General features: G+C 41.1%; 3 protein-coding genes across 12 annotated transcripts in view; 2 read left to right on the forward strand and 1 right to left on the reverse strand.

Moving 5' to 3' along the window:
* PIK3CB (phosphatidylinositol-4,5-bisphosphate 3-kinase catalytic subunit beta) overlaps positions 1-4,979 on the forward strand; it is an 85,547-nt gene extending 80,568 nt beyond the window's left edge. For all 4 annotated transcript variants that reach the window (XM_027884347.1, XM_027884350.1, XM_027884348.1 and 1 more), the window contains 5 exons: positions 378-501; positions 1,535-1,680; positions 2,541-2,673; positions 3,133-4,216; positions 4,261-4,979. In XM_027884347.1, the coding sequence (XP_027740148.1) occupies positions 378-501; positions 1,535-1,680; positions 2,541-2,673; positions 3,133-3,270 (541 nt within the window). In that variant the 3' untranslated portion in view covers positions 3,271-4,216; positions 4,261-4,979. The remainder of the gene's footprint in view (positions 1-377; positions 502-1,534; positions 1,681-2,540; positions 2,674-3,132; positions 4,217-4,260) is intronic.
* A 4,315-nt stretch (positions 4,980-9,294) lies between these two features.
* On the reverse strand, positions 9,295-39,118 carry CUNH17orf50 (chromosome unknown C17orf50 homolog). Of its 7 annotated transcripts, XM_027884354.1 has the most exons (4): positions 39,014-39,118; positions 32,564-32,834; positions 12,082-12,226; positions 9,295-9,964 (listed from the first exon to the last, which is right to left on the reverse strand). In XM_027884354.1, the coding sequence occupies exons 3-4, from the start codon at positions 12,219-12,221 to the stop codon at positions 9,703-9,705; spliced, it is 402 nt and encodes a 133-aa protein (XP_027740155.1). In that variant the 5' UTR covers positions 12,222-12,226; positions 32,564-32,834; positions 39,014-39,118; the 3' UTR covers positions 9,295-9,702. The 7 variants fall into 7 exon arrangements, 3 of the variants coding, with proteins under 3 accessions (XP_027740155.1, XP_027740156.1, XP_027740154.1); XR_003571289.1 differs by lacking the exon at positions 12,082-12,226; XM_027884355.1 differs by lacking the exons at positions 32,564-32,834; positions 39,014-39,118 and adding an exon at positions 12,336-13,224.
* LOC114057715 (vesicle-associated membrane protein 2-like) lies at positions 16,775-60,598 on the forward strand. The gene is made up of 5 exons (XM_027884356.1): positions 16,775-17,190; positions 51,503-51,617; positions 54,976-55,134; positions 57,109-57,160; positions 59,324-60,598. Coding segments are annotated over exons 1-5 (345 nt in total). The 5' UTR covers positions 16,775-17,188; the 3' UTR covers positions 59,341-60,598.
* The last annotated feature ends 350 nt before the right edge of the window (positions 60,599-60,948 follow it).

Raw genomic sequence — 60,948 nt, forward strand, 5'->3', positions numbered from 1 at the left:
TCTTAAGTTTCTCTTTTAATGTTGAGAGAGGTATTGTTCTTCTGGCAGGTTTGTTGCTAATTATTTTTCTATTATGTCAAATTCTGACTCAGATTCCTGGTGCCCTTGGACCTGGCATTTGCAGCATTTTCACTGCATGTTGTTGAGTAATACTAGATTTGGCAAAACAAAAAACATGGGCTTTGAGTCTTGATGTTGTTGCCTTTCTTACTGCCTATTCTCCATGGCTACTTTTACAGTTTTTTTTCTCAAGTAAGCCTGGTTTTACAGCATCCTGAAGGACTTTTGGTTTATACAAGCAAAAATCCTACTTGGGGTCAAGGCATGACAGGAATTACCAATAGTGTTACTAATAATGTTTGTCTTTGTGGTTACAGAGATGACTTGGATCGAGCCATTGAAGAATTTACTCTGTCTTGTGCTGGCTACTGTGTAGCTACTTATGTATTAGGAATTGGTGACAGACACAGTGACAACATCATGGTCAGAAAAAACGGGCAGGTAAAAATCCTTTCCCTGGGCAGAATAACAGTGTGCAGGAATTGTCTGGAGAACTTGTAATTTCTGTGATGTCTTGGTGAAATTAAATCCACAGATGATTAGAAATTTTGCCTTTGTTCACTGAGAATTAAAGAAAGCTTCAAGGAGAGGAAATGTAATGCTGGTGGAAGGACAGACCACTTCAGTAAGCAATTCTATATCAAGAGAGGCTGTTCTGTAGAGCTTTTTCAGAACACCCAAAAGGTCTGTTAATGGTTCAGAATCATTGAATAAAAGTAACCTTAGAGTATCTTGCAAAAGACCATCCTTAAAAAGACGTGAATTGCATTTTGGAGCAATGCAGTTTCCCTGAAGGGACCCTCTGCAGCTCAGCCCTGCAGAAATGCTCAGTGTGGAACCAGTACCAGCACAATGCTGTGCCCTGAGCACCTGGGTGAGCTCTTAGACATGTATTTTCTTGCTTAATGACTAATTTGTACTGTAAAACTTGTCTGATTTAGTTGAAATCATTCTGCCTAGAAAACTAGTAAAGGTTATAAAAGTGAGAGTTCTACAGACATTTGCAGTGTTCGTTTAAGTTTGTACCTCCTGGAAGAAAGCCAAAATGTCCTTATCTTCGATTCTAAAATGGGAGAACTGCCACAGGTTCCTTAAGATTAACTTAATTCTGCTGACTTTGCCTCTGTCTTTATGTGGGAAGTCCTTGGATATGATGATGTTGAGCCTCGTGGGCTCATCCTTGGGCTCATTTTTCTGGGTGATATTGCCAGCAGGACATCCAGTGGCAGACCTTAAACCTCAGATAATATTTTGCACTCTGATTTGCTGCAGTGGCCACTCAAGAGCGTGGACATTATCACTGACTTTAAATCTTGAAATGTTTTCAAGCAAACCCCAAAGGGCTGAAACCATGGGCTGTGGAGAGTTGCATTAGGAGTTACAACTGTTCTTAGTACCAGCATCCTGCAGAGATATCAGAAAAGTGACATATTTCACTGGAAAAATTAACTTCCAATTCTGTTTCTTTTTTTAGCTCTTTCACATAGATTTTGGGCATATTCTTGGAAACTTTAAGTCCAAGTTTGGAATTAAAAGGGAACGGGTACCTTTCATACTCACCTATGATTTCATTCATGTTATTCAACAAGGAAAAACAGGGAACACTGAAAAATTTGGTCGGTGAGTATTATTTTGATTGCTTTGTAACCGAGATGATCTCTGGTGATAATTTCCAGCATGCCAGGAACCTATCTGGGTTTGGTTTGCGCATTTGCACTTGTGTGGAGGTGTCCTAAATGCATTTACTGTCCTATCTGCTTCTCTACCTGAGCAAGAATGTACATACCAAGTATTTCATAACCAGAAGCTGCAGCTGTGCAGTGGGAAGATGCAGTTCTACCTCCCACAGCAGGAGGTGGCAGCTTTTGTTGGGCTCATTCAGTTTTTCCTTCAGCAGCACTGGGCTTTAGGCAAGGGTGCCACAGACTTGTTCAGGTGAGATGAAGCACTGGCCTTAGGAGCAGGCTCCCTTTTGCCCTTCCTGTCCATCAGTGCACACTCAGGGTGCTACCCCATCCTGACCTTGCTTGGACACTTGGGCATAGAGAGCCACTTGCTCAAAATCCAGCCACATCTGGCAGTTGGTTCAGTTTTGACCTTGTCTGTAGGAAGGAATTACAGGTGATAGAGATTAGGGACAGGTTGGGCTGATATCGAGGGACTGCTATAGGGCTTTTGTTTTTCCACTGTAGGTGCACTCAGTAGGATCATCAGGGAATTTCACCTAACAAATTCTCAGCAGATGGGACACTGGCATGACCTCTGGTGGTCTTTTGTACTGATGTTTTAGGGGCTTGTTGCAGAGCCATGGGATATGTTTGTGAGAATGCATCAGAGTTCTGCACACATCTCTGTCCTTTCTGTCCCTACAATACATGTGTTAGACCAGATAAGGAATTTGGGAAATGGTTCCATACCTTTGTCCTCTGTGGAAGTTCTCACGTGTTGTGTTCATTCCATGTGCCCTGTGGGACACCAAGGTTCCGGCAGTATTGTGAAGAAGCCTACCTGATCCTGCGGAAACACGGGAACCTATTTATTACACTCTTTGCACTGATGTTGACTGCAGGGCTTCCAGAGCTGACCTCTGTCAAGGACATCCAGTATCTCAAGGTAAAGTAAGATTTACAGCTCAGCGGGACTTAGCATTTTTCCAGGATGGGAATTTTTGATTCCAAGATTAATACATTTTAATTGTTTTCCATTTCTGCCAAGATTTCCACACAGTCCTCAAAGCTTTCTTTTTCAGCTCTGTAGTCAGTCCTAGTGCTCAAAGGAAACTGTTCCTTTCATGAGTTCAGCATCCCTGCATCTTAAATGTAGTGTGTAGTGTTTCCATCTTGGCTCATACACAAGCAGAGACCCATAAAGGGGAAAATTATTTGCTTAATTCTTTTTCAGTTTTATCTTAAAACCCAGAAAATACCTCTGATAGTACACTGATGGCTCAATGAATAGGTGAAGAAGTGACACAACACAACAAACCAGAATGCAGTTTATGTTGAAAGGTGATGGAGGTTTTAACTGTGTTTTTTAAAATTCCTGACAGTACTTGTTTTCCTGTTGTCTTAGGACTCTCTTGCCTTAGGGAAGACCGAGGAAGAAGCACTAAAACAATTTAAGCAAAAGTTTGATGAAGCACTCCGGGAAAGTTGGACTACTAAAGTGAACTGGATGGCTCACACTGTTAGAAAAGATTATAGATCCTAGAAGACTTCTGCATTTGCACTAAGCTGAAGGTTAGCTTGATAAGTGTTTTTAGAGGGTGTCTGTCCTATGGACCAACAAAACTTCAAGAATCGTTTGGATAACGCTCTCAGGCTCACAAACAACGAAAAGAAATGGACTGAAATAACTCCTGAGTCTTTTGCACTCTGCTTCTGAATGCTTGATTCCAAGACTGTCTCTAGAAACAGTGAACATCCTGGATAATCAGTTCCTGCTGACTTTGCACGCTGAGAGCTACTAGGCATTTTTAAAAATTCTTTGGTACTTTATGGAGGTGTAAATATTTGTTTTTATACGTTAGAGTAATGTACTCTAACATACTCGGGAGGGTTGAAGACCTCTGACAGAACTGTTATTTGTTTAAAGTTGGGACTTGAAGAGTAAATTTTTTTTTATATCCTAATGTGGCTAAAAATGACCATATTGTGTATATTTTTCATAAGACCTCTGCCCTCCTGGCACAGATGCATTAATTCTACTGTAAATAGCAAGCACAGTGTCACTGTACTGCAGGGAGCTGCTCCACGTCTCGTGCTGCTGCTGAAGGAAGGGTGGATGTTGGCAGGGTTGGGGAAGGACAGGAACATCTTTGGGAATGATGCAGCATCCAAATGTTCAGGGTTGCACAGTTTTGTTCCTCTGACATAACACACACAAAAGAAGCCCTTTAGAATCAGGAAGGTGAGGCAAATTCCAGACGTGCCTGTGAATCCCTCGTGGTCTCCCGCTCAGCCTCTGGGGCTTTGCCCTCAGTACCTCGAGGGGCACATTTGGTTCAGGTTCAGCAAGAAGCTTCTCACAGCCTTACACTGAAATTTGTATCTCAGATTAGTTGCTCCCTGCAAAATGTACTGACTTATGTAAGAGACATTTTAATTCAATATATTACACAAAGTGGTTTTTAGAGCCTACACACCAAAAACCCCAAGTGTTTGGAAAAGCAAGTGTTGATGGGGAAAGGTCATTTCACAGAACTCCAAGGCGAAGTCACTGGTCTTTTCTTGCTGTATTTATTAAAAGCTTGCAGTAATGTTGCTTTACCAAGATATATATGTCAAAGATGGTTGCTGAAGAAACTGGATTTGTTTTAATTTATTTAGTGAGGTACCAGGCTTGTAGGTGCTTAAATGGAGAGCAAATTTGTTACGTGCAATAGGGAACTGCTGGTTCAAAGATGTAACATACTGTTTCTGAACATCAGCAAGAGAGATTTTAACTACTGCTTGTTCTCCAAGGAACACTGGTAGCTCTTGATTCTTGTTGACATTTGAAAGAGAATTAAACATATATATTTACCTTTTGACTAAACAGTTGTTCTGCATAGAAATGTTGGTTTATTGTTGGCAGGAATTTAGGGAAAGGTGCTTTTACTTTGTTGAGAGTGGTTTATTTTTGTTGGTTTGGGGTTTCCTTGTTTCTTTTAGAGGTCAAGAACCTACCTGGAGCCAAGGTGGCATTCTGTATTCTCTTGTCCCTCACCCATTGGGCTTATCTATCTGAACAGACTTCTGGTTCTAGAATATGGTAAAAGTAACAAGTGGTTTCTGGTTTGGTTTTGTTGGGCTTGATTTTTTTTTTTTTATACAATATAGTAGCATTAAAAGTGCTTTTTCCCCTGGGGTTTATATATATATATAATCTACAACAGATGGCAGGAAAGCTAAAAAGAAACTACATTGGAGGTGATAACTCTGGAAAAAGTAATTTCATCCTCGGCTACTTCACAGCATGTAAATTTGCATAAGTAACTGTTCTTGGACACATTGTATTTTTCTGTGAAACAGAGTATCAGACATCTCCGCTACACTGTCTTGTTGAGGGAGACATAACCTTTCCCAGAACTTTTGAGATGAAGTTGGCGAGTTCCGCTTGGCTGCTTGGAGCTGGTGTGTGTGGTATCTGAGAGGAGGGAGTGTGATGGCATCTTTACATCCACAGCTTGACAGGGTCAGCTCCGTGTTCCAGCCCAGCCTGCCTGTGGGACGTGGAACAGGTTGTTCAAGTCTGTGCCTCAGACTCACTCCTGTTGGCCAAACTGGAGGTAGGAGCCTTGACCTCCAGGTGCAGGAACACCTTCCCTCAAGTACCACCAGGAAATTGCACTGAATAAAGTCGTTTTGTGTTGTGAGATTGTTTTGGGATGTGATTTTGATGCAGGTTATAAAAGTACTTGGGATAAGCAATGGGATTTCCTCACCATCTTCCCTGAGGAAGGTATTTAGAGATTAGTAAGAAATACTACTTCTGCCCAGTATTTGTGTTGGTTGACAGCCCTTGAACTGGCTGTGTTGTGTTTGGTTGTCTTTACCTTTGCTACACTTACTCTTGGCAATAAATTAGCAAGAATGGGGAGAGGAAGTTACAGGCCTGTAAATGGTCTGGTTTTGTGTTTTCAGCAAAGACGATGCATTCTCCTCATGTAAATTCATCTTGGTCAAATAGCTGAGAAGATGGCACATCTCAGAGGAATGCCTTCCAGGCTGGCATCTCAGGGATGAACCTGACAGCAAGCAGTGTTTCTAAGGTCACCGAGGTTAATTTTGTGATACCTTCATGTTAAGTTTTGAGTGGAGTACTGGTTTGCTGAATTGTATTAGTAAATAGATCACCACTTGCCCTGGTTTTCATCGTATTTGCTACAGCCTGTGGTATAGAGACTTTCATTCGGGAAACAAACAAATAAATAAATAACTGCTTTGTGAAATGTTGGAAGAGAGACAGTCTGTCCTTCACATTTTGTCATCCAAGAGGAAAAGACTGGAATTTTGGCACATCAATCTGTTGCTTATTTCTGTACTTACCTCCCAGTATCCAGCTGCAGTATTGAAATGGTAAGTTCATGTGGGCTGATTGGGATCATATTATTTTAGACCATTTACAAAGTTCAAAAGGCATCAAATGGTCAGATTTATAATATGAGAGGTTTAAGATTTTGTTTGTAACAATAAGGAGAAACATAACCTTTTTAAATGTGGAAGCTTTGGAAAGGATGTCGTTTTGTGCAGCTGTAGAAAAGAAACATAAGGTACAACTTTGATAACAAACATCTTCAGTTCAGATAGTCTCATGTTATGTTAATTACTTTTCTCCAGGTCTACTTCTAGTCTGCTCTGTACAGGCCAACTAAAAAATTACTTTTCTTTCTCAAGGCCTTCATTGTATCTGGCAAAAAAGAAAGTTACCTAGGCTGCTTTAAAAAACAAAGTTGAAATTGGGTATATGCAGTGTATATATTGTATTAATTTATTCTGTTTTTCTTTTGATTGCATGAGTACTCTGTGGGTACTTTACCTTAAATTATTTGATTTGAATCATTCTTTACCTTGAACCATTTGATTTGTGAACAAATGGTGACAACTGCTGCTTTTATATTCCTGCCTGTCCTGTGTTGGATTTCCAGGGAAAGAGCTCCCATGGATTTGTCCCTCACCAGTGGAGTTGCTTCCTTTCCCTTTTATGCTTGTATCAGTTGCATTGGCAGGGGTGTGTTGATTTACAAGTCACTCACATTGCAGTGAGTGCCTTTGATGGAGCCCATTTGTGTATTTAATATAATAGAGCCAATATTCCTCTTAAATTTCCTTGAGCTATTGGAATCAGATAATTAAAGAGTACAGGCTCTTAATAATTGATATGTCAGGCTATGATCATAGCTTTTTTCTTTAGGAATGATTTCAAGCCTAAATCTTTTAAATGTGTAATCAGTATTTCTATTATAATTCTTTCACAATGTATTGTATTAATATAATTGTGTCTTGAACCGGCTTTAAAATCTAAAACTGAAATCCTGTGCTCACATAATGTGTTCCAGTTTTTGGCAAGTTTTCTTGAATTAATTTTAAAAATTACTGGTCTGGCATAAGAGCTGAGGGGGTGGAGTTGTCCTGATGGACGAGTGTCAGTGGGTGCTGCCATAGAGGTGCCAGTGCTCCCTGGCTCTGGGATCTCACCATTTGCAGGGGCCTGTGGGGTTTTTGGAGACAACTGTGCCTCGTTGTGCTGTGGCCGGTGAGATAAAAGTCAGGTTAAGCTCAAGGCAGTGGCCTTATTGCCTGACCTCAATACCACACACATAAACCTGGGTATGACAGGAACAAACGTGGTCTCACAGTACCCGGCAGAGCAGCCAGCCCAGGAAAGGTGCAGTAATTTAACAGCTACTCAGACAACAAGTACCATATTTGTTCTTGCTTCCTCAGTGCACAATAGAAATGCTGTAGTTGTTCTTCCCAAGCTTGACTTCATGACTGATAGAGGAGGAGAGTGGTGCTTCTGCAGTGCTGACCAGGGAAATGATTTACCTTACCCATATTAGCAGCTGTCCTTCAAATAGGACAGGAAGACAGCATTGACTGTAGGGGAAGCGAGGGGAAGAGAAAGTTGCTCCTTTAAGTGAGCTGGTTTTGCACATTGCTATTACTTAGACACCTTTCCACACTAATAGCCCCCCTAAGGAGCTTTGCTGGGTGTACTCGAGCAAGCCACAAAGGAAATCCTACTGGGCAGATGCTTGTTCTGTCCCCTCTGGAACACCTGGCTGAAAGCTCAGCCATGTAACCTATTGGAACTGGTTTCACTGGAGTGGACTGTCAAATTTAAAAGATATTGCTGTGATGACCTAGTCCTTCATCCTTTCAGTCTGTCACCTTGCTCTTCCTCAGGTGACTGTCTGGAGACGTTTCCTCTGGATTGCTTGGTGAAGAGGAATGGGGATGAATAGATATTTCTAAAGTAATGGCATGGCTTATTCTTGGGAAAGCTGTGAAGGACCACAGCTTAAGAATAGCAGTCTGAGGGAAATGTAAAAGGTTAATTCTGGTTTGCCAGGCATTGCTTGGCTTTTATGAAGCAAATGAGCGGAAGCTCCAATCAGGCACCATGGAAACATGGTTTCTGAGGGATTAAGGCCCTTGTAGCACAAGGCTCTTCCTAAGATCTAATTTCTGGCTTTAGAAGTCTGTGTTTGGGCAGGAAGTCTGGGCACTTGTTAGAAGGACTCAGAGCCAGTGAAGTTTGGGCAGAAGGGTTCATTCCTGGTAGCGGTTCAGTCCTATTTGTGAATCCTGCCTAAGGTTTTCTCCTACATATGGTACCTGATGGGCATTGGACAGCTCAGTCTGGTTTCTGAAATGGTCTCTATCTCTTGCTAAGGAGCATTGAGTGTTTGACATTCCATAAAGGGAGCTAAGCAGTATTGTTCAAGATAACTCTGGAGCACAGGAATGTATATGTGGCTCTGAATTCTTCCTGTTGAAACTGTTTTTTGAAAGGGTGGAAACGAAACACAAGAATGGATGATATAGCTCAGTCAAAGTACTCCCTAGGGATAGGAAAAAAAAAAAATCAGGATTCCAGCCCCCTTATCAAACATCCATTGGAACAAAAATGGAACAGTTCCAAAAGGGGAGCAGGAAGAACACAGAGAGTCCTTAGGAAAAGGACTAATGAAACAGGTCCAAACTTCCCAGCCTGTCTTCTGTCTGCTTGGCTAAATAAAAGAACCCATAGTATCAATGGCTATGGGACACTAAGGCTGTATAGCCTGTTCCCAACCACAGACTGAGGAATTCATTCTGCATACAGAGTTGGCCAGTTGCCATGGGAGGAAAAGATGCATGCTGCTAAACTTGGGATAACCTATTCCAGAGGCTACTACCTCCTTTCACCTGTACTTAAGAATTCCATGAAGATAAATAGTCTTATGTAGGCCTGGACCTTAATGTCACCTGCCCCTACCATTGTGTATTGGCCTATTATTTGGAGATGCACTACACAGTTTTAAGAACTCCTTAAAAACTATAGGTTTGGGTTTAAGAACCCAAAGAAAATTCAAATACTTTAAGAGTTGTGATCCTTGTTGCTTCTTTTAAGGCAAGATGCTGAATCATGAGAGGTGTTGAAAGCCTGTGAAAGGTCAGAAATTCTAGCAGGGTGTTTGGATTTGATCTGCCATCCTTGTGGCCTTCAGAAGCCCCCTCCCCACATCAAGTTGCATATCCAAGCTAGTTAATTTAAAAATAAAATGTTTAATATTCCAGACCACAAACAATACTGAAACATATCAAGGCACTGCAAGTAAGAGTAATGCACCCAGTGTTCTGCATGCAATAGTCACTTCCTTCTTTGAAACTCAGTGGGATAATCTGGTTTCCTTGAGAGGACAAAGAAAACTGTAGATTATTTCTGAAACAATTCCTTGTCCTTAGTAGCTGAGAAACTTTTAGCTTACAGATCTTTGCTTGCAGGGTGCATGGTGGGTAAATTACTGCATGTGCATCTGCTGTGTATAGTATGAGCTGCAGTATGGGTGAAATTGCTGATGCTGCACAGGCCAGAGCCCCAGTGAGCCTGAGGGATCCAAGCTTTAGGGTTTGGGATGTGGTTGGGTACTGGCAGGGCACCCCCAGCAGATCTTTAATCACCTCTCTGCAGTCCCAGGCGGGCTGTGGCTCCTCCCCTGTCGTAGTGGTCGAGCAGGCTGTGGGCGATGAAGCCGCTCTCCGAGTGCAGGGTCTCGCACTTCCGGCAGGTGAGGATCTCGCATTTCGGACACATTTTCCCGGAGCGCGGCTGCCTCAAAGAACAGATTTCCTCCCGCGCTGGCTTCAGCTTCTTGGAGCCTTTCCTGTGTAAACATCTCCTCTTGTCTTCAAAAAGCTGACTTCTTCCCTGAGGGCTACAACAGTCACAAAGAGAGGTGAGGAGTTCAGCCTGTGCACTTCCTAGGGCAGCAGAAGCAGTTAGTTGTGATTTATGAACCCTTGCCCAGGCTGTACCTGTGCACACAAGGAGCAGGTGCAATGTGTGGTCACCTGCAGAAAGCAGGAATAGACAGAAAAAGGAGAGTCTGGCTGTGATGGCAGCGACAAACCATTAGTTTTAGAACACAGAATGATTAAAGGATTTCCATCATTTAAACAAAGCCATAAACCAGTGATGCCAGCTAGCTAGGTAGGAGCTTTAATATGCAGCTTTTCTGTGGGTCATTGTGGCACAAGCCTCATGTGTTTGCATGAAGACAAATTCCTTACAGCTCTGTGTATCTAAATGACTGACATCTGACCTAGCAGGCCTCCCCTATACCCTCATAAAGGTTCTTTTTCCACTTGTGTGCACTAACGATGCACACTAATGCTGGCCAGCAGATAAGCCCTATATTGCACTGACCTTGAACAGAGATGGAAGAGCTGAAAGAAAAGGTCTCTTGATCAAATTATATACCATTGTATTTTATATAAAATAGTGTTTCAAAATCAAGCAGCTAACCTCCATAATCCCTTACAAGAGCTCACAAATCAGTGCTGAACTGTAGAAATTATGTGATTTGGCTATACCACTGTGAGAGTTCTGTAGGCCCTGATGGCTTGAATGTGTTTAAAAACCACTGCCATGCAATGTGTCTGTAGAAATGTATCTAGTAAGGTCTGAAGACTGACTCTTTCCATTAATGTGAGAGCACCATGGGAGAAGGTTCCTACATTCCTGTTCAATTTCTTTTTAATTCTTTTTTTTTTCTGATTAGACTGGGGAAATCCGTATTTATTACTGACACGTAAGGATCAAGGTCCAGAAAATGTGGTTTTACTGCTTCAATTGGATTTGTCTGCCCCCTGAATGCACACTTCAGTGAAATCATGAACAACAGAGAATACTCACAGCTGTAATTCACTTCTTGGATGTTTGACTATGTTTCTAGTCCAGTACCTTAGCAGTGCAGCAAGATAAATCCCAAAGCCAAGCCCTTGGTATTAGTTGTGCTGCAATTAGATCAGTCTGAGAGAAAAATCTGGCTCTCAGGTTTGTTTCTGGCTAGTGTATTTTAATCTTATGTCGAGCCTGTAACCAGCTGCTGTGGCTATCAAGCTTAATGTAGTTAGCTGAGTAATTGTGGAGACTTGCGTGCACTTCCTGCTAAGACGGTAATTTCATGATAATTATCAAAGACAGACTCTTTGTAGGAGATCTGTAGGGAAAACAGGTCTTCAATGAGAAAAAAACACTTTTTGGAAACCCCTCCCGATCTTAGTATGTTGCATACACTCTGTTTAATTTGTGTTAAGGAAGAATAATATGAATAATATCAAGTAGAAAGACCCAAGAAGAGAATTTCAAATCCCATATGGATGATTATAATGGCTCAAAACTAATACCTGCACAAAGCAGTAAGCTTAAACTCACTTTTACCTCTGCTTACTTTTGTTGAAGAAGGAATAGTTTTGCATTGCTTGTCTTTTTGTTTTGTTTTGCTTTTTCTCCTTCTAACTGAAAAGTAGCAAGTACAAAGGCACTATTGTAGGAACACAAGCAATAATTATGCTCTGATTCAAGAAACTTAGTAGTACTGGCTTTGTTGGACAGTGATTTTTGCTGCTGCCCATACATTGCCATTGCCCATTACACCCCAGAGTTACAGCTGTTGGTGCAACAAAAACTACAGCAGTGTCACTGCTGGACCAGTGTCCTGGGTTGTTGTGCTGGCAGTGCTAGTGTGTATCTGGAGGAACAGACAAGCTGCCTCTCTGAACCTCTCACTGGAAGTGTTGGGAAATGGTTATAAGATAAACACACAGACACACAATGTTTGGAGACGTTCATTTTGTGTCAACTTCTGCCAGAGACTTCCTAGTTTTTAGGTCAAGTTGTTTAATTGGTCCATAACCATTTCCTTGTTTATGAAACAGTTAATACAGCAGGGGTAACAAGTGTCTGTGGCTCTTCCAGAACTGCTCTGGAAATACTTACAAAATTTTTTGGTTAAAAATGTATACAAAATATAATCTAGGCTGTACTTACAGTTTATTCTTAGGAGACCCAGAGAAGAGGCTCAGTCCAGAAAATCTCTTCTTAAATAGCCGCTCTCGCTTTTTTCGGCTGTGCTTCCCATCTCCTGTGCTTCCTTCTGTGAGGTCCTTCTTTCCTTTGTGCCAGCTCATTTTATCTGTCATAACAACACCACCTGTTTAGACGAAAACAGAAGTCTGAGTAGCTTTTGGAAAGCCTCTCCCTTGCTGTGTTGTACCTGGCGAGCTCTGGATGTGTTACTCTACCTGCAAAGGGTCCTGGTTACGCGGGAGGTTTAGTTGAGATCAGGGAGCAGCTGCTTTCCATCAGATGAAGCAAATACCTGCTCTGAAAAATCCTGCAGACACAAGGTGACTCTGGATATTCTTGCTCTATTCCACGTAATTATGGGAAGTAGGCTTGGACATTAAACATAATGAATATTTCTCTCCACATGCTCTCTTTCCTGATTAGGCTGGTTGCTTAAACCAAGAGCAGAGGCGGCTCGTTTGATAGAAGCGAAGAGCCAGGAGCCAGTGAAGCAGCTTTGTGCAGAGAACAGAAGCAGTGAAACAAATGTGAGATGGAACAAACACTGCAAAGCAAAAACCAGAACCCTGAAAAGATGAAGAACCAACTGGGGATTTTAGTTAAGGATTGGAAATTGTTTCCTTTTTCTTTTGATAAAGCAGCTGATTAGGCTGCATTTCCGCGTTATGATGCTTTGTCTCCAAGAATTATCCCTTTGGCCTCTCTGATTGAATTAGTCTCTCTGTGCTACATTTGATACTTGGTAATTGCATTAACTTTTGGTTGCTTGACTTGGAGGGTTATGTTCACCTCCTCCTATGTCTATTGTCTTGTTCCTGCTTGCTAAAAATATTTCCCACAAATCTTCTATACAAAATCACGCAAATTTTGTGGGCTTAAAAACAAAATTGACAATCATTTTGAACTTTTCTGCTTTTAGTCTTCATCTGTTCCCTCCTTGTATGCTGCTCTCCCCTCAATCCCTCCCAGTCTTTTAAGCACAGTTCTCCATAGCTAGTTCATAGCTTAGGACACACAGGCAGGGACTGGGACTCACTTTACAAATGCTTTGCAGGATCACATCTTGAAACAGTTTTAAGTTGTGTTAGAATCACGTACCAAAATTGCATGTTAATACACATTACCAAGAAAGAGTAAATTCCTTGAAGGAACACAGAGTGGCACGCCTTGCTGCTCAGGCATGGTCATGAGACACCCAGTGTTTTAACAGAACCCAGGTAAGTCAGACCTGTATCTCCCACAGAAATGGCAGAAAAGACCATTTATGAATGGAATTACAAACAGTCCACTGACTTGTAAAAGGAAACTGTCACTAAAGAATTACTAAGATATGAAGGAATAGGACTTGTGAATGAAAGAAAATTACATACCTCAAAATTACAGACTTCGGGTTTTAATTGGTGACAAAATAATCTGCAAGTTCCAGACCCATTCTAAGCATACAGTGATGCTGAGGTGAAGCTCTGCAGAACAGAACAATCTGTGTCTAATAAAATCAGCAACTGGGGAGGCAGACATCTCCCTTGCTTCTGATGAGGGAGCTTCAAAGGCTTCTCACAAAAGGGTCTTTCAGTACTGATACCACTTGTCTAAAAGATCAAGAGAAGAAAATGTAACATTGAAAGTAAACATGTAAAAATTGGTAACAAAGCACTGAAGATACTCAGATCTTTTATTAAGCATTTTAGATAATTTTTGAAAAATTATACTTTGGAACAAATATAGTTTTTTATTTCTCTTTTAAAGATGAATTTGTCTGACTGTGTGGAGTGTAATTAGTTCTAATGATGTGAGGGGAAATCCTTCTGTGGTTTAACTGTTTAAAAGTGTTGCCAAATCAGCATTTGAATAATTGATTTATTTGCCTTGCTTTTCTTCTCTGCTTAAATCTTGTGAAACTTGACTACCATTGCTTTCTATCTACCAAGCATTCTCACCTTTCTTATCTAGCACTAATAGAGTTGTTTTGTTAATGACTATTTAAAATGGGGATTGTACTTGCAGATCTGGGAGAAAATATGTTTCCTTCAGATGAAGATCATATGTGACCAATGGACAACATTTTCAGGAACCTCAGTGTTGTATCTGTAGGTTGTCTTTAGTTCATTATAAGCAAGGTCTAGGCCTGCAAGACTTCAAATGCCAAAACTGATCTGCATGGATGCTGATTGTTGATGGTCTTTCATTTCTGGACGTCCTGAGTGGTGTATTGGTGGCTCTGAAATTGCCTTCATGTATAAAATTTGACTGCAAGACAAAATATGAATTATGGATGGGGTAAAAAATCAACAGCAACAGTTTACAAAAGACTGATTGTTTTTCCTAGCCAAGACTGGCAGGCTGAAGATGCAGGAAGCAATTCCCCAAAAGCAGAGCATTTCCACGACCATCCCTCCAGCTGTTGCAGCCGTGATTCAGCTGCTGTCCTCTGGAGTAAAAGTACCAAACAGAATAAGAGGTAAAATCTTTGTGGCAGGGACTGTCATGCAAACACACAGAGTAAAAGATGCCAGACAGGAAAGGATGTCTGGAGAGAGGAAACTGCATGAATAGCAACTTGGGGAGAATTTCTTGGTGTCCCCAGGATGCAGATTTTCTGATCCACTTCTGTGTCTTAAATGAAATTTCAGCTGTTGGACCTAATTCTGATCATATTATTTTGCCACCACAGGGTGTCTCTGCATCTCTTCTTACACCAAAGGCTTTAGTAGCCTTTAATGGCAGGCTGTGAGCTCGAGGGAATGTAGGGCTAAAGGAAAATGTCCCCCAGTTTAGCTGTGAATTTTCTTTAGGATCACGATCTTGGACTGGAATGGTGATGCCTTCATTAGCTGGTAGGAAATTCTTCTTTAGCAGCCACAGTCCAGTGATGTTATTTAATTTGGTTTTGAGAACTCTCCTGTATCACATTAGAAAAAGCTGTGGCCATATATGTATAATAAAACATTTTAATAAGTTGGGTTTGGAATCTTCCAGGGAGGTTTTTTTTTTCAGTCTTGTGAGCTTTGGTCTGGCATCAGTACTTGGTCCACTCTCCCCATAATGACATGAAGTGATAGCATAGAGGGGGGGCAGGAAGCTCTAGATAGCAGGTCCTTCTGTCCCAGAAGCTCCTGGCCTCTCAGTCTTGCATGACTTTTCATTTCCTCAGTACGTGAGTGTGGTTTGGGTTTGAAGACTGGTAGCAGGTGCTACCTGTACTCAGTGTATGCCTATGTGTGGGTGTTGGTGTGGCTGCATGCTACAGAAGTATCAGATAATGTATCTTTGTCTAGGATATCTGAAAAGTAAACCATCCTCATGAGGAAAGATCTGAAAAGTAAACCATCCTCATGAGGAAAGATTCCTCATGGAGGAATTCCAGATGAGAAGTGCTGAGCTAAATAATCTGTGGATGGATAAAGCTTAAAGCTAGTCAGGAATCTTCTACCTGTCATCAGGGCATTGGCTGAAACTCCATCTTTACATAGAGAAAATCCAGTTTGATTATTTTTTTTTCTTTTCCACTTCCATCAGGAAAAGTTTCTCAGGGCCAAGCTGATGTGGTCAAATGTAGAAAAGTAAGGCTCAAAATGACATTTATTCATTCATGCAAATAATTACCTTCAGGAGAAGAGACAGACTCACCCTCCAGTGGCAGCAGGTATGATGAGACTTTAATGCTGTGAGGAAGCTCTCAGGTAGCAGAGGGAGAGGGGAGAGAGGTTCCTGGGACTAAGTCACTCTGAGGAGTTCCACCATTCCCCCAAAGGTTTGGATCCCCTTCAGAGCTGACAGCCAAGGGCTTTGCATCTGAGTTAGGCTGTGATAGCATCTGAGCCTGGATTTAGGCAATAACTGAGTGTCCTAAGGTCTGGCTGTGTGCCACCACTCTGGGTGTTGTCACATTCCCTGGTTACTTTCTCTGTGAAAATACTCAACTGATTGATCACAAGTTTAGACATTGGGACTGATGTGTTCCACACCCCTAGTACCTGTGCCTTTGCCTGTTACCTTGAGGAACAATTCACTTTTTCTTTGACTCCCACAAAAGAAAACACAGATTTTATCTGATGACACTGTTGTACTTTATCTCCAAAAGGCACCTCGAGATCTGAGGTTTTACAAAAGCTCCTTTGTGTTCTGGGTAAGCCCTTGCCTTACCCAGATACCTGGTTTTAAGGAACAAGTTATCATTGGGAACAGCAATGGTAAGTGCCACTTCTTGAAAAACTTTCTTCTTCGTTGGCCTCTGTTTAGAGTATACGATGGCCTTGGTTTCAATGTGAAGGAGCATGTTCTGCTTCAGAAGAAGTTTTGTGCTGTACAAGGGTGTGGGACATGCAAGAGAAGTGCTGATGGTAATGAAGGAGATTCAAGGGTGAGATTGGATGTGTGGGTAGGTTTAGTGTGAGGTGAAGTTAAAGCCAGGAGCAGAGACTTGGCAACTGTGGTACTTCATCGGAGACACAACCATTTCACAGTCAGTGGCTGATCCAGTAGCTTATCTGACTCTGGGTTTGCTCTGTGTTGTGGGTAGGCATTATAATCCTGACTGTTTGCCTTTTTTCATTCACAGCTGCTCACCTATGACAGCATGGATTGAACAGCAATACTTTTCTTGATTCTCTTCCTTTTTCTCTCTCTCTTTTTTTTTTTTTTTTTCCCCTCCTCTTTCTTCCTAGAAAGGAGAGGGAGACAGAAGGTGGTTGCAGAAACACACAAACCTTTTCACCTAAATCCCCGCAAGCGTCCTGGCTGGAGTGAGCTCCGGTGACCACACCCAGCCAGACGCTGCCTGCTCCGCACAGGGAGGAGGCGGGATGTGGGCAGGAGCCGGAGCCTCCTTTCGCGTTCGTCACTCCTGGACTTTCTCCTGGCTGGCGTGAGGGTGGGGAGGGGGTACCTCCGTGCCTTGTCTCTACTTCCTACCCTGTGATGAGGCGCAGGCATGCTCAGTAGCCGGTGCCTACCCCTCCTATCTCAGCAACAGTGCCTACAACAGTAGGAGAGCGTTGGCAGCAGGCTCGGAGCCGGAAAGCCATCTTTGCTGGAGAGGGAGGCAGCAGACCCCGCTCGTCCCCTCACCATGTGAGTACCGGGGGCCGCGCCCGCCTACCCGGGGACCGGCCCTCGCCCCGAGGCTTGGAGGGACGGGGACCTGCCCTGTTGCTTCCGCAGGGCGTCGGCCCGTGTCGGGGTGTGCGGCGGGGTGGGCTGAGGGGATGGGCGCAGGGATGGAGCGTGTGGAGCTGCCGGAGCCCCGCGGCCGGCGCCGAGGGGCTGCGGGCGCTGGGAAGGGCTCGCAGGGCGGGGGCTCCGCGGCAGCACCAGCCGGGTCTAACGTGCTGCTGGTAACCTGCGAGCACTCAGGAGCTCGCACTGCTGCTTATCCAGCTGCCAGGCAGCAGCGGAGAGGTTTATTGACACGTTTCGAGCTCGGATTAATACTGAAAAGGAAACGCTGGGCCAAGATCTTCAACAGGTTAAGTCAGGATTTTTCAATAGCGTGAGTCACTCAGCGGTGCTGCTCCACAGCAAATGGGTCCTGTTTGGTTTCACTGTTTAATGAAATGTTCTCTCCCAAATGCTGGCTGTCTGATAAGTTCAGCTTCACCATCTCCAGTACTAATGGCTTCCTGTCAGCAGTGCTTGATAGTGATCTGTTCCTTCTTGTTTGCATCTCTCCGAATAGCTCTTCCAAGTCTTTACATTTAGCATTAATGAAAGCGTTAACGTTCTGTGGTAGGCAGTGATGAAACCCCCAAAGTCAATTCTGAAACCAGAAGTGTGCTGAGGTAAGTAGGAATTGATCAGACCCCTCTTCATTCACAAAAGGATTCAGGCAGCTAAATGCATCATTTTACTATTGTCTCAATTCATCCCCAGTGACTCTTAAGGGACAGCCAGAGAAGATGTCTAAAACAGTCATTTATGCTGGTATTGCCTGATCTTTGAAGAACTGGAGCGTGGTTGATGCAAAGAAGATGAGGAGTGCAGTCTTGGCAGTCTGTGATTGAATTACTTTAAAAATATTTCCAATGACAAACTGTTTTTCATGAGGCACTTAAAAAATAAAGTCTACAGTCACATATTCTGGAATGTTGACTTTTTTCTTTAATGCTATTTCCTGTATAATATCTCAGACAGTAAGCTTTTGTCCATGATGTCCAAAATATTTCCAAAGCAAGGAATTCCTCGGAAGTAAAAAAATTGCTATCTAGTAGAAGAATCCTTATATAAACACCAAAGTGTATCTAGTAAACCCAGTTCAGTAAGCTTCTGTTGCCTAGCTGTGTTTATCCTTGGCCAGGTGATGACTTCAAATACTTTTATTTGTATGTGAGCTGTTCTTCAATGATTAATATAAGAGTTTGCTGTTGCAGTTGTATACAATCGAAGCTGTTCTGAGCAATAATTGAGGTAATGTTTAATGTAATGTGTACATGTCTTGGTGTAAATAGGTATTCCTGATAGCATTTGTAAATGAAGCAGAATGGATAATGCTAATATAACTTGGTCATATTTCTTCTGTAGGGGATTTCCATCAGACTTCTGACAAAAGTTAAAGGGAAAGCAGTTTTTGTCTAATTTGGCAACACAGACTTTCAGTTTGATAATCAAAAGAAAGCCGAGACAAATAAGCAGCTTGTCATTGGCAGGTTCAATTGGCTTCTGTTTCATTGCCATATCCTGTAATGAAAACTTTTCTTTGAACATCTATCTGCATGAATATCATGTGCCAGTAGCTTCTGAGCTCCTGATGAACAACAGAGATAAGTGTGTATTAGCTACTGACTTGTAGCAGCAGCAACAGTTGTAGTTTACTGACTACAAAAGCTGGTTGCTGGTGAGCACCAAATACTCTGCAGAGGTTACTCTGCTGTTACACCTGTAGGAGTCTCGGGCTCCTCATGTGGCTGTACAGACGTGCACGTGAGACACGAGGCTGTGTCTTCAGCTGGTGGGAACTGCTCTTCATAAAGATCTCCTTCACTGGGTCAAACGCCAGCTCCATCCATCCTCTGTCCTGTCCTTTAAAGCAGCTTGCAGGGAGTGCTCAGGGAGGAGTACAGTGGCTATGCAGTGGTATTCCCAGAATATTTTCCCAGTTCCCAACAATTTAAGGCTTGGGCAGTGTCTGGACCTGAGGAGAGTTCTTTTTATTTCATGACTCCCGATGGATTTTGTTATTTCATTATGGTGTTCAGTTGCTTGATTTGCAGCGTCCTGGGGCAAGGAGCTCCACAGCTGGATCGTACAGGATGTGAAAGGTGCTTCCTGTTGGTTTTGAGCTGGCAGGTAACAGGTTCCTTCTGATCTTACTCTTGTGCTGGAAACCAGAGAAAAGTGTTCCTTATTCACCATGTTTTCTGGGATTCGTGGTTGTGTATCACTCCAGCAGACCTGCCTGAGTTACATCAGGTGGGAGTCTGTCCCTGTGGCCTCTATCACAGTGAGTACAATCCAGGGCAGGTGAGATACATTCAGGTTACTGACAACTTTCACCTTTGTGCAGGCACAGAGAGGAAACTGTGACATCAAAAGGTTGAAGGACAGGAGAAGGATATAAAAGGGATTTAAAGCAAGAACAGAGAAAGGTTGCACTTTGCTAGTGCAGCTGGGAAAAATGTTCCAGATGTGAGGAAGAGCGCACAAACGTATTTGGAAGAGATGTGAAGAGCAGTGAAGGAGATGAGAACAAAATGGTGCTCAGAGTTGAGGTGCTTATAGGATTTGTTCCTCCCTGGAAAACAGACCAACAGCAGCAGGTGAAGTATATGGTTTTGTTTCTTTTACAACGGTCACAACTCAATAGGTAATTATATATAATAGTGGCTCACGGCGTCATGTCATCTGTTGTTTACAGACAGGTCAGTGACCAGACAGCAGGGTGCCTTTGATTACATTAATCCAATACAAATGTGCTCTATTGCAGGGTACAACTTTTGTGAGACAAGCAGCAAAGCACCTGGCTCTCCCTGGGGCAAAATTGTATCTCATTCCTTGGGTAGCAGTTAGAGCTTCCTAAAAAAAAAAAAATCCTTCTGCCTGTTTTAGAGCAGCAAGGGGTACATCCTAGAGGGGATGGATGGGATTTAAATGGTTCCAGCAGTAGTAATGAGTCTGTTCTTATTGAATGTCTATTCAGTTTCTCAGAGAAGAATGTCATGGCTATGGTCTCCTGCTGTTAGTAGAGCAGTACTTAGCCCTGCTTTTGTGGGCATAATTTTATAACACCTGACAAAATCTCCCTACCCTTCTCTTGTACTGATCAGCAGAGACAAACCAATTCAGTGCAGAACTCTACACAGTCCTGATCCACTGATTTTAGACAGTTTAGTAGCTTACAAAAGTGCATGCAGCTAGTGCATGTCCTAAGAAAGTCTTAACAAGCATGAAATGGAGGGATAAATTTTCCAAGTGGTGCAGCTGTTCCATGCTGTAAGTGCCTGCGTTCCCTTAGAAATATGTTTCCCAAGAGCTCTGTAAATCCGTGGTGGCAGGAAGATTTGAGTCCACTGGAGCTCTGGGGGTTTTCCACATGGCAGGCCCAGCCTCAGACCCAGCCAAGCTAAGTTCAGTACTGACATGTGCTGACATTCTGCCTCCTCCCTACAGTCAGCCAGAGGGACCCAGGGTTTGAGAGTCTTTAGTATTGGTTCACACAACCACGGCTATGAAGGAGGGGGTTGTTCTTCTCATTTAAGGGACATAATGGAGCTTGTAGTAAAAATAATCAGGCTGTACTCCGTGGAGCAGGGCTGTGTACGTGAGAAGAGGATGCTGAGAAGCGGAAAGCACCCAATTTTCAGCATGGCTCTATTTGGACTCTTGTTTGCTGGTTCTAAGGCTCACAGCTCCTGAGGTAAGACGGCATTGGGAATAGGAGCTGCTTTTAATCTGCTGCTTTGAGACATCACCAGAGGAGTGCTTGTGTTTTGTTCGTTGTTTGCTTCCCTTGACTTGCTCTCTTGTGGCATCATGCACACACAGATCATCTTCATGTATTGCTTTAAAAATAAATGCTTCAAGCTCACATGAAGTGTTATTCCTGATATACTCAACTTGCCATTTGGCCCAAGTAAGTCATGAGTCTTTTGCATGCTTGGTGATGAATGTTTGAAAGTGTAGAGATCAAACTGAACGTTGTCTTGAGGACCTCAGTGAAGAAAATAATCTCAGAATGGGAGCAACTGAGAATTACATGTGACAAGTACACATATTCTCCAAAACAGACTAATGTGAGGTAGATGAAACCCAAATATATTTAGTTTGGTGGTCCTTGTCCTTGTGACTTAGCTCTCATTTGTTCTGCCGTGCAGTGGCCATAACTTGTTCCTATTGACTTAAAGGCATTTAACATAGACAGTCCCAGCTGTGGAGGACACCTAAAGTGGCTGCACTAGAAGCTGAATTGGTCTGCCAAAGGAACATTTCCTCTTTTTAGGTGCTATTTACACAATTAAATATTAATTCTTCTGACAAATTAGGTCGCAGAGCCATGTTTGTGCGCACATGTGTGTACAGGATGTGCCTGGTGTGAACAGGCAGGGACGGCTCTTCTGCCACCATTTGCAGGGTGCAGAACACGTGGAAGATGCTCCTTGACAGCTTTAGCCAAATGTTTATAGTGCCCTGGAAGGGGCAGGACAGACTGTTCCAAATAAGTTCAGATTGACTGAACTGCTTGTTTTAAGCAATTACGACTCAGAATATTCTCTCCCTTACGTCATTCCGTGTTCTCTGCTGTCATTATTCATAGCCATTACCTGCAATTAACTGGGCTGGGGTTTTTTAATGATGCAATTCTCTTTTTCCTGAGGTCTGTGCCTGAGTCCTTTACACTCTTTTGCGTTATTCACTGAAGAACCATCAAATGATTGCAAGGCTTTTTTTTTTTTTTAACTGCTCAGTTATGACAACTTTATGTTTTTTCAGTGTAAAGAAGTAACTCATTGAAGTAGAGCTGTCTGTACATTTGCAAGTAAGTGTTTTGTCAGTTGCAATTCTGTTGCAGCTTCTGTACTGGGTGGAATAATTAGAATGGAAGTTCCTGACCAAATGATCTGAATTATGTGATCCAGTTCCATGATCTTTTCTGATAAAAAATTTAATGAGAAACATAAAAATATTTATTTTTCAGAATAAATGAGAGAAAAAATTATCTGGTGTTTTAAATTACACCCAGACTCAGTATCACAGGGTCAAAAGAGAACTCTTTTAGAAAATAGAGATTTTCCTATGAACATCTTTTAGAGATAAAATCAACATTATTTCAGGAGTTGTGTTTTGGTTTGGCTTTTTTTTTAAAGTACCTTCTTATCTTTTGCAGTGCACTCTCAGTGTTAACCAGTAAATGTATGGGAATGGTTTCCAGTGTGTGATCGCTGCATATCTGGAAGCACCAGAGAGCTGACAGTTTGTATTTATGATGAGTCAGTGCTGTGAACTTCACTGAAGGTTTTAATACTATGAAATATGTCAATACTATGCCGAATTGAAGTGGCCTCTGCAAGTAGCTGGAGACAGAAACAGAAGTGCTGGGTGGGAGGAACACACCAGAGGCTGTGATGTGTCCTGCTTCATCCAGTGGTGTCCTTGTGCTGGAGTCTAAGTAGGCAAGCAAATGTCCCCAGAGTTTTCAAAACTCCTTATGGGGTCTGGAAAAGAGCTGAAGAGAGGAAATACTCAGCGGTAAGTGTGGTACTGAACTGTTCTTAGTCCCTGAGACTGGAGAGGTGCTGATTTTCTTTTAAGGTGCTTACACAAGATAGAGATAGGAATTTATATACTGAACTTTTAAAATTTTAATTGGAAATTGAAATTTGAAAAGTGAACAGTATTAAAAATGTGCAAAAAGGTTTTTCTTATTTCCTATTCTGGATTCAGGAAAATGTGTTATGTTACAAAATTATCAAAAGATTTCTTTGCATCATAGGAAATCAAGTTGCAAAATTTGGTTTGAAATAACTTCTTGAAGGACTGTAGTGCCCCTGTTCAGGAGAAATATTTTGTAAATTGTTTTGGGAGATACTAAAAAATCTGACTGGATGGTGTCCTACGCAAGTTCATCTAATGGGCTCTGCTTTGAACAGATGGTTGCACTAGATGATCTCCAGAGGTTGCTTCCAACCTCAGTGCTTCTTTGATTCTCTTTGAAAAGGTCAGTCCAAATTGAATATGTTCAAGCTAATTAAACTAACATTTGGCTGTTTCCCAAACATTCAAGATATTGATGTTTCATCCATGACAACTTGGTAGCACTTTGATTTCAACCTGTTGGCAGTGGATGCCACAGAAATACCTCTAATAGAAGGAGAAAACATATGGTATTCAAGAAGGGAGGAAATGTGGGAGCTTAAAAAAATGCAGATCACTGGAATGCATTATTAAATTTGGCTTGAATGGAAAAGTTCATGTTCCTCCCACAGAGAACAAAACCCAGGTTCCCTGCAAGTGAGCTTTCTCATCTTTCATCTTCAATGCCATCTGCTCTAGCTTGGTGTCAGCTCCCATCTCCCTACATCATGTCTTGCAAGAGCTTGGTAGCTTAGAAAAAGCTATTGTTCTGTTCCCCTGTAAATGCTGCCTCAGTAGTGCAGTGATCATTTAAATAAAATTATATGAGCTTATATCAAGTTAAGGTTAGCAGGGAGTGATGTGCTGGCCACGGCAGGAGTTGTAACCCACTGCTACAGAGCTGTGGCTTTTGCAGCTGAGTTTGTAACTTCTGGAAATGGTGGGTTTAATCCCTGGTTTATTCACCAAAATGTTGGCTGTTGGATCAGCACAAAGGACTGTGTTGCATCAGGGCACGGCTGTGGAGGTGGATCCTGGTCTGTGGAGCTGTGCAGGAGCTCACTCAGCAGAGTAGGCTCCCGATGTCCATGCTGGTAACAGGTTCCTCTTGTTTCTGGGCTGTCAGAAGCAGGATGGATCCTTAGCCCAGCGTCTTCCCTGCCTCTCCAGCTGTCCTTTCTCATGCTAGACTTCATGTACCTCTGGAGGAGAGGTGAGGAGCAAGTTTTCTCAGTGAGTCTTGCAAACTCCAGTTCTTGCTGGAATCAGTCTCTGAACCTGCAAACTGAGCGATCCACCCAAAGTACTCAGCTCTACTGAAATGTGGTTGCCTATGTACGAGCAAGGGAGGGAGGAGACTTGGGAACTGGCTCCCTAGGCTTCTCAGCATCTCCTCTGCACACACAGAAAGGCAGGGGAGCTGGCTCTGGGATGAGGGGGCTGTCGTAATGCACTCATTGCCTTTTTAGACACTGACGTCCTGGATCACGCGACGTGTCAGAGTTTTCAAAACATAAGGGTCCTGATAAAGCTTTCCTAGAAACTATGAAAATCAGTAATTATCCCTAAACCCACTTGTTATCTACTTCAAGAGGTTAATGGTTAGAAGTTGCATTTGTTCATTTGAATTCACATACAAAAATAACTCCTCTTTATCGTGCTAGTGAACCTGGCCCTACGCAGGGCCTTAATTACAGTGTGCCTCAGTAAGGCAAAGGGCACTGCTGCTTGAAAGAACAAACCTGATCTGCTCTTACCCACCAGCTGTCGACACAGACTATTGCATGACTTAGTGTTCTGTAAATTATTTTGGAGTTTACAGGGGAATTCTAAGCCTGTACATTTCTTACTGCTCTCAAAGATCCTGAACCACATCGAAAAAAAGAGACGAAACTCTCTCACCCCCTCTCTGTCCTTCTCTGTCCCTCACTCTTTTAGGTAGATCTGAGGGAAATCTTCCTGGACTCCAGGTAGGTTTGCTGATAGCTCTGAATGGTTCCCCCTTCTCTTTCCTTCATGTGTCTCCAGTAGCATCCATTTCCAGTGTGTGCACAGAGAGAACACCTGTCATCCAGCACCTCCACCCGTGGTGGCAATTCGGGTGTGGAAAGGGGAAGGGAAGCAAAGGAACAAAGAGCTTTAATCAATAGCAGCAAAAACATCACAAGTGCACTGACAGAACAGTCCTTCCAGAAGGCTCTGGGCATGGGGGTTGTTTCTTCTACTTCAAAAGCTGACTGAGGTTTGATGATGACTTTTTGCCCACCGGCTTTCCCAAGGATTTCAAGGCAGAATTCTCTGAGCTGGCGTCAGCACTGTGGTTGAAAGACTTTCTGCTGATTGGGATCTGGGGAGAGCTCAGCTTGAGAGTGGGTACTGCCAGGATGAATCAGCAGATATCTTCCTGGAAGCAATCAAGTCTGGATATCCCAAGTGTTTAGCAGAGATCCCACCAGCCTATAAAAGTCTGTGAAATGTTTGACTTCTTCTTTCCAGCAGGGAGCTGTACAGTCATTCCCTGACAGCTGAGATATTGTCTCCCACACACGCATGAAGATCACACCGTGACATTTTTCAGCAATTTCGTTTACTAGATGGTATAAATACAAAAATATACCAAGTCACTTAACACCTTGATGCTTTTTTCTTTGCACTGAGCATTTTAGGAAGACTGGGAGAAGGGAATGGAAAGGCAGAATATGCCCCATATCTTGGCATTTTTCATGACACATTTTTCATGTCAGTCTCAATTGCTTTATCAACATGAAGCAACAGAGTCTCGTCTTTCATCTTCATAACTGATGTGTGGCTTCAGCAGCAATGTTAAAGCAAAGACCTTTCCACCAGCATGTTCATTGCCCTTGTAGTGGCAATCAGTTCTAGGCAGTTGACTCTAGGGGAGAATGAGCAGATTTGATTAAGTTCTGTGCAGAGACTGAGATGTTTTAGCAGTAGAATGATCTCCTAACAGAAATCACAGCTGACAGGTGCTTTTGTTGTTTAACCCCCACCTGGCAAAGACAGAGTTGTGAACTGTGGAAGTCGGTATTTTTCTTGTTGCTGACTCCCAGATAGCTGTTTGCTGAAGAGCTCCTTCACCACCACAGTTTTAGAAATACTGTGTTCAGTCCTGAGCTGCCCCTCCCAGCCCCTCCTGTTTCATGAGCAGGCTGGATGGTGAAACTGCCATGCAGAAAGAAGGCACTTGGACTAAAACAGAACATTTGCAGAGTCAAACACTATATATTTGGGCAGAGAAAAGAACAAGTCAGAGTGTGTGTGTCTGTGTGTAAGAATCAAGAGAGGGTCTGCACCTTGGAGAAGGAAGCAATGAACCCAGAGAGAAGAGCAGAGTTCTTCTCAAAAATACCCTCGTTCCTGTGTGCTCTCAGTGAACAAGGGGTAGCAAGATTTCTGAGTAACTTGCTGCAGTCTTGGAGGAATCTGTAGATCTTGTAGCAAGTGAAAGAACTCCAGAAACCTTATGTTTGATTGCACTGAATGGTTGCTAATACTGAAGTTGTGTAGAAGTTTAAGTGCTACCTAGCAAAGGCAAAAGGAGTCCAAGAGGTCATAGCTGTCTAGGAAGCTAAATCCAAAATCCTCAGAGGCAACACGGCTACTGAGTGTGGATCAGGCTCAGCTCAGAGCTAAATCATTCTGTACAAGGTACTTTCACTTTGAGATGCTGCAGTAGCATTGCATAACTTGAAGGGAAACATTAAAAGAAAGTAGCAAAAATTAGTTCAGACGGTAACTTAACTCCCAATGAATTAAGCATTACTTACTCTGCTGAGTGAACCTGAAAAATCCCCAAATATTATAAAACATTAAACGTTCAACAAAACCTAACCAGTGACTAGCTAAAAGTTCATTTAATTTAAAACTTCACTTTTTTTTTTTTCTTTTTTTTTTTTGGTAGCTTGGTGGTGGTGCTTGTGTCTGTGTTTGTTCTAGCACTGCTTGTCTACTTACAGTAAAGGCAGCTGTTTCCATAAACTGGACCAGAGTAGTTGTGCTTTAGTGTTTGGATATATGTAACCATTTGCAAAACTCCCTTAAGCAAAGGATTTTTCACAAAGGCTTATGTTTGTTTCTATTACCTTTGTTTTGCTTTGAAACTGAGCGTGCAGGTTGCTTGTGGGATTTTGCATGTAAATAATGAAGGAAGGTACTTGATAAAGATTGCTTCCTCTCATTAAAAAAATTATCATCTAGGATTTAGGATAAAAAATGAGAAACTCTTCTTATTTGACGGGTAGTGGGGAGGTATTGTGAGCAGCAGACAGGAGGTAGCAACTTGGTGAGGGTATGGAGGAGACAAATATAGGTGTTTACACTTGCAGGCTGCTGCACTGAGCCAGCATTCCCTCTCCTGACAGCACAGTCACAGAAGAGTCTCTCAGCCAGGTGTCTCAGGCAGTGACTCACTCACTGAATACAGTTCTGTTGTTTTCACTGTGGTCCCTTGTTAACCTGCAGATGGTCTTTCTCGAAACCTGCCTTCTCCTGCCACTTCCCTGGTGAATGGGACTTGTATTTGAGACTTTTCCCTTCCTGAGGTAGCTTGATTACATGTTGATTATAGATTCATCAACCAGCAAGCATCACTTACAGCTCCCAGTGAGAGAGGGCTCCTACCTAGCCTAACTCCCTGTGGAAATGGCCTTGCTTTGAATCTGTGCTGTGATGGTAACGTGCATTTTGGAACTCGAGCAACAGAAACAAATCAACCAGCCTGTCAGTGGTGACAGGAGACAGCACTGCAGTAATTCCCTTGTGTTGTCAAACAAACAAAGGGAATCCCTCTGCTGTGAGCTACAATTTCCTTTAATTTGGTCAAAGTAGATTAATCTGCATTTATTCTTCTTGGCTGTCTCTTTGAAAGAATAAATAAAGTAGGCAAACTTGGCTCATTCTTTGGTAACAGAAAAGACTGGTTGTAGGCTGAGGTCAGAAGAAAATTAATTTAGAATATGTGAGGAATTTAGGTGAGGGCCTTTACTCTCTCTTATGGAATCCTTTTTTTTTTTTTTTTTTTGTTCTGCCAAGCTCCAACCTTGTAAATCCTCCTTTCAGGAACAGTATAGAAAACTGAGAATTGTCAAGATGGATAAGGCTTCTTTTACTCTAACCTCGACATCACCCTGGGTGCCTCAGCATTTATGCCAGGCACATGAGAAGTGGTGTGACCTCTCAACAGACCTACCAAACAACACAATACTAGTCTTCCTGTCTGCAAAGTGGAACTAAGGGAAGAAGAGGGGGGGAAAAAAATTAAAAAAAACATTCAAGGACTTTGTTTAGTCAATCACTAGACCACTGCCCAAGTAATGGGGGATGTTTGGAACTGGGAATTCCTTATAGTTACTGCCATAACCAAAACAGGTTCTTCTTGAGGAGCCTTTACTTTCCCAGCAGGTAGTATATTTTGTATTTCCAAGTACAAGAGAGATTTTGTATAGAACTTGCTCTTGGGTGTATTCAGATACATGCTCAGGAAGCTTAACTCAGAAATCAAAAGGACAAGTAAGTTGACCTTAGAAGGATTAGGAGAGAAGATATTAATACTCCACAAGAAGTGTGAAGTTTTTGGGTGAGAAGATACTTAGCACAGGAACAAACACCTCTGCCTAAGAGCATGCAGATTTTTTTTTTCCCAATTGCTGATGTTTACAATGACAGTTGCCTTGTGCAAATGTGTATAAAGAAAGCTCAGTTTAGAAGTTTCCATAATGCTGTCCAAGAGCTGTTCTGCATATGAGCATTATGATGCAAAGCATGTTCTATTTGACAACTCAGTGTTTTGCTCTGTCTTTAGAAATAGAGCCCCGAGAGGCTGGTATTTTTTGCACATGTGTGCATTAGATGGGTTGTTTTGGGATAGGCAATTTGTTTTGCTTATTGTTCGGACTATCTGAAATGGAGAAGCTGTTTGACAAATTCAAATGTTGGAACCCAGAATCTTGTTTTTGGGGCCTCGTCTCCAGCTCACCGGGGTGGCTGTTGTCCCAGTTTGAAGAGTACTTGTTTCTTGTCAGTCGTGCTGTGCTTTACAGAGGATGTGTTGTTGGTGCTCCTCCTCTCTGTGAGGAGGTGTCCTTCACAGCAAGTTTAATGGCAACAAACCAGTTAATGACTATTTTAAGTCGTGTGTCTACAGCATCAGAGAAATTGAGAATACATTTCGTAGAAGGACAGTGTGTGGCTATTGCTGCCCAGCAACTAGACCTGTTCAGGAAAGGTGAAGGTCATGGGCTGTGTAATACCACACTGGGTAGAAGAGGATGCATCCAGCATCTTTCTCTTTCCTCCTTGTCCCAGATCTGTGATATATGTGTAAGGAAAGAAAAATGATTCTTGGAATACTGGCAACCTCAGCACTGCACAGATTTACACTGTGTAAATATTGACAAATGAACCAGAGAAGAATTAAAATCTTGGAGAACTAAGGCAAATATAGCTGTATAGCATGTATTTAATGGATTTTTTTTCCTTCAGAATTAACAATTGTTAATGGGAATTAAGAGAGAAGATAGAGCATCCTGGTTTATATTCAGTAGCATAAATGAGTAAAAATGATTTATGGAGTTCTCTTACATGCTTATGATTGTCTCAGGGCTTTAATGAATGTCTTCCCTTTGCTGATGTCCTCCAAAATTATTTCACAGGATTGAGTTAGTGTGGGATTTTGTCTCCATCATGATGTTCCAGAAACTGATGTTTTAAAAGAAATTAGGACTCTGGTCCTCTTCTGGAATGTTTTTTTCTGTCAAAGTATTGGGGAAAAAACCAGACTGTAAGAAAGAACCCTTACCCAGTGTTTGGCTGGGAAAGTGGCTCCAGGGTAGTGGCTTGTGCTGTTCATTTTCACCCCTGTAAATGTGCTGATGTTTGGTAATAAGTACCAGTTAAGTGGTGAGAGAAACAGGGGAGCAACATGTTTTAATACCATGACCCTGGTGGAACAGAAGATGTACTGATCCAGTGAGGTGCATGTAAAGTGGGTTACTGTGGTAAATCATAACCATCTCTGCCTTGCTCTTTCTTTTTTGCCTCTTTCCTCACCTTTGATCTTTGACTAACTGACTACCTTTGAGTATCTCTGCTCTACTGTAACTAACAAACAAACCCTTTTGTGGAGCAAATTTACTTCAGCAGTGTGTGCACAATATGTGTCTTTTAGATTTCTCAGCCATATCTTGTGCCATTAGGAATAAACTTTGCTGGCTTGCTTTTAATTTGAAATTTGATTTCTTAACTGCTAACAAGTTAAAAAAAAGAAAAAAGCAGAAAAAAAAGAGCAGTCATGCTGTGATGTGAACGGAGCAGAAGCTATGGACTGGGAAAAATATCCTCTGACTAGAAAAGATCTTTGAGGAGAGAAAATAAATTCCCTATGGAAAGATCAAAGCGCATGAAGTTAATGGATTATGACAAGGTAAAAAAATACCTGGAGAAAATAGTAGGTTCAAACATAAAAGAGGGAAATAGGAAAGAGTGGGTTTTTTTGCTGGAGATAGTTAGATGACTAGCTAAGTACTTGAGATTATATGTTGTAGCTAAAGGGCTATTAGTGGGAATAGGGATTTTTTCCTCATGTCTAGTGCAGCCTCCACTTATGTGGTGTCAAGGTAGCCTTGGAATTGCAGTCCTGAATTCCTGCTCTATTGCAGTGCTCTGTGCTGGTGACTACAGCCTAATGCACCCTGTACTGCAACCAGACCCTCTCAGACTGACACAAGACTGATGTAATTGTAATAACTCTTAAAGTCACTTTAATAGTCCAAGTAGGTCCTGCTAGGGTCGAAAATATATGGAGTTTATCACAGAAAAAAAAGCTGGTGAGCTGGGAATTGTTCATGGGTGTAGAGCTCTAGACAAACTTTTGTTCAGGTTACTGTTACAAAGACCACCTGCTATAGGTATCTGTGTGCCTTCTGCACTGCTGCAGCGTTTGATGCCTCACAATCACACAGAAACAGAGAACTAAAGCTGAGGTACAAAGACCCCCAAAGATCTCCCTCTCAGTGACATGCACATCAGTGGGGATCAGAAGTTTGAAACGCCTCTCAGGAAGCTGGGATGAGGTGACTCTGTCCAAGGCTATGCTGGGCTTCTGTGGCAGAGCAGAAGGTGCCCCTCACTTCTCCCATCTGGACACCCATCCTTCCTTGGGGCTCACCACAAAAGAGGAGTCCCAAGGGAATTGTGCCAGTGCTTTACATGCACATGGAGTTACCTGCACTAACTACAAAGTAAGTACTGGATCTAGTGAGGGACTCAGCCACACATCTGTAGAAGTGGCTCCTCACCCCTCTGGTTTATTTCTCTGTATATTTGAGCAGCTGACTCTCCACAAGCCTGCTGATTGTTTCCTGGATGGACACTGATGTCTACATGGAGAGAGAACCCAACATCTGTGCCTTTCCTTCTTAGCAACACCTGCTTGCCCTCTGTCTTGGGTCAGTTCCTCACTTGCCTTTTCACAGTTTTTAAGAAACAACCTGTCCCTCTTGTCTTTCTCCCTACAGAAGTTTGTTTTGATAAAGGCAGTAGATCTGTATAGTGACAAGAAAGAAGTTTGCCTGTGTGGGTAACCTCTGTATTAGTGATCTGATGGAGAGCTAAGCAATACTGGAGTGCATTTATAGTGCTTTGTCTGTGACTCTGTGCTGTGAAAGTGGGGTCATTACCAGATGGGGTGAGATATGGATTAAGGCCCTGGTAAATCCTTGTCTCCCAGCCCTCTCTCCTCATTAATGCTGCCTGTGCTTTGTATGTGCTCCTGTGCTGTTCCAAGAAGTGGCTAAACTGATGGGGGAATCTGTGTTGCTTCCAGCTCACAGGCAACTTCAAATTAAATATAGTTCACTTAATTAAAAATAAAATTGTAAACCCTTCTTTTTGTTAGACAGTTTCACTTCAAACTAGAATTTTTTTCTTCTTGTTTTAAAGCAACTGCAAGAGCAATAGTCTCTCTTGACTGTCCCTGTGACAAGAAGGAATTATGTAAAGGAATAGATTCCAGGGGTTGCATGGTCCAGAAGGAATGGAGCAACATGAGTACAAAATTCAGTTATTCACAGCAAAGCATTACTAGCTTCTATTCTCTTAAGGTCTTGTGTAGTTCAGTATAGTATAGACCAAAAACCAAATGTTATGGGAAGTAGGTGCTGCAATTTGATCAGAAATGTTATTACTCTGGAAATGAGAGGATAAGAGACCTTGAGCTAAATATTTGACATTCAGAATTGTAGATAGTAGGATGTCAACAAAATTTCAGTGGAGTAACTGGAGAGCTGCCATTGGGTGACTTAGGCAGTATGTCAAGAACTGTTATAGTGTTGAGGCTTTTGCCAGCTCTCAGTGGGAGCCCACGACATTCCCACCTTTTCTTCCAGAATAGGTCTGTTTTAGTCCTTTCTGTGTCATGAGAAAATTGTGCACTTTATGTCTGGCACCACTGTTGGGTTTTTTGGGTTGGGTTTTTTGTTTGTTATTTTTAACCATCCCATCTTAGTTCAGCAGCTAAGTTTATATACCAGTCTTAAAATTTCAGTTTTCAGGCTTTACTTTATCATGTTCCACTTGTACAAAGCAGCAATCCCAGTGGTGCCTTTTGGCACATGCTGTTCATGCCAGACCCAGAGCTACTGACCTGCTCTGTGCAGTGAAAAGGAGTTGGACTCCCAAAGGTCATTCCTGGGTACAAAAGTGCAGTGACTCCTTCTCTTCCACCTCTTTCTGTTTCACAAAGCTGTGTATGGCTTTCCTTTTGTATATTGTCAATGTTACCATCAATCATTTCCATCTCAGTGCTGAGGTGTGGAAGATGACAGCACAGCAGACATTGCTGCAGTAGGGTACTCCTGTGAGGTGATGCTGTCAGCACATGCAATTGGCCACACTGATTTCTTCTCTTTTCATAGCTGGGAAGAAAACATATGGAATTAGTGAGCAACAGAACCTCAGTTTTCATTTGAGAAAGGAAATAGAGAATGATTCATTCTAAAACCATACGCTCCAAAGGAGGAAGATTTGAATTACTAACAGCAGATCTAAACATGATGGGTGCTGACACCTTCATCTCTTTTATTTTTACTGCCATGGATTTTCTTCACATGCAGTGAGAGAATTTACACTACAGGAACTGTTAATGGTTTCACGCTTCCTACCCATTTTTAGCTGCCTAATTTATGGAAAGCCATTACTAGGTGAGTCACTGCTTTCACAGGATTAATGTGGCTGAGATAGAGCTTTGGGTGTTCCTTTAATTTCCGTATTTGCTTGAAAGGAACATCAAATCCACATTAGAACTCTCAGTGTTTGGTATAACAGTAGAGTTCAGAGTCTCTTCTACTTGATCATCTACAAATATCACAAGAGATGCTCCCTGTCCCTGTAAGCTAACAGGCTGAACAAACAAGACAGACATTTATCTGCATTCTACACACTATGAGTTGGGGTGTCTCATTGTTCAGAATTTGTGCCCAATTGGATGGAAGTTAAATACTTCCAAGGACTGCAAACAGAAGCAATACTGGGAATCTCACTGCCAATCTCACTATAAAAAACTTACTGCCGAAGCACATTTACTCTCTTGTTGATCTTAGGAGGTTTTGCTTGGACATTCACAGGTTAAAAAATATAACATCCAAGCCTGAGGCTCAGTGTTTGCCCCCTAAAGATAAATGGGTTGAAATACATTTTGGCCTGTCTTTTTTTGTGTAACAGGAGGAAATGCAGTGTGATAAATACTCAAGCACTGACTAAGGTGTAGATTTCATAGCCGATATTCTTTGTAATAAATAACTATGAAATATTTATTCACTTCCAAGAACAAACTCCAAAAGATAATACCTGATAAAATTTAAAGGAGATTTTGATTTGAATTTTTAAGCTAATTTACTTTTCTATAAAACTCTAAAGTTATCACAAAATTACTTATTATGAGCCTTTCTCTGCATTAGAAGCCCTTAAACATCTATGTAGGAGTTTTCTGCTACAGGTTTTCTGTACAGGTGTCCCTCCAGAGGCTGGTTGTTTCATTTCTGCGTAGGTTTCTTAGGAAAGGATCCCACATCTCGCTGCACAGCACATAACAGGTGACATAATTATCCACCTTTGGTTTACTTTTGCCTTGCTGTGATGTCTGTTGTGTGTGTGAGTCAGTATGGACCTGTGGCTGGGTTATCTTTGAACTGCTGTCCTAAAGAAATTATCACTTTTGGGTGCTATCTGCAGGGAATAATCAATGAACCATCACTAGTTCTCACTCCTTCTTTTCCACTGGAGAGTTTGTGGGGCATGAAACTGGAGAAAAGATGTTACAAGTAATTTATTGCTCAGGGTTCTTTATCTTTCCCCAGTTTCTTTTTTCCACACCAGTTACTCTGACTTAAGAAATTAAAAAGCTCTTCATAATACTGCTTGAAGATTGGTATGTTTGCTGTTTAAATTCTTAGGCAGATCTTCAACTGCTGCAAAGGGAAGTGACTCGGAAGCCACAGCCTTTTTTTTTTTTTTTTTTCAGTTAAAGATCTCTTGTATATGAGCTATCCAATTTTATTTTTCCCCTAGGGATTTTAAAATGCTTGAAACATTCTAAAAACAAAAGGAAAAAAATACAGTAGTGACTGATATGCATAAGGTTGGGAGACAGTAAGTTACCAGTGGCTCATTAAATGCTGTTACAGAAACTAAATATAGATTGCTTTAATCAATTGTTGTATGTCCATGTCTTCATGTGTACCCTCAAGTGTACACTTTTGAAAGAGGTATTAGAAAACAAATTTCAAATTACCCTTGAAATCTGTCATCAAACTGAACACAAGAGAATCTAGTTGCCTACATTTCTTCTTAACAATAAACATTCTTCAGCTACTGTTTTATGATGCAAGTCTGTGGTAGAGATGGAAGACCATTTGCACTGACTTTTACAAGAAGATTCAAAGTACTGTGAGTATACAGAATTGGACTGCTCCATCGTGCTCTTCTCAGTAGGATTTTTCTTAATGGGAATATGTTTGGAGTACATATTATTATTTATTGGCCATACATCTGGATTTTCAGGCAAGTATTTTTAATTTTCTTCTGAACTGAAATCAATATGAATGTTTGTGGTGGATGCTTCTATTTGTACTTTCAAAACACCCCACATTTTTCATGTTGTTAATTCATTCGTGGCAGTTGAGTGACTGAATGCAGAAAAAAGAAGAAAAGCATCAGCATTGTTGGAAAGCTGAATGATTGCCTGAATGAATGATTTCTTACACTACTTGTACATAAAATGAACAGTGTCCTCCATGGAGAGCCCCTGACGTGACTGAGGCATAACACTGAGTAACAGCAGCAAAACCAGAAAGAGGGGTCTACATGCAAGGCTTTTAAATGGTGCAGGCTCTGGCCTTTCCAAGGAAATAGAGTTTGTGTGATTACCTTTTTTCCATTCTGCTAAACTTGATAGAGTGGTGAAGACCTCATAGATAGAAATTCCTAAAAGCTGGGGCAGATCAGCAGCCAGGTGGAGATGAGGCCCCACTTACCACTGCCAGCTGAGGAAAAGTCAGTAGGAGAAGCTCAGGAGGTTTTCGTTGTTGCAGTTGGTTGTACACAGGGATGGTGGGACCTCCCCACATTGACTGTTCTGCCACTCACTGGAAGGAGAAAGGGTGAGGAAGAGCAAGTGGATGTGACAGGAACTGAAAGTGTTACCGGTTAGCAAGCCTTGCAAGACAGTAAGGGAGGTAAGCTGGAGGTATTTTGGTGACTGGGGAGGGATGGAGCAATTTTGGATATGAAATCAGGTCTTACTGGCTTAGTTCCTCATGGGACAGTTCATAGTACAGTCTGCAAAGGTTGCTTTTTGCTGACAATTTTAATACCACAAACCAGGAAATAAATAGAGTAGTTCTGAATTTTGCTGATGTTTTAGACCAGTAGATTGGTTAAGGCTCAGTATTAACAAAAACTGTTAAGGGACCCTAACCACAAAAAAAGCCAGAAATATACCATGAGCGTTTGTTCTATAATAATAAATATATAATTATAAATAAATAAGCCAGTGGACTGAATATTTGTCCTGCTTTGAAGCATTTCATTTCCAAGCAAACTAACATACAAATTATAAAGATAAAGCAAGCCATTACTAATACAGTTCTTTTAGCACCCTTACTGAAATCTTTGTTTCATTCTGTAGTACAGAAGACAAATTTGTGAGCCCAGTGCACATATGAATCAAGCAAAAATGTTCTTTCCTTTTGGGCATTGACTGTTGTTTCCAGTCCCACCAGAGGACACCTAAAGCTGTAAAATGGAGCTATACTCTACTATTAAAAGCCCCTTAGACATTGCCTGATACACTGAGGAGTTGTGACAGTAATATTTTACTATAATTGCTCTCTTAAGTTGAAGACAGAGCCCTGAAGTTGCTGTCGTTTTTGCTGTGTTAGTTAAATACGTGTGATTCAGACATATCCTCTGACAGAATGCCTTGACTTTACAAGATTAGAAAGCTCTTCAGATTAAATGCAACTCATCAAGGCATTTCTCACAAGTAAAATACCTGTGTCAAATTAGCCCCTTTTCCTTTACAGTGATAGGAGAGTAATCTTACTGAATTCAAGCAAAATCTCTGAGCTACCTGCACATCAGGTGGGTAGTTATATAATGTGTGTAATTAGTTCCAAATGTAAAACTCCATGTGCAAAACTGAAAGCTGAGTTGAAATTCTTTCAAAAAAAAACCCAAACAAAACCCCCCAACCAACCAACCAAAAAAACCCACAAAACAACCCCCTCCCAACCCCCCTCCCCAAATCAAACCAACAAGAAAAAAAAAAAAACCACAATACAAAGTGGTACTGCAAACTTCTGAAAAAGAGGCTTTTTCACACAATTACACCCTTCAAATCTGTTGAATCTCATTAAATGTTAGTCAGAATCTTAGTAAGGAAAAAATGCTTAGCAGAAAGTGTTAGAGGGTTTGTTATTGTTGTGGTATTGTTTAGGAAGGTTGTTTATAGAAGTGAGGTATTGCCATAAAACATAGTTATGCGGTGTCAGGACATCAATAAGCACTTACAGCCTGTTCTCTCATGCTGGTTTGAAGCTGGGCAGAAGCACTGCTGTTAATCCACACATGCACAGATGGTGCATTACATCTAATGGCTGCTGGTAAGCACGTGAATGCAACACAATGGCTGCAACCAGTAAGAACTTGCATTTATTCCTAAAAAGTTGTGGTACTTTGCAGTAACTCAGATGTCCTGGTATTTGTGATGTCCTAATTCTGCAGAAAACTTACTGGAGGGAAGCTGTGAATTTGGTAGAACTTCACCCAAAGAAGATTATAGCAGAATGCAAGAGTGGAGTAAACAACCAGACAGGTGCTCCATAAGATGGATCAACTTTGTTTCACCACATTTACTCCCCTGTGTGAGCACAAAGTAAAAAATAAACTTGCTATAACCATGCTTGGTTGGATGAGTGTTAGTGAGGCTGTGATAATTACCAGTTCATTATTGGAAGCTGAATGCTGCTCTTTTAACTCCTAAAAGATTTGAGACTCTCTGATGGTGTTTAGTGACTATATAAACAGTATAGGAGCAAAAGAAAACCTCGAAAATTAGCAATGCTGCAGAAGGTGAGACTGTTAACAAAATTATTTCTTCTGTAAATTAAAGATTATATTTTACTTACAGGTGTAACTTGGATGTAGCAGTGTGGAGAGATTACCATAATCACCAAATATATACTTTATCTGAATTTGATTTAGCAGACATTGATAAAAAACCAAATTAATTCAGGTAAAAGTTGTTTTTTTTTCAAATGAACTGCAGCTTGAAACACACACTAAGGCCAAAATGTCATTAAATGACTTATTGTGTTGTGTAGCTATATTATTTCATAGTTTAGTTTCTTAAACCATTACAAGTTTTTTGAATCATATCAAGGATTGGTTTGTTTATGTTCCAGTTTTTTATTTGAAATTTAGCCTTCATTTAGCCATTTAAATTGATAACCTACTAATCTTAGACCAGGATGTTTTTGTTTTCAGGACACTGGAGAATGATCTGATGTCAAGCATCTCTCGCTGAGCCCTGATGGTCATGTACACTCATGTATACACATTTGTAGAATTAGTCAGGCTCTTAAATAGAATAACAAAGTCTTGTGTTAGTAACTGTTATGATTTTGTAGTGCATCAATACTCACAGTTTATTATTTCTTTCACTTTTTGATTTGGAATTGCCTGTGAGAAGTCTGAGCATCTAACAGGTTTTATTTTTAATAATGTGAAAGTAATCTCAGAACTGCTATTCGGCGTATTACTCACCAGCTGATAGTTGTTTTTACTTGAAATCTGGAAAAATGGAAATGTGGTCTGTACATTTAGGCTGAATTAATTCTGTAATTTTTTCTTCCATTTGAAATTCTGAAATCAGGCTTCAAAATCTGTTTTCCCAATAACACTGTAGTTTGTCTTTCTGATAGTTCTTGTCTCAGTTCATTTAAATATTCCAAGACAGCAGGTACTGCAAATTTGAATATTTTTATGAGTATATTATAAATTGTTTTTATCAAGTTCGTGCTAATTAAGACTAGGAAACTGAATCAACTCAGTTATAAAGAGAATAGGCAATGAACAGGTTAAAATGTACTTTGTGAAAGGTCTCATAGACACTTTCGTAGAGCAGGTTTGGTTTGTACCAAACTCTAGGAAGGAAAACACTTCTGTTCATTTCTGTACTCAATTTCTCTGTGGATATTCAGCCACTCTAGGACTTTATGGATAACCTGAAGAGCTTCCTTCTAAGGTTTCATGCAGGCACCAAGATTCTTCATATTCACGAGTCACAGCTCTTTCTTTTGTAGACTCTGTGGTGTCTCAGCTGATTCACGACTGAGGGGTCTGTGCTGCAGATAAGCTTTGGGCAGTCCTCATTAGGGGCCCCACCAGTAAGTCCTGCAAAGCATACTGTGAGGATTAATGGCTCTGCCTGGTGCCCTAGGAGTTTTTACTGAGATAACAGTGATAAATGAACCATCAAAATGGCTGATACAAATACTGCTGGGAAAATAATCGGACAAGGCTGAGGCACACAAACCTGTATCAGATCTGAAGTAGAAGTGAATCCTCCCTGGAGATACGGGAGTGGTCCAGATAAACTCCTGAGTCCTTTGCCAGATAAATTTTCTCTTTTCCGTTATTCTGTTAAAGGGGAAAAAAAAAAAGAAAACTAAAAACTCAGTCAGAAGGAAGCCTGGTTTTGAGATACGCTCCCAGTTATGTCAAAATCTCTTGCTTACATTGGGAACTGACTGACCTTGTGTGGTTCCCAAAATTTTTTACTATCAGTCCAAAGCACAAGGATTTCATATTACGATCTAAATAAAATCTAATTTAATTAATGTTTAATTAACTTTAAGGGAATACCCTATTGGTGTGGAATACTTAGTGTCATATGTCACCTTTGCATCTAACATACAGCAGTGTTCTTTGTAGGCTCGCATATCTGCCTGTGAGAATTATAAGGCATGACTTACAATTATATGTTTTTAAAGCACTTACAATATATTAAGTTTTGCTGCATTCAGTGATCACTTTGGCTTTCTGGAAGCACAGTGGCTCTGGGCTGTGCATTGTCAGGTCACTAATCTCCATCCTGCACTCAGCCCATCAGCCATATGAGAGTGACTCATTCTCTGCAAACCTCCTGTTGCTCAGGAGCTGTTTGTAATGTGAAAGAGAGTTGGGAAAGTAGTGGTGAGGTAAGAGGAAAAGGGCTGAGAGGCAGAGTGCTCCTGGCTGCCTAAAAGGAACTTGTGAATGAGGGCATTATTTGACCATCTAATTGGGGAGAATTTTTTCTGTTTCCTCACAAGTCCAAGGCAGATGAATTTACATGTTCTGCTGCTCCCTATTGTCAGCAGTATCTAGGAAAGTTACTCATGTGTGGGCCTTTATTGTGTGCATTTATTTACTTAACACGATGGTACCACTTTCTCTTTTTAAATACCACTTGGTTACCAAGGGAACTGGTTACAGCCCTGCACACTTTCCCTCTGCTTGGCATGTGTGCCATACACAAGGTTCCCAGTAGTGTTCCAGGAACTGGATGTCTGAGCCTGTAGAGCCAAGACTGCATCACAGCACTGCACCAGCCTGATGGTTCAAATGCAAAAGGACAGGGGAGCTAAAAGGACTTGTAATAAAAAAGTAATAGCTCTATCAGTGCATTGAATCTTGCTATAGGTAGGCTGAATTTATCGTGGACAGGTGGATTTAATTCCCAGTATTTAGTTGGGGCAGCTGCAGAAAGTTATTTAGCTTTTTTATGGAAACAAAATGCACGAATAACATTTGCTTCCAACCTCAAGTTAGAATCCGAATTGTAATAGCAGGAGGTAACGCTTTGCCCTTCAAGGGATGTAACACAGATGGGAAGACTGAGAGAGCTGGAAGAGTAGCTCTGAGGGCAGGGAATGCTATGGGAATGCTTCAGTGATCTGACTTCTCTTTTGTTTATATAAACTGGACTTCATGGGTGATTGTAAATGGCTTGCTTTGTCTCAACTGAGATTCTCACCTGTCCTTCTCTCTTGAATAACATATGGACGGTTCAAATTTTTATTCTTTGACTCTTAAAGCATAACAGGTTTAAATCTCAAACATTTCTTCTCAATCCTAATGACTTTTTTGATTTAAAAAAAACCATGAGGAGCTAGTGGTTACTTCTAAAGTATTGTAAAAAAAATTAATTTCCAAGTTTCAGATGAATGTTAAGCAAAATAGCAATACTCAGAGAGGAGACAGTTTCCATTTATCTGGAGAACCCCAAGGGCTGCTTATAGTGGTGCAACTCACAACAGATTTTCAGCAAAGTGTTTAAGCATTTCCACAAACAGCAAAAGGCACTCTCCTGAGTGTTAACAATACTGAAAGATAGAACCAGGATAAACTGATCTTTACTGAATTATTAGGTGCTTATGAATTTAGTTGGAGTGAAAAAAAAGCAAAATTAAAGTTCAGTTTCTGGACTGTAGCATTTCGCAAATATACAGGTGTGCACAACATTGATTTAAATACCTCAAATAAATTAGAAAATCAGATGCCACATCTCAGCCTCAGCATTGATCCACAGAGTATACCTGTGAGCTTCTAAAATCACACCAAGGGTTCTGGAATTGTGATCTAAACATAGGTCTTTGTGTAAAGCAAAGATGGTCATTCAAAAATATCAGAGTTTTCAGAGGAGGACAGATGGTAAGATAAGGTGGAAGCATAGCCTAAGGAGAAGCTACAAGGCTCTTGGTGATCCCATGAGGATGGGGAGTTTAGGAGAGATGATGGTGATGATATAGACAAATCTTATTTTACGTATTTGTGTGATTTTCTGTTAGTATCTAATGAATTTACATCATTTTGCTGAGTGATTTATTTGGCAGAATTGTCTCAAAGATCAATTCTTTAAAAGGTCTTTAAAACTCTGGTTTTGTTGTATTCAAAATGTTCTGGGGTTTTGTTTTTTTTTTTTCGTTCAATGAGAACTTGAAATGAGAAGTTTCCCTTTATTGCTTTAATGCATTTGATTGGTTAAATGGAATCTAGTTTTATTAATTGATGGATGTTGAAACTGGGGAGAAAATACACTGTGTGTGAATCATAAGACTGTGGGAAGGTGGAGCACCAGTGATAAGGATACAGTCACTTGTAAATGGGAGCTGTGTTTCATCTAAACTCTTCCAGAACTGAATAGGACATTTAGTGAGAAATAAGGATGAAAGTTTGGCTTTCTCTACAGGTAATTCTGCTGTTCTCTTATACTTGCACTGCTGTTTAAGTAATGAATAGGTGGGATAAAATATTCATTGCAGTTCTCTTGGCCAAGTAGTTAGAGAAAATTTAAGTTTAATAAGCCTCCTGATAATTAAACTCTAATATAAGTAAGGATGGTAAATATCCTATAAAGTTTAGTTGTGATGAAACAGCCACTGACTAGCAGTGGCATATATATAGCAAGGCTACAAAAATGTTTCACTGCTGATGGAAATGTAACTTTCAGCTGTTTTGTTGTTACTGTCTCTTCTTTTTAAAAAAGACTAAAAAAAATAAAAACCAAGAGCATTTTAATAGTTGATTTCCTTCTAAGTACAACAAGAGTGCTGGGAAATAATTTACAGGAAAGCCCCCAAGCCTCCTAGGTTTTAATTTGAGTCTTTTAAAAGACAGGCACAGAAAACATCCTTGACCCCAAAAATATTACTTAAAAGCACAGAAAGCATATCAACCTTAGCATTCTTTTGAGAGTCTTCACTTCTTCTCTGTATCAGAGGTAACTTTTAACTGACTCCAACCAGCAACAAATTATAGCAGTTTCTTCTACACCAGCACATGAGTCAGTGAGTAGGGGATGGCTGAGTCAAACTCTACCCTGATCTTTCCCTCCCACTCCCTGCCCAGCTGCTGCCTGTTTACACCTTAGGGTATATCCCATGAAACTGGAAGCCTACACAGAAAGTTAGAAATAGTGGATGCTCTTACTCCTGTGCATGAGAAACACAGGCCACGTCTGACCGTAATGTACCACATCAGCATGAACATCCAATACAGCTGCTCCTGTTCAGGGACTGTGCTTAAGGCTGGCCATTTCCACTCAACTCTGTCCTTAGGGATTGCTCTGGAGGTTGGAAAGAGAGGTTTGTGAATCTGGAATATCTGGCAGACCAGGATGTTTAACATCACTGGGCTTGTTCAAATGTACTCTGGCTTTAGAGTTCTGAATTTTGGAAATATTTCTCTAGCAACGTGTTTGGTATTTGTCTCTTTGCCCTACAGTTTGTCTTTAAGACATATTGTATTTCTTCTTTATCTTCCAAGAAGAGGGAAATGGCAGCAGTGATACTGTCTACCCTTTCAGTGTATTTATTGTTCTATTCTTGTTTCAGACATATCTCACTAAGGCACTGGGTACACCTTTGTTCTGTTAGGCTTCCTCTCTCCCACAGCCTGGTACACTTTGGTGATTTCTGCTTTAATCCAGTGTTGTGTTTGCAATCAGTTTTCTCTCTCCCTAATTTCAGATTGGTAACTTAGTACCAGAAAAATAAAGGTGTTGTGTTACTGAGGGTTTGATTTCCCTGCTGAATCTCTTCTTGGTTTGTTTTGGTTTGTTAGGTGTTTGCCATTCTTGGGCTGTTTTTTGTGTGTATGTATTTTTATGCCCAGTAAAACTAAACTAAAACTATAGTTTATAAACTAAAACTCCTTTAATAAATATTTGTAGGTAGAAAAATGCAACTCTTCCTGTGCTGGTCAGTCTTTGTGGTATTTTTCCAGGTGCGTAAGCTCAGTGTGCAAAACAGAGCTCTGGTAACTGGAAAAAGGTTGCTACTAATGCACCTTGCAAAGTCAAGAGCTCTCGGGGATGCAGCTGAAAACCACAGCTCAGATGGACCGCATTAAGATTAAAACACATAGGTCTAATGGAGCATGAGGAACTCCTGTAAGAGAAAATTCTGGTATTTATTTTGTAGCAGTATGCCCATTTACCTACACTAGGTTTAATCTCTATGGAACTGACTTGAAATGGTAACCTTTTGAGATAAAATCAGATCACAGAATTGATCTTTTTGGCAGTTTTATTGCCTTTAGCCCACATCATAACCTGGATACTCAAGGTTAACGTTGAAAAGCATAAACAAACTAAAAAGGAAAAAAAGAAAGCAGCTTGTATTCTTTCAGCTAATGAAAAGAAATGACTAAAAGAGCCTTAAACCTGCCAATTATGAAATCTTCTAAGAAGTGATAGAAGGTGCAGTCAGTACTGCCTAGGAACTAGGGATAACATTTCCTTTTAAAAATTGACTTTTAGTGTAATACAATGTTTTTTAGTATTAGTTTTAATATTTCTGTGTAGACATTTCACTGAAGATATTTTTTAGTTATTAACTATTATGCATATTTCACATAAAGGGTTTTCCACATTTTTTACTAAACTAATTTCTATCTGAAAGCAGCCTGATGCAAATTATGAATTTAAATAAGCAAAATTTAGAAACCATTAAATTACATTTATTTCTTTTTACAATATGATGTTAATGTCAATATCAATATTAAGAGTTTTTTATTATTACTAACACCTGTATTTGCTTTCATTCTATAATTTAAAAAACTCATCAATTTAGTGTAAAGATTACAGTTAGTTTCAAATCAGCAAATAATGAGAATCAACCCCTTTTACAGTGTATGTAGATTTTAAGTCCTTGTAGCTGTGAAAAAATATCTGTAATTTGATGCAAGATTACACAGATCTGTAGCTAATCTAATGCAGAGGTTGGTCAGGGGCAAAGTCCCCTGTGATCTGGCAGTAGGTTAGCAGAGGTCTCACGAGGTGCTGTGGGGCTGCCCCACGAGTGAACCAGCTCCAGTGGGTGCTCAGTAACGTGGAGCTCTTCCTTCCCTCTTGCAGTTTGTCCCAGAGAGACCTAATTTGCTGCTCTGCCCCCTGGGAAGAGATGGGGAATTCTCTTCACTGCTTTTGGAGAGGCAGGTGCTATGATGTAAAAAATTAAGCCCCATATCACGTTGTGGTAGAGCTGAGATTTGGTCAGTCTGGGTCAACGCAGTTCCTAAGTGCGGTTAAAGTAGCAGACTGAACTCTTTTAAGCGGGGCAGATGGGTTACAGGTTATAATGGTGACTGACTGCTTGGCTGTCTTCCTCACTGATTCCATACCACTTTGTTAAACCTTCCTTTGTCCAGTTAATGTGAAGATGAGGCTGGTCACCTGGGATCTCAAGGCTTGGCAGAACTGGTTTTTGTGTGCAGGTGGTTTTTGTGAATCAGTGATCTCTTAACAGTGGGGTACATTAGATCCTTGGCTTCTGTAATGGAGCTCTGAGGTTTAATTTGTGAATATAAAATGTGAACACTGACACCCTGAGTCATCTAAACCTTAATCATCTTTCAAGCAAATCTATGGACTACTCTGCAAAACATGAGCAGTGGTTAACACATGAAGCAATATCCCTGCACTGAGCTGACTTTATCTTAAGCCACAGACTTTGCAAAAGATGACAGAAAGGGGAAAGAAGGATCTAAAAAAATCTGTAGTGTTGGTATTTCAGAAAAGGAATCCTGCCTTGTGTTAGTTTTCTGACTACTCGAGTCTCCACAACTGGTTGTTCTGAAGGCTAAATTTTAAAGAAATTATGGAAATAATGTAACTCTTTCTAGAAAATTCTTATGTTTGTCACAAAAATAATCTGGCTGGACTAATTGGCCTGATTCAGAATTCAGGTGTTTGTGGCTTTGTAATCAATATTCATTTGGCTTGAATAGAAGATACTGGAGAAGGTAAATCAGTTAGTCATTACTAACTTAACAAATGTTGATCAAACTAAAGATGATGTCATAAGGTTCCCCTCTTTTTCCTTAGTGTGCATATTTAGCACACCAGATGGTTAATGCAGTCATAATAAACTGGTGGGAATATTTAATTAAATGTGTTCCCAGGACATTAAATGTAGAGTATTATTCTTTGGCTGGTGATCAGAGTAAATATTTGGTAATGAGGGAGAGTCCTTGTAGAATATTGTTGGTAGTACATGAAAATCGCATTTGGGAACAGAAATGTCTTCAAAGCAGAACTTTCTTCACAAAATTAAGACACCTCAAATGCTAATTCCTTTTATACGTGGGGGTTTTTTTCCTACCACCAATTCACTATTACTCACTGCTACCCAATTATTACAAATAGCATGAGAAATCATTTGAAATTTGATAGTCATAGAATGGAATGAGCCTAAGTTTAAGTCTGTAGCCATTTACTTGTCAATAGTCACATTTATACTGAACACTGAAGTGCTCAGATAGAGCACTGAAAAGCACAGTTAAGAACAACATCTCTGTTCAAGCAGGGATGCTTCTCTTGTAGCGAAGGGAGCCTTCACTACAAGTGAAGTTTCTGCTCCCTCTGTGAGATCTGAGGGTTGAAAACATCTTTCTGTAGTCTGAAAATTCCCCCAGCCTCATTATGCAAATGTCCACTAGCCCTGCAGTGATACTTCCCTGTCAATGAGCTAATTATCTTCTCAGCCTAACCAGTTTTATGATATCATGGCTTTCTTTACTCCTATTGAACAGCTTTTTTTTATTCCCATGTGAAAGTGAGATGAGTAGAATGAAAACAAGGATAGACTCAGCCTATTAAAATAGGCTAGTTAATAACTGAAGGGAGGAAGATGAGCCAGAAAACTGAAATACCTATAATTATGTGGGCAATTGAACTAAAAAGCACATTCTCCTATTGAGTGCATATGTCTTGGAACTGGGAGGTCATGCTCTCTAGCCAGGGTTGTCTTTTGAACCTTACAGGCAGAGAACATCATTATCTACTTGTAAGAAGGATGAGAACCAAATTCTGAAGCAAATTTATTTTAAGCAGGTGTTAGAAGTTTCCCTAAACCTTTCCTGACAGAATTAGTGTGTGGTTTTAAAAGAGTAACAGGACCTGCCATCTGACACTATCCCATTTCACTATGGGAAACCCGAAGAATTTGGTAAGAGGTGCTGGGATGGATAGCTAAGGTCTCTTGATTTCAAGACACAAACATGACTCTCCACACACAACTGTGGTAGGCACGTGCTGTTAAGTTTGTGCAGTTAAGCACTCAAGTCTGGAAGGCCCAGGATCTTAAGTTTAAGTAGCGAAGGTATGTATTTCTTTGAGAGATGGCATGTGAGGAGGCTAGCACAGAATTCTACTCTGCCCAATTCAGTTAGACTGGATTTGGGTAGGACTGTGACAAACCTCATGTAGCCAAACTGATTGTTAAGAAAGGTTTTTTGCTCGTGTTGGCTAAACTGAGCTACTACAGAAATAAAACCCCATGGGGTAGAATCAGATTAACAGAAAACTGGGAACTAGCAAATTCCTCCAGAACGCAGAAGACTCTACGTATTATCAGGAAAAGTCCCCCTTTTCAAATTAGCAGTGGGAAAATTGGTTTAGCTGTTACTGCACAGGAATAAACAAAGCAAGTTCAGAACTAACAGCAGACCCCAGGGCTACAGAGCTCTTTTATTTCCTTGGAGATCCTCCCTACCTCAAAGCTTTCCACTGCGTCTCAATTCACAGATGAACACTCTCGGCACCAGGGACGATGGGAGGGAGGTTTGTTTTCACAGCTACTCTTACGTCCAGGATCTCCACTGACATCCTTAGTCACTGAAAAAAATGTATGAATTTGCATTTGTAGCTAATTTTAATAATTGTTTTAGAGTTAAATCTCAAGAGTACAAAGCTATGGAAGTGTTCTGATTTATTTTACAGTTAAACAGGGGTTTTTGGTGTATTTTTCAAATTCCTTTGAAACCGTAGACTGTCAAACTCCACTTACACAGTGAAGCCCAAATGGGTTAGATGCCTTTTGAAGGGATCCACATGGAAGAATGGTGTCTTCAATATACGTAAGTTGCAACAGTAAATATTTACTACATAAATATGACATGTGAACAGTAAAAAAAAAAAAAGGAAGACAAGCAGTAAAATGTTGTTTTATTTGAAGAACAGCGAAAGGGTTTGAGGAAAGAGGAAGCACACTGGGGTTCATAGAAAATTGCCTCCTTCATTTCACTTTTTGTAGGGTTCATTAGTCAACTCTGCTGCTGCATTGATGCACATGCAGTGCCCCTCCCCTGAGCTTTGCCAGCTGACACCAGCTAGAGCTGTCTGATGTAATTCTCACTTTCCTCATGCTATAAGCTTCAGCTGTGTTTCTCACTGTCTAAGTCTGAGGGGTAGAAAATAACTCTTGCTATCAGAAATAGGTTGTGAGCTTTCTCTCTAGTCAGTAGTTGAAGAAGAGAGTAGCAGAAGGATGGCAATGAAAAGGGCTGGGCTGCTTTGCCACAGGCTTTCTGTGCCACTGAGCAAGTCACTTAATCTCCCTGTACCTGTTTCCCAGCCATATGAGGGATAATAGCTTTTCCTTAGCTTACTGCAGTGTTGTTAGGATAAAGACTTTGAAGGGATTAGGTCCTGTAGCTGGAGGCTTTAGAAAGCACTTTGGATAAAAGAAGATGCTGAAAGCAGCCATGGGGGTCCCAATGTAAACTGTACCTAAGCCACAGTGGTGTCCTGGCATCCTCCTGGTGTTTGCATCATGCATCTCCCTTCCCCAGCCTGACTAAGAAAATGATTTCTCCTGTGTTGCTCACACACGTGAAGAAAAATGAAAGCATGTGTCAGGCAGTTTCCCAAAATATTAGATACACAATCATCTGCTGCTGAAATGCAAAACAGTAACACTGGATATCTCCACTTCTATCTTAATTAGAGTTGAAGCTCCCTTTAACTGTCAGAGCTAAGTAGTAAATTGCTTCCAGAATATCCAGGTGAGATGACAAATCTCTTAGTCACGATTTTGACTTACTAGTTTCAGGCCCAACTAGAAGAACTGAGGTTGTCTGACTCAGCTGAGACCATTTTGCTGAATCACTAGCATAGTCCCTCAGCGTTTCTTCCAAGGTGGCTGCATAGACACACAGGTCCAGCAGCTGCTTTCAGTCAGACGGCTCCTGTGCTAACTGAGGCAAAACCTGGCATTGTGGGAATTGAGGGTGTCACTAATGTTATACAAAGAACAACCCAGCTGCCCAGGCTCTGGGCAAGTGGTGCAGTTGTCCTGCAGTGAGTGTACTTGGCATTCTCCCAGAGTTTACTCCAGTGCTCTGACATCGCAGGGTGGCTGCCATTTAAGACTATTTGCTAGGGATTTATACTCTTTTTCACCAACAATAATAGAATTTTGTTCCCCTTTTAAAATTAATTTGACCTGTTCTTGGGAATGAAGATTCTCAAAATCAATTTTTTTCCTTTTCCTAACAATAAAAGTACAGAGGTCTGATGACTTAGGGGCCCGGTGATGGAGCTTTTATATAGATTTTTGCATTCTTTTGTAGGTCCCCAAAATCATGCCAGACTATGAAAAATTATATTTTAAAGTTGCGATGCTTCATGTATTTCAAAAGGAAGCTTCTCCAACATAGTCCTAATGTTTTGCATGAATTTCTTTCAGTAATGCTTCTGAGAAATTATAAGCTGATACAACATGGTACAGAGGCAATAACAGAAGAATTATATAAATGTAGGAAGAATTATGCAAATGCAGGTTGGAATTTCATTCAAGAATTTTTGTACTAAGGTATCACAGAGAATGTCTGTGCTTTCAAGTGATGGAGACCTTCAGTTCCTTTCTTTACTAGAAAACTTATGTTCAAAGACAGACTCTTAATGGAAGCTAGTATGGGACTGGAGCCACACTGGCACACTCTTTTGGGGAGTGAGTGTTCTGCTCATTGCTCTGACCCACAGGGCCCTGAGCGAGGCAGCTGCTGTTACTGTGTAAGGAGAGCACAACTCCAGAGACACAAGGTTTGGAAAGCACAGCTCTGCACTGCAGGCAGCACACAGCTGTGGTTACTCTTGAATTAGATTTTATGTATTTAATTAAGATGGGTATGTTAATTACAAGCTTGCTGTGCCTTAGCATAAAGATTGTCATCTCTCTTTGCTAGTTACAGTAACTCCTGCTGGATGATCAGGGCAGCTGTAAAAAGACACGGTTTTCCCCATCCGTTCCTCCCTTATGCAGGAAATGCCCCAGGAAATGCAATTGAAACCAAGTTAGATGGCAAGAAGGATGCTGGAAGAGAACAGACTAGGAAGTGTCTACTGTATGCCAAACCATTTTAAGGATAGATTGGTAGGGGCAAAAAAAGGATGACAGTTACTGGGCAGAAAAGGTACATGGCAGAACTTTGGAGTTATCTCCTAGCTTTGACCAAGAACACCTCTGCTTTTACAAACTGTGCTTACAGCAAACACATGTGACACTTCTCACCTGTTCTGTAGCCTTTAGGATGCCAACAGTGCACAGCTCAAGAGAGGAGCTCTCTTAACTTTTGTAGTAGTGTAAAAATCCTGCTTGTTTTGATTGGGAAAATGGCTGTTTACATCCTTAACTGCAAAGTTTTACAATTTCAATCTTAGCTCTGTTGTTGTACCAGGAGCTCCCTTTGAAGTTTTGATGCTCCAGGGAAATCTTGTTTTGCATTGTATGAGATATAGATTATAGTCAGATTCTGATCCTTTGCGACAGCTCAGAATAAATCCTGTTGGGATGCTGGCCCACAGCCATCAGTGGAATGATTCCATGGCAGGTGGCAGCAGCATCTGTTTTTTATGTTTTTAATAGGTGGGTCCTCAAATGATGAGCAAGTAGTGGACAACTCCATTTCTTTTCTTTCAACTAAACCTTGACAAGGACATTCTCACTTGCAGTTAAAAAGTGAAGTGTAAGTTACAGCAGAGCTGCAGGTCTGCAGACAGCTGCTCCACCTCTGGGAGCCTCTGAGCGTCAGTGTTATCCACAGGGATCTCAGCCCTCAGGCGATGCTGGCAAACTGAATTTTGCAAAGGTACCTTTGGGGAACTACTTTAGTGCCCCTCAGCCCTTTGACAGTGTATTAATGAGGCCATAATTCCAGCAGCATTAATCAGACCCCGGGATGTAAAAGGGAATGCTTCACAGAGAAACACTGTGTTCTCTCAGTCTGTCACTATGGGAAGGCATTGGTAATGTATGAGTGGGATTGGTGATACTTTTCAGTTCACATGCTTAGGGATTTCCTCTGCAGCTTCAGGAAAGGTTTTATTTCTCTGCAGGAACAAGTGACAGCGGTGTCTTGAAAGGAGGGGCAGGTTTCACAGGTAAAGTGTGGGTGTGAAAAATGGTGTTCAGGCCAGCAGGGTGATTTGTCTGCACTAACTCATACTCTGAGACAGACCAGGTCTGTTCTTGGATTTTAAGGAACCTTTGTTTTGTCTTTTGTTATAGAGCAAGCTGGGGAAAGCCAGTGTTGATGCTTGAGAAAAGAGCTGATGTGCAGGGATCAGGGCTCTGTTCACAGCATTGCTGCAAATATTCATCCAGGATCTATGGCAGATGCTCAAGCCTGGCCAGCTGCTCTGGTGGCATTTGGTGACCACCAATGCCAGAGATGACTAACCCCACACTATGTGCAATTCTCTCCCCATTTTCTCCTCTATTTCTTTCTCCTCCCCTTTTGTTTGTCTTTACTTAGTTAACTTCCAGCCAAACACAAGGAGCAGGGGAGTGCTTTACTCAGCACACTGAGAAGTAATACAGGGTCACAGCCCTGGCTCCTACAGCATTAACACAAAATGCTAAGTGTGTTTCCTTAGTGGGACATAAGCTCTGCCCTGCCAGTCAGGCCTGTGATCAGTTTGGCCATGGGCCTAACTTATGGCGGATACTCTGAATTGTTTGCTGTTTTGAAAGACAGCAAGGGAGGGGAAGAGTTTGATATAGTCCTATTAAGAAACAGTGTAAACACTGTGGTATGAGAAGGAATTGAACAGGAGGGTTGTGATCCAGGAATGGAAAACATGGGTTAAAAGAATGGCAATGTTCTTTTAAGAAACAGGTACTTTTTACTTGATCCAGGAAAGGGATAGTGAACAAGTAAAGATGGTCTCAGTCACTTATATTCTCTGGTTTTGATGTAGGTCTGCTCCAGCTCCTACCCAAGGTCCCACCAGTGCTGGGGCTGCAGGGCCTCCTCCTGCTACCAATGTGTCAAGCAACAAACGGCTGCAGCAGACACAAGCCCAGGTGGATGAGGTAAGTGGCTTCAAGTGATTTGTTGCTCCTCACAGGAGTGTTGCTATGGTTGTTTTTTAAGATGCTTTTCTCCATGATCAGCAACACTCGTCTGAAGGCAGTGGATCTGGGAAATGAGGATTATCAAAGGATGGCATTTGTGAGAAGCAGACAGTACAAGTGAGATTCTGAGTATAAACATCCTTGTACCAGGAACACTTCTGCAGAATTAATGTGGGCATTGGTGCCAATTTGGGAATTCCTCCCAGTCAGTCAGGCTAGGAGGAAATATCATAGTGGAACCAGCTCTTTTAAGATGTTCCTGAAGGTTAGACACCAATCTCACAGACTGTTTCACAGAGACAGACCTTTGACTTCTCAGAGGTAGATTAAAGCCACGAGAATTGTGCAGCTGAGGCCTGTGTTAATTAGCCAGAGCTCTACTGATTAATCATCGCAATTTATCCCTGAAGAAAGGCACCCACACATGATGTCATAATAGCATCTTTAACAAATCCCCACTCCTTTTGTTGGTCTTGGAGGACCATCTGGCTGTTCCAGCTGGGATCCTTAAATTCCTGCAGCACCTCGGCTGTAATGCCAGTGCCCATCCCACTGCTGTGGTGATGGGAACAGGTGAACATCCCACTGCTCATCGGTGCAGTCCTTGAGCATTCCCCCAGTGCAGGAGCAGCTGTATCATCCTTGCACACCTGCTGTGCAGATTTGTGTGCTGGGTATTAAGGAAAGAATTTTGTTAAAGCCCTGCAAAGCCTTAAGTAACTAATTGCTTACTGGTCATGGGGAAGTGGCCAGGGCTTGTGTGATTCTTTTTTGCAAATTTAATAAAATACACATTAGGAAACATGTATTTACATGCATAAAGGCCTCTATTTTCAAAAGCCTCATGTATGCTCTAAAGGTAGTAGAGAAGACCTCACAATATCCAACTCAAATGCATTACTTAAGATGAATTAAATACACCTGTCAAAATGGGCTTTGTCTTTTTTGAGAACTTTTTCTTTGCTGAAGAACTGAAACAGGGACTTTCTGGCCTTTTAATTGCTGATGATGCTCCAAGCTGTTCACTAGAACATCCTCTGGCTGCAGAAGTGTCTAGACCAGGTTCTCTCATTGTCACTGATTTTCACATCACACTCACTTCACTGATGTTAGTGGAGTGTCTCTTCCAGTGGGGAACAGAATATTACATTTTAGCTTTTGTCATGGGTCAGAATGATGAAATAAACTTTCTTGTCCTGAACATGTTACATCATAGTGGTGCTGTAATTATGAGCATCAGCAAAAGTAATTTTCCCTAAAAGATAAAAAATAATTGCTATTTATTGTCTAAAAATGAGCGATGCCTGTCAGATACATTGGGCTCTCCAAGCAGATCAGTGGAGATGGCTCCAGTGAGGCTTTTTGTTTAAGTTACTCTGTCTTCTGAGACTTTTGACTCAGACCCATGCAAATTGGTCTTCTTGAAAGGCATGATGACATAATTTTGGCAGCAACTCTCACCCCGTATGAAGGGATTAGGATTTGAGGCTTATGTGGGTGACATTCAGGATCCATGGGTTTTTTGCCTCCCCTTTGAGAGGGAGGCTGCAGTTGGTATGGGGTTTGAGTTGACAGCACGTGGTCAGCAGATCCTTGTTTAACAGGGCAATCACAGTATAAGAGCAGCCAAGGTAGAAAAACGCCACTGGGCTTTCAGTCCCTTGAAGTCACTGGAGTGAAGCTGGTTTATAATACCTGAGGATCCGATCTGTAAACGTTGCTTGGAGCTTCCTAGATATTTCCTGTCTTTTATTTCCATGTCTTGAGGGAAAGTCATCTCTAGGTGGCACCAGACACCACGGAGGAGTGCGGCACACCCAGCCTGAGATCGCAGTACCATTGCCACTGTGCTTCGGAGAATATTCTTGGTGTTAATAAAATGACTGACATTTTTAATGCTGTGTCGGTGCCGACACTGTATTGCAGCTATGTCCACGCTGGGTTTTCCCCTTTGATTTCTCTAGACATCTTCTAAGGCCCAGATCATGGTTTTATTCTAGACAAACATTTATTTATTTGACAAAAATGCAATCTCATCTTAGACAAGTGTTCACTGCAGTGAGGTTAGATTCACTAAATAGTTATGGGCAAAAAAAAAAAATAATTGAGAGAACAGGTAGCAAATAGTACAGTATTTGGTTCAGCATTTTCAAATAGTTCAAAATTTTCACTACAAATCATTGTACCAAGAGAAAATTCAGCAAAGCACTAACTGAGAAATTAATACAGTTTGTTTTTTAATTTGATATGAAGTTAAATGCTTGGAAGATTTTGGTTTGGAAAAGCAAGTAAGAAAATTTGGATTGACCAAAACATTTGATTTTGTTTTAGGTTTAGTAGAAAAGTGAAACAAAACTTTTGAGTTTTCAAACAGCATTTAACCCTCTGCTAGTCCTTTCAAAGTTTCGCTACCAGTTTTCATCTCACTGTATTTGAATAATGTATCTTTTAAATTCTGGATTTTTGCAGGTAATAGTTAAATTATATTAAATAAAAACAACATGGAATTCCTTATTACAGAATACAAGAAGTAATAGAGCATCAGACCTATTCACTGCTAGGATGACTGGACACAACTTTACTGAGATTGTTATACTGTCTAAAATTTGCATTATGATGAATTTCTAAAGGATTTCCATTTAGAGTTATTGGCTTGCTAGAAGAGGATTTTCATCTAACTCAGTGTATAAAATATTGTGTCCTGGATGTGCATGCTTTGTTTGCTGAGGCTGGCCAATGAGGTGGCATGAGCTCCCTGCTACACTTCAGGTAAAATATTCTCCTCCTCTGCTTTCAAGCAGGACTTCAAATTATGGCTGGGAAATCATCTTGCCTGAAAGATCTGCAAAATGAGTAAATTCCTTGGTGAGGAAATGCATACAGTTCCCTTTAGAGTGGCCTTTATCTAGCCAATTTCACTAGTTCAGGTAAGGAAGATATTAAATATATAAGGAAAATACTGGCTTGTTCTTAGTGAAGTCAAACAGATTGTAGTACAGAGGGACTGGTCTCCATCAGGTTTTGTATCTATAGTTGTTAGCCAAGAGAAATCAAAATCAAAATGAATCTGACTCTGGTATTTCATGATGTCTCTATATTTCCCAGTTAAGGGCACCTGAGCAGTGTAGCTGTGCTCATCCTGTGCTCACTGTTGTTTCCATTGGCAGAGGCTTTGAGGCACTGCCCAGTAATTGCCACCACATATAATGGCAAACGGCCCGTTTTGGTGTGATCTGTCACATTCCGGGGGGTGAACACTCAGGTGACCTTCAGCTTTTTTGTGTGTGCAATCTTATGTGAGGCTGTGCCCTTGCAGGTGGTCGACATCATGAGGATGAATGTGGACAAGGTGCTAGAGAGAGACCAGAAGCTTTCAGAGCTTGACAACCGGGCAGATGCCTTGCAAGCAGGTGCCTCACAGTTTGAAACCAGTGCAGCCAAACTGAAGAGAAAATACTGGTGGAAAAATTGCAAGGTAAGAATATAAATTCTTGTTGAGATTCACTTCATGGCAGGAATTACTTTCACTTGCATTTAATTCATTTGCCTGCAGGATGGAATCTCTGAGTCATCTCTTTTTGTCAAGGGGAGATAGATGTGCCTTGCCCTCTGGGCCCCATAAGTCAAGCAATTTTGATCTTTATTGGACCCTAAAAATTCTGCAGTATATAAAATGTAGATACAAATTGTGATGCTTCAGTCAGTGCCTGCAGATAGGGATGGGAAAGCATTCTATGTCAGTTCATGTTCCCTGTGTGAATCACAAAACCTGAGCAGGTGCAGTGAATTCTAGTAATGGGAGAAAAGAAGCCTTGTCCTTATGGGAGATCATCAACCTCTGGATCTTCTGTTAGAATAGTAAATCAAATTAAAAAAAAAAAACAACAAACCAACTTGGCTTCACAAACTGCTGTGAGAAGTAAGGAAATTACAGTATTTTATAAAGAGGGGCCAATTAGGATAGAGCAGGACTTTTTGCTGTCTTCAAAGTCTTAGCCTTTCCCAAGAGCAGAGGGAATCTCACTTTCCCTTGCTTTTTCAGATCTCCTCCAGTATTTGTGTTTCCTGGACCCAGACACTTCAGCTCCTCTTACTCATCCGAGATCCCATACCCCTGCTTCTTTCTACTCACGCACCACCAACATGAACACTGTGACAAAATTTCAGCTCCATTTCCATTTCTCTTCAATCTTTGCTGGTGACTACTCATGTCCACCCACATAAAACCACCTTTTCCCAAGGGAGAATCCCACATATATACCTCGCCAGTCTGTTGTCTGCTTTGTCTCTTCAATCTACAGTGCTATAAAATATAAAACAAGGCAAAATATTCTGGGTAAACTACATGCACAAACACTCCAGGAATAAGAGGAGAAGGTTAGAAGTTGAACTGAGCAGTTCCTCTGGGCCTCTTCTACCTGCTGCCAGTGCAGGAAGCAGGGCTTCTGGCAGCTCCAGGCACAGATTGTGAGTTAGATTCACCCATGTGACTGCAGTGACCACAGTGACCTACACTACACTAGACCTTCAAACCTACCCTCATTCTCCTTTCCTCATTGTCCCTTCTTGCTTTACCCTGACAAACAGAATCTCCCTGTCCTTCCTCTGGCTCACAAACTCTGGAAGGAGAGGGAAGTAGTGAAAAAAAAAATCTCCTGCAAGCCAATGGCTGGCTCTGCCTTTCAGACTTGTTAGGAGGAATGGAGGCCTTGATTTGCCAGGCCTAGGTTTGTTGTTTTTCAGTCTTTCCATTCTCACTGGGGTAATAATGGCACCTGGACTGCAGCATCCCTGGTGGCCTCGTCAGCATTCAGCAAGTCTCGTGTGGGGACCTCTACCCTGCACAGCTCAGTGCTGGTGAGGTCCTTGGACAGCTGCCTCTGTACCTACTCCTGTGGGAGCAGACTTCTGCTTTGCAATGAGCTATTTCCAGGAGAATGTGCTGGAAACCGTGCTGGTTAGCACGGGCTTCCTCTCCCAACAGCACAGGAACACAGAGCAGCACCAATAGCTGGGAGGCAGCAGACATCTCCAGCTGCCTCTGCACTGCCTTTGGGAACATGGGGAAGAGCAATCAAGTTATCCTGGTATAAAGTGGTACCTGCCATATGTGAATCCAGTCACTTAAATCACCTCTGGAGTTGTTTTACTTAGGAAATGTACTTTTTCTTTACTGCTGGAAATGGATGAAGTTGATCACTGCATCTTTAGCTGACAGGCAAGAACTGACTAGCTTTGAAAAGAAGCTGATGTCCACTGCTGGTGGTCAGCTGTTCTTAAAAATGACACTAACTCTGGGGCCTTAATAAGTCTGTTACAGTGACTCTTTTCAAGAATTAAAAGTATGAGGAAGGAGTCACCAAGTAAAAGTAAAGAAACTGAGGGGTTAATGTCTTTCATGTAAAAACCTGACTTTGTCTTTTTCTTTCCTATAACTTTCTTTTTCTAGATGATGATCATCCTTGGTGTAGTATGCGCAGTCATTCTCATTATAATTATAAGTGAGTAATTCATTTTCTCTTTCATTTGTGATCTCAATAGCTTGTGACTTAAGAAGTGTTGCTATATTAACAACCAAATCAAAACAAAAATATGGATATAAAATATTTAAACTGATTAATTTGTGAAATTTCCCTTCTAGTATCATGCTTTTATAGTGAGAATTACTGCAAACTCTCTGGACACATATAGGCAGGATTTGTTGACATTTAATGTTTTTTTATATTAGCATGTTACGTAACTTTCCCTAGGATTAAAGACTCTGCCTTTTTATGTTTTATATAAATTTTTATGCAGTCCAAAGAGAGCTTCCTTTCCTTACAATGAGTGCCACAGTCCTGGTGTTTTCTACTGAGAACAGTAATATTTGAATTACCTCATGCCTGTAAAAGGAGGGTGAAGCCCCACAGGCAAACAGGCATCTGATGAATTTTTTAGAAGTGTGTAGGTGCCTAGTTCCCACCAAATCAGCTGGAATTGGAGATGTTAGTGCTTCTGAAGATCCCTTTGTATCTTGAATGCCTAAAACATTGTTAAAAGATGGCCCAAAGTCTTACTGATTTATTTTCTCAAAAGATATCTCATTCCACACATTTGTTACAGGAAAGTTAGCTCTGAATGAATAATAGCAGTCGTGCTGGTTGGGACCCAGGGATCTTGTAATGACAGTAATTGAACATTTCATTTATGTAACCTCTGTGTTAGCAACAGCTGTTATGTGACATAACTGGAATATGGCATTAACTCCTAAGAGGAAGATTTCTTGAGTTAGACAATCCAGCTAGTAAACCAGAAGAGATTCACCAGCACTGTGATGTGAGTTAATTCCCAACTCTCAAATTACATGCTTGTATTCAGCGTGTTTCCATTTTCCTCTGTTGCTGCTCTAAAGAAGGCTTACAGAATCACCTGTAAACATGACTAAATGCAATGAGATACATGTGACAGTTTATTAGTCTTATGAATGCTGGCACCAGAGTGACCCAGAATAATTCTAGGGTTTCGTAACACTGATGCAGCAAGAACGGGAAATGGTTAGATATTAATTAACTATATTACCTGGGTACTCAAGGCAACTGGCTTCAAGGGAAAGACAGGCCTTTGGTCTGCAGTCTAGTGCAGCAACCTGGAAAGACAGATGTGCAGCCATTGAACTAACTGCCATGTATGTTATCATCACTGAGCATTGTGGGTATCTTAAGAAAGTAAAAAACAGTCCAGATAGCTCATAATTTCTCCTTAGAAGCTAAGGCTGAAATTACATATAAGTAATAATATAGTTTCCCTCCTGGTTTTAAATGTTGGATGCCTTTCCTGGTAAGTTAGGAAATGGCAGGTTTGACATGGGCCAGGTTGGGTTTAGGGCATTTAGTCACATACTTGAGTGTTACATCATTAAACCCAGGTCATGGCTCACCATAGTGAGATCTAGTGCAAGGTCAGTGAGGTTTAAATGTATCTGGACCTCAAGTTCTTTTTCCAGTCTATTTGATTCTTCTGTAATAGTGCCTAAAGGTTGCAGCTTCAGGAAGGACCCTGTGTATTGAACTCAATGCTGTATTTATTTACAGTAGCTCTCAAGGATGTTTAAATCCTACAGACATCAAGCATCCAAGCGCTGTCAGAGACAGCACCTGCCTGACTTTTCCAGTCCCTGATTTGAATGGGAACAGGATCACACCCTTCATGCAGGGCTGGCTATGGGTGCAGATGAACTGAGCTGTTCCTCATAGCAACAAGATACCATGTGTGGCAAAATGGCCCAAGCCAGGCTTCCCACCGTCCTGGGAGTGGGGCCCTGGAAAAGCAGGCACACAACCCATGGGATTGCAGGTGTTGCTGGAGCTGAGGATGGCAGCTAACATCAGTGTCTGTCCTTGCCCCTTCTATCTTTTTAGCCACAGTCTCCCCTGCTTTCCATTCCAGTTTCCCCTCCAAACTCCTTTTGACGTGGGAGGAGCATCCCCATTTCCCCTAGGAAGGAATACTGTGTGCAAGATGTGTCTGTCATGCTCTCTTAACTCAGATCTGCTAAAGATGTTTGCAATTCTCTGACATCGCACACTTCTGTAAGATAAAGCACAACAGTAATTCTGTAATAACTGTTGGGTTTTGTCTTTTTTTTTTTTTTCTTAATCTTTCTTTCCTTCTGCTTTGTTTCCCAGTTTATTTCTCCACTTGAAAAAACAAAGAAGGAAGACTTGGCACAACTTTGTTCATATCAACTGACAATATCAGTGTTCCTTTGTTGAACTCCGCTTTTTAATTCCTGGTGTCTTGGGATTTTTGCTTGTAATAACCCATAAGCATTCAGTGTGATGTATTTTGGAATTCTGTTGTTTCCACAAGAAACTGTACCAGCTAAATACTGCCAAGTAGTTCCATACACTGTCTTATCACTGTGTCTTAAAATGTGTATGCACTGACCTTCAGAAACTGTAGTATATGAAAAGCATCCTAAATCAACTCAGAATCAGAGAATACAGTTATGGGGAAGCTCCTGCTTAAAGGGACACTGTCAGGTGCATTGGACCCAAACCTAAGGTTGCAACAAACATTAGGGCCTTCTCAATCTGAGCACCTAAAGTTGGATGGCAAAATCCATTGTCAGATGTAACTTTTTGAGGAAGTATCTGCTACTCCCATTGAAGAGTGTGATACCTGCAAGTATTCATGAAAGATATCATATTTCAACTTAGCCAACCAAACACAGATTTTTTGAGATTAGTTGTAGTATCCAAGTCTAAAAACATTGCCTGAAGAAAATAAATAAGACTAGTTTATTATCTTCTATGGATTTAAATTTTTCCTTATGGGAAGCACCTTATGGTATTCCAAACAACCAAGATGGCCTCAATATGAAAGCCAGAAAGAAAACTGTATGACAACTAAAAAGCATTAGCTCGTACAATCTTGGCAAAGCCAAGTGAAATGCAAAATTGGTAACACAAGCATCGTCAATGACTAAGATACAGGCTCTTGCTAAAAACTCAAGGCACTGTTTGTCAGGCTTCATGGGACTCCTGTGAATGCCAAACCCCAATAGTTAGGCCCTGACTTGAAGCACATGAACAGCTTTGGTGATGTCTGTGGCTTCCCAGCACAGCTGTAGGAAGCTACCTCTGCACCGGTGTGCAGGAATGGTCCCCACTGGGAGGATCATTCAAAAATCAGGAAGAAGAAGGTATGGGGGAATAGTGGAGAGAGGCTGAGAAAGGGAAGGTGCCTAGCAAAGCTTTCCTGGAGAAGAGGAAGGCAAAGAAACACTGTTCAAAGTGGTGGTGTTAATAGGCTTTTAAAAATTGATTTTGTGTGTGTGTGTATAGTTCATAAATTATAGTCATCTTTGTAAAGTGCTCAGCTGAGATACCTATCATACTCAATAAGTTTAAACTAACATTTGATGTAACTAAAAGAAATATATTGTGGCTTGAGAGAAAGTTCTTGTATGCTTTTGTGAATTTCTTGGGGTTTTATCTTTTTAAAACACTGAATAGCTTAATCATAGTTAACCAAACTAAAAATGAATTATCAAATTTTGAGCCAGGCAATTCAGAAAGGGTCTTTTTAGGGTAACTCCTTCAGAATTTCTAAAAATAATTCATAGAATAAAAAAAATATTGGTGGTTTGGGGTTTTTTTGTCTGCAATTTAATTAGGCAATAGAAATGGTGATAGCAGTGTAAATATTTCCAACTTGGAGTCTCTCTCTTGACATGGTTTTAGATTAAAAAAATGGAGACCCAGACCAGTTTGTTGCAGCGAATCTAAATACAAGTTGTGCTTAAACA

The sequence above is a fragment of the Empidonax traillii genome, unplaced genomic scaffold, assembly GCF_003031625.1.
Source record: "Empidonax traillii isolate 1590-97213 ecotype Southwest subspecies unplaced genomic scaffold, ASM303162v1 scaffold143:size1492093, whole genome shotgun sequence".
In the NCBI taxonomy this organism is placed as follows: domain Eukaryota; kingdom Metazoa; phylum Chordata; class Aves; order Passeriformes; family Tyrannidae; genus Empidonax; species Empidonax traillii.

Excerpts from the sequence above, each read along its gene's own strand:
- LOC114057715 (XM_027884356.1), top strand. Across the intron at positions 51,618-54,975 it reads CACAAGCCCAGGTGGATGAG|GTGGTCGACATCATGAGGAT; the intron begins GTAAGTGGCTTC and ends GTGCCCTTGCAG. Across the intron at positions 55,135-57,108 it reads ACTGGTGGAAAAATTGCAAG|ATGATGATCATCCTTGGTGT; the intron begins GTAAGAATATAA and ends TTCTTTTTCTAG.
- CUNH17orf50 (XM_027884353.1), bottom strand. The coding sequence starts at position 12,233 with ATGACAGATAAAATGAGCTGGCACAAAGGAAAGAAGGACCTCACAGAA. Across the intron at positions 9,965-12,081 it reads GGGTCTCCTAAGAATAAACT|CCCTCAGGGAAGAAGTCAGC; the intron begins GTAAGTACAGCC and ends TGACTGTTGTAG.